General features: G+C 33.5%; 2 pseudogenes; both read right to left on the reverse strand.

Annotated features, from left to right (window-relative positions):
• Window positions 1-29,727: 29,727 nt before the first annotated feature.
• LOC147824489 (thrombospondin type-1 domain-containing protein 1 pseudogene) lies at window positions 29,728-30,634 on the reverse strand (annotated as a pseudogene).
• A 17-nt stretch (window positions 30,635-30,651) lies between these two features.
• On the reverse strand, window positions 30,652-31,758 carry LOC101725148 (thrombospondin type-1 domain-containing protein 1 pseudogene; annotated as a pseudogene).
• Between the last annotated feature and the right edge of the window lie 40,331 nt (window positions 31,759-72,089).

Raw genomic sequence — 72,089 nt, forward strand, 5'->3', positions numbered from 1 at the left:
TTTTTTCCTGCATCGTGGATTGTCTCTTCACACTGCTGGTGGTTTCTCTTGCTGTGCAGAAGCTCATCACAGCACAGTTTGTAATAGCTAAAACTTGGAAACAGCCCAAATGCCCATCAACTGGAGTTTGGATCAAGAAAATGTGGGGTTTTTTAATAAAATGGAGCACTACTCAGCCATCAAAAATGAGAAATTAGAGACATTTATTGCTAAATGGATGCACATTGAGGCAGTACTCTTAAGTGAAATAAGTAGGACACACGTGTAAATACTGAACAGTTTCTCTAGTGTGAGAAACTGAAAGTTTAAATAAGGACTAAAAGTATAATAGATAATGTGAAATTGGAAGAAAAGGGGCAAAGGGGAAGGGGAAGTGGGAGGGGTAGGAGAAAGGAAAGAAGGGAAAGGAATTAATATGAGAAAATGAAAAAAAGGAAACAAAGTCTTTGTAAATAGGGAGGGATGGAGGGGTTGAAGGGAGGGCAGGGGAAGTAAGAAAAAATAAGAGCTAAGAGAGTATGTAAAGGTGCATATCTCCAATGATGAATGTCATTATATTGTACACATAAAATGTACCAATAAAAGGATATGCAAGAAAAAAGAAATATATTATCTTCCTTAAGGAAATACTTGGTGAATTCTATTTTGGGGGAAGAAGGGCACCAATTTTGTACAATTCTATAAAGGTATAGAACTTTCCTCTATACTTATTTATAACACATTTTTATCTTCAGGTATGTTTTATTGTCCTCCATACAAATATTGGCTGAAACTGACTCCTGAATTTAAAGGCTTGTGGTCTATTTTGTCTTGCAAATTTCTTGAGAGTCTTATACTCAATTATTTATCTTTCTTGGTAATTGCAAATTTCAATTATTTTAACTTTATATTTTAAAAATTATAATTCCTTATAAATTGAGAAGTTGCCATTTTATTTTTATTCTGTCAAAATATCAAGATATAGAAATTAATGTGTTGATCATTTTTAAGTACTCAGCTCTATGGTGCGAAGTACATTCACACTGTAGTGCAACCATGATCAGTATCCATTTCTAGAATTACTTCATCATTCCCAGATGAAATGCTACACACTAAACACTAAGTCTTAATTCTCTCCTTTTTGTGGGCCTAGTAACCACTTCTCTACTTCAGGTTGTATGAATCTTATTACTTTAGGTAAAATGTATAGGTAAAATCACACCACATTTGTCTTTTTGCAACTGGCTCATTTCCCTTAGCATAGTCCTTAAGTTTCATGTATGTCGTGGCATATATCAGAACTTCCTTTCTTTTTTATTTTATTTCACTGGGTCGGTACCGGGAATTGAACTCAGGACCTTTCACTTACCAGGCAGGCACGGTGCCACTGATCTACAGTCTCAGCTCTCTTTTTTAATGAGTAAATGTTTGCAGTACATCATGACTACATTTATCTTAGGAAACTGGTACATATACAGTATACACACTACAACTTAATTCGTTTTTTACACCACCTACTTTTTCCCTCCCTCCCTGCTTCTTCCAACTTTTGGTCCTCTTCTCATTTGCACAACCTCTGTTTTCATTGTTTATTTCCAATTCTTTTTTTCCATCCCCTTCCTCCTCCCTCTGTTCCCCCAACCATTTGAAAAAGATCTCCCTACTCCTTATTTATCTTCTATTTTGCTCCTTATCTCTGTTTCTAGCAATAGTTTGAGATTCTCATATAAGACAAAATATGAAATATTTAAGCTTTTATATCCAACATATTTCACCTTATATTATAGTCTCAAGATGCATCCATTTATCTATGAGTGCCTTAAATTTATCTTTCTTTATGGCAGTGTAATACTCCATTGTGTATAAATATCATGTTTTCTTTATCTAGCCATCTGTTGTTGGACATCTAGGGCACGTCCAAGATTTAACAATTAAAACTGTTCTGCTACAAATGTGGGCATATATATATATATATGTCCCTATAATATGATGACTTTTAACAAATACCTACAAGAGAATTAGGTCAAATGGAATTTCTATTCTTTTAAAGAATCACCATACTGATTTTTAAACTGTATAATATTTCACTTAATGTGTATACCTTACTACAATATGTTTTATCATTCATCTATCAATGGAAATTTGAATTGATTCTACTTCTTTGCTATCATGAATAATACTGCTATGATCATAAGTATACAAACATCTATTTGAGTTCTTGATTTGAAATCTTTGGATATACATCAAGATGTAGAATTGCCAGATGTTGTGGTAAGTAATACATCAGTTCATGAATGTTTCTGTTCATGAACAATTTGGTTTACAAACAGAAGCATTTTGCAAAATTTTGCCTCCATTCATGAACTCCTCCTTGGGTGACAAACAGAACTGTGGCCATGTTCCCCAGAATCGTGGAACAAATTAAGTTCTTGAACTAAGGTACTACTGTACTTCTATCTTTTATTTCTTTTTGAGGAATCTTTGTTCCCATTCTCATATTGATAGTAGCATGCTACATTTCCACAAAAAAGGAGCAAGTCTTCCAATTTCTCCACATCTCTGCTATCACTTCTGATGCTATTTTTTTCTTTTCTTTTCTGAAAGAGTCATCCTAATGGGTGTACAGTAGTATCTTGTGGTTTTGATTTGCATTTTCCTAATGACTTAATTAGAAAATTAAATAATTATAAATGATTTAATAACGTGGAACATCTTTTCATGTGCTTATTGGCCATTTGTATATCTTTAGAGAAATATTTGTTCTGATTAGTTCCTATTTTTGAGCAAGTTATTTATTTTGCTGTCAACTTATAGGAGTTATTTGCATGATCTAATTATTAATCTTTACCATATACTTGATTGTAAAAATTTTCAGTCATTAGTTGTGTTGTCATTTTGCTGTTTTAGTTTTTTGATGCACAGAGTTTGATGAAGTTTAACTTATTTTTCTTTTTTTAAAATTTGATTTGATATTCAAGAAGTCATTTTCAAAAACCATTTATTTTTGTATATGATTTCATAACTCAAGTTACTGAATTATTTGATAAAATTCTCTTGAATCTTATATGTAGATAACCTCATTGTATTTACTCAGTTCCTTTCAATATTTATCACCGTTTTCATTTTCTTACATCTTTGGCTTGGGATAAAACTGAGAACTTTTTAGACTAAAATGTTGGAAGCTTATATTAATGAATTTTGAAATTTAACATTCATTTTGGCAGGTTTTACACTAGGCTGACTTCTATTAACCAGTTTGCAAATGTTTAATGCTGATACCAACACATTTTCAGAAAGAAAAGAAGAAATGAAATAGAAAGAACAGAAAGAAGAAAGAACTAACAGAAAGAAACAGAGAAAGATCAGTTAAATAGTTCAGCAGATAATCAAAAGTGTAATTGTATGGAAGAAGAATTCAAAAGACATTATGCAATTTTGTAAACAGGGATGGAGAACACTTTATTCTTCCTGGTATATCAGTGTTTATAAGAATAAGAAGTGAAAAATTTCTCAAGCATTGTGTAATCTATCATATCATTTACTATAATACCTGGACTACCTGAAGTTTCCAGACAATATGAAGCCTGATTGGTAAGACTGAGAATCATTTTTGTAGACTTATGCATTAGTAGTGTTAAAGCCCATGAAGGGGGTGTTTAGCTTTTTATATCTTAAGTAACGTTAGAAAACCTGACTGGGCAAAGAACTTATTTCTCTAACTCTATTGATTAATAATTTTAGTAGACAAATAATAGCAAAAACATGAAATAAATTAAATTTAGTTAATTCAATTTATGAAAAAAACAAGTAAAACCTGAGTTAACTATCATTATTGAAATGTTACCTTGTTTGGCCCACAATAATTCTACTTCTCACCTCAGGCGCTAACAATACAAAGAAAGGTGTGAATCCATTTGGAAATGTGAAGATGCAGTTTGTAGTCTATGTACCTGTAAATACACATGCTGATCCACCTCACTTCATGTCTCTCTTGGGTGGCCTCAGTAAATTATTTAATCATGTGCAGCTTTGTCCTTTATTCTTGTCAAAATGAATTGTTAATTCAAATGTAGAATTCCATATCAGAATTCACTGTGAAAATAATTTCAATTTCTATTGAATTATACTTACAAATGAGAGGTCAAGATCACAAAATTGACTTGATTTACATAATATAAATATTTTTAATTTGGAAAAAGATGAAGTTTCAATGAGTTTCATGATAAAATATTATTTTTCTTAAAAGAAAATTTTAATAAAGCAGACAGAATTCTTAAATTAAAGAGTGATTTATTTGCCTTATGATATATATCCAGATATTTTTACAGATGAATTTTAATTTTGGCTATTACTCTTCTTTTATATTGTATTACTGAGATAGAGAAACTGAATATACAGAAATTTATTGAAAGCATAGTTCATTTTTTGAAGATCTACTCTATTATGCCTTAAATTCCACTGAATAAGATTAGCTTATGTAAAAGTGAAAAAGAATGCATTATAAAAAGAAGAGAAAAAAATTGTTACTATTTTGAAAAATTTGAGAAAGTTCTACTGAAAAAATGTAAATTTCATATTTTTCTGGCTTATACACAATACCTATTCACACTATAAATATTAAAATCATAGCACAAAAGAATAAAAACATGAAAAGGTAGAGATAACTAATCTGTGAAGTATAAAACTTGTGACTATAAAAGGTTCCCAGGAACTTCAGTCACATTAAATTTGTCATTTTTTTAAAAATGTAATTACAATGGAGATATTTTTCAGGTTGCTTTTTCCAGTGTCTAATGATACAATAATAAGTCACATCCTTGTGAAGTACATTTACAGTCTTTGTACTAAGTGAGCATTTATGAGCAGTTTATATAACATTTTGCTCACAATATTCAGTGAACAGATATGGGTCCCCTGAATAAATACAGAAAATATCATTTAGAAAGTTCTCGCCAAGGTTGACAAAGAATATTTCTCTTCAAATATGTTGCATTAGATTGTCATTTTTTTTTTCCTAGAGCCAAATCTAGGACAAGGTTTCCTATAAAAGTGATTCATTCAGAAAAAAATTGTTTCTAGAAGAATCTGATAGAAGACTTGAGAACACCTGAGGACAGAAACAAGTCAAATGAAGTGAGGTCCTCCTTGATCCGGGAAACTCACTGCTGTGCTTGACATTCATTGAGGTGAAAGAACTGGACGCTCAGTAGTACATCAAAGACTTGTTGCAAGTGGAGGCTGTAATGCCACGCATGTTTACCTCTCTGGCACCTGAACATCTGGGAATTTGATACACAGAAATATCAAGGATGCCTGGATGATCTGGGTAAAAGCACTGACTGTAGTTGCTACAAAGAAATTTTGGATACCTTCAATTTACAAGACTGTGAAAGAAATTTCATATTAATCAGATCACATTGATTTTACATTTGATATCACAGTTGATAAGTATGAATTATTAGGAAAAAAGCATAAGTTCATTGATAAAATCAGTAATCAATGAATAGTAATAGCAAACCCAATGTTAAGTGTGAAGAATCCATGGGAGAATACTGAAGTCAGCAACTTTGCATAAAAATAAAAATTCCTCTTCAGGCCACTTGAAAAAAAATTATTTCTTATAGAGAAGTCATATTATAACATAAAATGAGATATTAAAATTACCCAAGAAATCAACAGGTATGAAGCAATCACTGTACACTATGTATTTTAAAATCTATATCTCACTTCATTTATAACATAATCTATTTTGTATGTTTTATTTTTCTGCCTTAGACATGGAGAAACAGAGTATACAAAACTAAATAATGTAGGTTTACAGCTGTTGACTGAACTTTGAACTCAGGTCTCCCATGCTAAGATTTATACTCTTTTTTCTCCTTAAATTATTTTATTGGTACATTTTAGGTGTACAATACGTTTACACTTATCATTGGGTGCTTGTACCTGTACATGATGTATCTTGGTTCGTATTTTTTTCCCCATTACCTGTGCACCTTTCATCCCCTCCACCCTTCCCTATTTACATAGACTTTGTTTCCATTGTTTTTAAGATTTATACTCTTGAAAAACACTTTCAGTATTTCCTAAGGTTCTATTTTTAAATAGGTCTTTTGTTTTAAAGTTAAGTAAATATTGATTTAAGATTCTAAATAGAAACCCTCTTGGAATGTTGATCTTGGTCTTAAGTAAGGAAGACGTAACTACTGCTGATTTAGAATTTAAATAGTAAATCGAGTTAAGAATCAAAGGATAAAAGTTTACTAGCCTATAAAACTGAATCATGGGCATAATGTAAACCTATATTCCTTAGTAAAATAAAGCCCAATATTGTAATAGGCAATCCCTAGGCCTTAAGAAAAAAATCAGGAAGTAAAAATTATGTAGTATTTTTCATCCTTTTCTGTTTCAATCATCTTTCATTTTGTAAAATTCAATTTTATAAACAATTAATTTGGTTGAACAATGTATATATATGGACAGGTAAAGGAAAAATAACTATCAGGCTAGTGTGTTGCATTTAATGCATAGATTTTCTTTATTTGTCAAGCACCATGTGTGTAAATTCTGTATCATAATTCAGTTTTTGAGAAAACATTCATTTACTTTTAGTCTCTCCATATTTCAATCTAAAGCATTTCTAAGTCTAACCTTAAAGAGTAGATTCAAGAAGTTTTCAAAAAGGTAGACATATATAAGGACTGGTCAAAAATATGAAGTGTGTGTTTAAAAATAATTTATTACAGTAAAAGAAACATTGCCATTAATCCTCCTCAAAATGCTCTCCCTTTCTTTAATCCTCCTTTTACCATCATTCTTTCCAGTTCAGACATGATCTGGAAGTCCTCATTTGAGTATCGTTATGAGTCGTCATCAAAACTGCAGTGAATGCTGCAGCTGAGTGTCCTTCACTAGAAAGAGAAGTTTGTGAAAAATATTATGCTATTCCCTGGTTCACTTTATTCATGAAATTTCACACCACAAGGCTTTTGGCTCTCTCCAAAGTAAAAATGACTATGAAACGTAAATGCATTGAATTAATTTAGGATAAGGAGGCAACCTCAAAAGTGAAACTAAAGACATTCATAAAAGAGCACTTTCAGAGTTGCTTCAGCAAGTGCTAGGAACAGTGGGAGAAGTGAGTTCAAAGTCAGGGTGGGCCAAGTATTTTGACTGAGATTAATGGCAATGTGCCTTGTGATATAATGTTTTAATGTAAATAGTCACTACATTTTAATTACACCTCAGATATTTCCACATTTTTAAAAAAATCACCATTATCATTACCTTCTTTGTCTTGTCAAAAATTTGGTTGCCTTTCAACTGAGCATTTTGAGGATATACAGCCAGGATGCAGGCAATGGAAGGGAAATGCAGAGTAGCAGGCAAAGACCAACATTTTTCAGGATGCAAAATGGAACTAACTTGAAAGAACCCTGGGAAATGCACTGTTTGACTTATCAGTCATACAAGGTCAATATAAAGAAGCAAAAAGCTTTTTTTATATATATATAAATAAAGCATTCTAGGGCAAAGTACCACAAGCTATGTGGCTTAAAACAACAGAGTTTGTTGAAATGTTTAAAGACTAAAAGTCCAAAATCAAGGTATCAGCAGGGCTATGCTGTCTCTGAAATGCATAGAGGAGAATATTTTTATACCTCTTCCTAGATTCTGATGTTGGCCATCAATCTTTGCCATTCCTCAGTTTGTAGATCGATCATTTCAATTTCTTCTTCCACCTTCACTTGAAGTTCTGCATCTCTATCTGACTTTACATGACTAACTTTGCCAGAACAGCAATCATATTAGATTTAGCCCTACTCTAGCATGATATTTGCATCTGCATGGACTCGATTTCCAAAGAATGTTACATTCTGAAGTAGAGGAAATTATGTATTCAGCATATCTTCTTTAGAAGAGACATTTTTTAGTCAGTTACACAAAGGGAATATGAGAGCAAGGCACAGTGTTAAGATCTGTGCTGGTCTTAATGAGACTGAAGGAGACATGCAATTATTGACCATGCTCCTTTTTAATTGGAAGTAGGTTTCAAATGTGGAAAAGGTAGGGAAAGAAGATACAACAATAATAACCAAAGCAAAACAATAGATCGTTCTTTAAATACAAGGTGATTTTGGTCCATAATCTAGAAATAAAATGATAAATTATTATACTTCTTGCAATTTGGGTTATGGATACAGTATTTCTCATACTTTATTGTAATCTGTTAAATTTTGAAATCCCATATGTACTTGTTAATTTGTAATTTATACTTTCTTTCAGGGTACTAGATTTTCAAATTAGGAATGGATTTATTTTAATTCATTGAGATGATAATTAGGACAATCTTAGACGTAAAAATAAATTGATTTATCCTAAATTCTTTTCTTGTACAGCTAATAATTTAATTCAGTTTCATTTGCCTAGTTTCCTAGACAATTATCTTTTACCTTTCTTCTACTAAGAGAGGTTTTACTGAAAAGAAGGGTATTTTAATGTTTGAACTGAAAAAGATCTTTAGAAAACAGTTGTGTCTCGTCAAATATTAAGAAGAAAAGATGAGAGTGATTCATTTAATGCAGTAACAAAAGTGACAGTGAAGTATGAAGGATTTTATTTTTATAATAGAACTAATTCAAGAAGTAACTATGGAAAAGTTGAAGCCCCATGAGCTTGTAAAGCACACTATTGTAATTAGCTCTCCATTCTCCTTTCACAGAAATGAAATCGCTTTAAATACAGCTGTTTAACAATGAGACAAAGACAACCTCCACATCTAATATCCTCTATCACAAGAAGTCAGTCATTTTAATGACTGCAAAACAAATTCTAATGAAATGAATGACACTGAGTAGTGTGACAATGAATTCCACTTTGCCTTCCTTTTAGGAAAATGCCTTTATGCTTTATTCTAAAAAAATCATATCCTAAAAATAAAGCAAGATTGTACAATAGTAATTGATATTGTTAGTAAATTGCAGATTTTTTTCTTACCAGAAAGTTATGTCTGCTGGTTCAAAAGGTACATTGTTTGTTTGATTGATGTAATAAAATATAACATTCATTTCTAACATTTTGCTTATAGTCATTCAAAAGTTAACTTTTGTGAGTAATTGAAATAGCCTACAAATGATATTTTATTCAAATAAAATTACCAGTAAAATTTTTGAAAATTTATTAATTTACTTAGCAACATGCTTGGTGCAATAGAAAACATTCCTACAAGTAAAATAAAATAATATAAATTAAAAGAGAATAATTTCAGATTAAATTATTTATTTTGCCCTACAACTTTATTGAACAGTAATGTATATATGGTAAAATTTATGTTTTTGATGGCTACTTTTATATTTGACATTATATCCAATCATATAATTAATATCTATATCAAGATTTGCTCACCTGAAAACAAAGGTTTTACTCAAGTACACAAAGTTTTTATGACCTAAAAACTTTATCTCATGCTATGATTTTGCAGACCATCCTTCCAATCATCTCCAGTCCCAAAGCACAAGGGATTTTCTCTATCTACATTTCTATGACATATAAATTCAATTAGAGTAAAACCTTGGTTTGTGAGCATAATTCACTCCAGAAATATGCTTGTAATCCAAAACACTTGTATATGAAAGCAAATTTCCCCATAAGAAATAATGAAATCTCAGATAATTTGTTCAAAAACATTCACATGAAAATGATGATAATACTGTAATATAATTGCAAAAGAATAAAGATAATACAAAATATAAAGAAAAATAAACAAATTAACCAGCACTTAACTTTGAAAATCTTTGAACCTGCCATGAAGGAGACAAGAAAGAGGAACGTTACTGTGCAAGATGACCTTCACTATCACTAACAGAATCACTGTTATCTATTAGCTCAATGGAATATTTTCTTTTCAAGCAAATTTAACAAGGAATCGATCCAATGATACTTACTTTTGCCTCCTTTTGAGGATTTCACGGAAATGTGGCATTGCATTGTCCTTAGACAGATTCATTGCTGCATTGTTACCTCTTTATTTGGGTGGTGTTTTTCTATAAAATTTTGCACTGTTTCCTACATTTTTCACAGCTCTATAATCTCATTTGAAGTGAGGGAACCCTCCATGTTTTTCCCCTTCTCTGTAGGCCAGATCTCTTCCATAATCTCTTCCTGTTGAGAGAGGATCACCCATAATTATGCAGAGAGAGAGAGAGAGAGAGAGAGAGAGAGAGAGAGAGGATATGAATCCTTGGCTCAGTTGTGATCATGTGACTAATAAAGAGATTCAATTCATTGCACCCATTTTTCTACTTGAGCCTTATTGCTATAATGTAATTTTCACTAAAACATATTGAACATTTTAAAAATAGTAATAATAAAGCCTGATCAGCTTTTGGGAATAGTTCTGCTTAATGGTTCCTCTTGTTAATTTTCACATCTTTGATAAAAATTTTTCATAAATTACAAAAATCTGTTTTAAAATTTTAAATATTGATGTCAACCATTTAATAACACACTTATTGAAATATATTTTCTATTGAAAAGCTTTTTATTTTAAATTATCATTTTTATCCTCTGTTTATGTAAAGAATGCAAATAGTGGATGCATTTTTCTGTTTTTCTTACATTTTATACTGCATAATCATAAATAATCAAGTATATAAACATTACATTAAAACTGTCAGAAACACAAAGTTGCTGACTAAGTTATTCATGCAAAAATATTCAGTAGGAATATGTACATTGTTTCTGTATTTTTATCTTCTTAATATCTTTCTCTTAATGGAAAAGATTGTGACTGCCATTTCAGTGCTCCGGAGAGAATTGAATTTGCCAGAGATTTTGTAGCATTTGTAAATGTTTTGAGACTAAATTTAATCTGCCAGAATATAACAAGAGCCAAAAGACAAGAGATTCTGATACGTGTCATACTTGGCCAAGTTAATTAGGATAAACTGACATGCTAGGAGCTAATTGTGTCATATCAAATTCACACTTTAATTATGTGTTTAAGAGATCTGATACTAACTTTAGTCCAATTAATTTATTTTTATAAAAGTTTTAGTGACTTCCATATATAAAATTTGTTTATTCTTTTGATGGTTTAGAAGAATTGTAAAATTCAGAAATCTTATTTTGGTATAGAAGATGACAGGTTTCCTCTCATGTTCCTAAAGTAGTTAGGCAAACAAAAAAGGGAAGTTGTTAACTCTCAGAAATAAACATTTACCCCAAATTCACTTGAAAGAGGAGATAAATAAAAAATTGCCTGCAATTTAAAGGATGAAGTAGAAAAAATTAATATGATAGTTTTAACTTCAATAGATATTTGATAAAATTTTGTTGAATAATTTTTGTATTAGTTCCCCATTAACTGTGAAACGGAACACAGTTACATTTTGGTTTTTGTAGAATTAAGATTGAATTTACAGTTTACTATAAAGCAAATATCCACAAGAGAGCTTCATCTAAAAAGTAACTAGCGGTAATATATTCCCATAGGAAAAAGCTTTCAGTAATCATCCCTAGTGGGGCTAGTTTGATTTATGTTTTGCTGATATGGCTAATAAAATATGTGGAATAATGATGACCTAAAAGATAAATTGATGTGGAAATTAATACATTTTAGCCTCTTTATCTTGTAGTTTACAGAATTTGTGGCTAGAGAATTTTAATTAGTGACTTTAGGGTGCATATTTATTATCTTGTAGGACCATGCATATAATTTAAAGGTAGACTTAAGCTGAAACCTTCTTTGTCACGTATGAGGTGTACGATATTGGACAAGCTACTTGGAACGTGTATCTTATCCTATGACTATAAGTTATTTTGAATATAAAACTAGATCTGCTAATTACATCAGGATGAATGGCAGAAACCAGGACAACCCCAGACAAATTGGGAGTGGATGAACATTCCACATATAACCTCCCAGTTTCACTTTCTTCATTTAATATAGTCCCCAATTATTGGTTTCAAAACACAATTAAAACAAACAAAAGCTATTTCTAGAGTTTGAAACTACTTCTGAATTTGTCCCTTGCACAATGGATATTATAGGGGTTGAAATGTAAACATATAGACATATTATTTACTTAGTGGGGCCTATTATAACATCACAAAGGAGATAAAAATCTTTGGTATAAGCTGGATAGTCGCAAAGCTCAAAAGTGTTTAGGTCAGGTACGGAGCTCAGTGCTTTTTCCACCAGGTGCTGCAGACCCACTGATGATCAGATTATGGTGCATGTTGGCAAACCTGACTCTGACATTTCTGATCCACTGTAGAGACTGTGCTTTAGGAAGTTGAAGGGACGACCGAGAAGAGAGAGTAATGAAGAGAGCCCTCTATCCTTTACTATCCACACATACCACCTGCTAAAAGGTGTCTCAATTGAATTGTTTTAGGGGGCAGGTTGTGGTCTTGGTCGAAGATACTTGTGAAATGGAAAAGTGTTTGTTTTTCTCTGTTTTTGTATTCTTTCCTTTTTCTTTTTTTTTTTTCTTTCTTTCTTTCTTTTTTTTGGTACTGGGGATCAAACTCGGGTCTGGGCAGGCGGCAGAACCACTGAGCTAAATCCCCAGCGCTCTTTCTTTTTTCATGTAAATATATATCTGAGTAGATACTTACAATTTCTTAGGTTGGCTGACTCACTGTATGATAATGCTTAGGTAGTTGGGTAAACACTAACCAGAGAACACTTGAATGGTTGAAATGTTGGAAAGAATAAAAAGTCCAAGGTTACTCAGTTAATACCATCAATGAGCTTAGAAAACAACGTTTGAAGACAAAATCTCCTGATGTGTCTGAAGCAGTACTTCACATAACTGACTGGAAACTTAAACACTTTTTTTTGTTTTACAATGAGTATACATCCCTGGAAGAATGATGCTCCTCGCAAGTGACCTGTTAAGACAGCTTCCACTTTGAAAATATGCATGATTTGGGGAGAGGAGGGTGTCTCCAAATGCCAGGTATCTTACTGTCATGGACTGTATCAAGTCTGCACTCACAATCTATGTTCTCTGCTTTAAAAGCTGTGTCTCTTTCTCTCAAGACAAGAAGAGAGGTATTTTCTTTATTCCAGTTTTCTTTGTAGTCTCTGTTGCCTTCCTCTATGCCATTTTCCTGAAGGCTTGTTTGCAGATGAATTCAGTCTTCAGTATCCTCAAACATTTATCATCAAAATATCTACAGCTTTCCCCTCGTGTTTTCCTTGTGCCCAAACTTTATTTTTCAGTAACAGAATTACTAAAAATAATTTAATGACACGATTGATCCCGTGCAACTGCCCGACTCAGATATTTTAGACTTTCAATAGAACACAAGATATATAGTAACTGGAGCCTGGCTTCTCCATCAGAATTCCCAGATACAGATGAGTACACAGATACAAACACACACAAACACATGCACACACACACGCACACACACACACACACACACACAGTGCCTAATATATTCTGAGTTAAAAATGTTATGGCAGCTGTTCTCTCTACTTAAGACTTTAATAAAATCTTAGTGACATTTTCTTTCTTTAACCATTCAAATCTTAATAGATAATGTTTCTTCTCAAAGAAAGTTCCTCAGTACTCAAGAGAACTACACACCAGATGTTTTTTTCTCTATCATATTACCCTTTTAATTTTATTCTGGCCATTTCCCACTGTCTAAAATTATCATGTGTATTTGTCCATTTTGTTATTTCCCTTTTTCTGTGAATAAGGTCCACAGGAATAAAAGAAAGCTAGTGGTGTTTAAAACAGAGACTGATATTTTACAGATGCCATTCAATATTTTTTGGGATAAAAAAGGCATTGTAATGTGTGAATGTCAGGGTAAATGTCTCACAATTATTAAGGTCATACCTGAAGATATGTAGCTAAGTTAATGTCTTGGGGTTTCTGTGACCAGAATAAAATACTGGAAAAAAACAGTATCTAATCAAATTTTAGTGGCTATTGCTTAATGTAGAGATTTATCTCTAAAACTAGAAGAATTTTTTTTCATACTTGTTAACCATAAAAATCTCCCAGGAAACCAAAGCCAGACAAATATTCAGAAACAAATCTACAATTCTTTGCCAAGTGATACATCATTTGCCTGGGTTATGACATCATGTAAAAGTGTTGCTCATACAGTGCCAATTCTATTGCCTATTCTCAAATAAATCCTTATCCATTGTAAGCTTAAATACAATTTTAGGAAAGACAAGACTTGCTCCAGAGTGAGGTGGAGATTCAATTACTTGGCTGAAGAACTTCACTGTAGATTAATATTTAGTGAATTTTCAAAAGTGATAGAATAAAATGATAAATTAAAGGTCATTAAACCTTACAGAATGAGTATGAATCTTTGAAGATTCACTAAGTGCTCCATTCGGGGCATGTCATGTATCCACAAATGTCTCTTTGATAAAAGGAAGAAAAAACATTTAACTCCCAAGTTCATATGTGAATCAATGTCAACCCTAACATTTGGGGGGATTTAATTGAGATTGAATAATTCAGAAGGCTGAGTGCAGCAGAGAAGTTACAATGCCTAAAGTTAGCCACTTGGAATTCAATTGAAAACAAACAAAAACAAACCTAATGGCTCTTAAATAGCTTAGTCTCACAGGGAGATGGAAATACATCATCAAACAAAAATAACTTTTAGCAGAGGATGATTTATAATAAAAATACATTAGCTTATTACTTAAAAAGAACTGAGGTGTATGAACTACTTGCTAATAAGCATATATCCATTTTTAAGAACCTAAACAAAATAATCTGAACCTTTCTATAAGGAAGTTTTAAGCTTAAAAGTACTAAGTGTAATACAGAGTAAATGATGTAACATTCAGCTTCCTTCTGCTGTCACAGGTTGCAATAAAAAGTGGAAATATAATAATTTATAGGATTGATTGAAATAATTTATCAAAAACTAGAAACAGGGTTAATTTAATATTTAGCTATCCCTCACATATGTTACCAAACCTGTACTGCAGATATGAATTACTTGACAAGGAAAAAATTGAGAATTTATCAACAATTTATTTCACAACAGGAATATTATTCCTTTGGTCTTTATTTTCCGGAATTAATTGTACCGAATTAATAACTCTGGCATCTGAATTTACTGAGCAGTAATGACATCTATGGCTATTCACCATATGGATCAGAGCATTCTGCATAATCTGCCAACATGCAAAAGAAAAGGGTGGATATCCTAGAATAGAGGCTTGTTTCAGCAAGGTTTAGTGGTCAGGGCTTCATGACAGATTATTAAAATTGTGTGCATAAAAGTTTACCAAAAGATAATTTTATTAAAATATCAAATATGAAAGTATTTTGTAGCTTGTTTTGGGGAGGGGAAGGGAATTTTCTTCACAACCATTTGCATCACACTTTATACCCATTCTATGGTTGACATAGAGTTCAAAATCTGTGTTGTTATTCAGCTAGTTAATAACCCAGATATTTCAACCTCACCTCTTTTTCCTTACCTCAAATCATCCTGATGAGCTAGCTCTATTACACAATCCTTCACAAAACAAATTACATATGGAATCCTACATTTTCAATGACATGTGTATGTGTAAGTTTTCATGATACCTGATGCAGAGCAAAGAGCATAATCTCCTAGAAGAGATACAAATTGTTTACATCTTTTAAAAATACTTATTTCTTTTAAAATGTTCATAGATATGTCACACAGTGACTTCATCAGAAGCCTGCTTTCTCACCTATATAATGAGAAGGATGCTATTCTCAAAGTGCGTGTGAAGGCCGAAGAATTGAAACCATCACTGTGGCTGGCATGTAGTATTCATATAACAAATGCTGTGCCTTTTCTGTTTTATCCAATTAAAACTGTACAAGAGCATGTCAAATACAGAGCTGCTGGCCTTTTAATGTCCTCCAAATATTTTTGATACCACAGTTATATTCACCCTAAGTATGAAGCTACTTGTACTTCCTCTGAGAAGAGGTGAGTGTGGACTATATAAAGGGGTACCAATTTGAGCTTTTTCACACACACAGGCAAAAGAAAACTTTTTTTTTAACTGAATGGTGAATTAGCATCAGAAGCCTTACAGTAAACTAGATGGCAGAAGAGCAAATAAATCACAGGTCGATTACTTAGGGCTTTTAAATACAGGCATTTATACCTTTCATTAACAAACCATGATGAAAACTTATGTAGAGGGAAAGAAAAGAAACTGCATCTATATAGAACGTATTAGTTTAATACTCTATTGATTTTTGCTGTTACACATATGGGTACTTGATGCGTGATTTACTCCATGATTATCAAACCTGAGTCGACTTACTTCAGATGCTACTGTTAGGTAAATCATTTGCTAAGATACTGCAGAGAACACTTTAATATGTTCTTGTTTCTCTTCGGAGTATTTTCTAGTTACTGAGTGTGAAACTTGAACGTTCCTTTTAAACAGATATGCTTAATAGGAAACTATGGCTGGCTTGGTTACACTGTGGCCAAAATAAGAAAAATCTATTTCTGCCTAAGACTGTAATTAAAGTCCAACTTTTGTACCTATTGTTTGGAGATGTGGTTGACTTTAAGTGCTAATATACTGCCAAGTGGAAGAAAAATTATGGATCTCAAATGTGAACTCTCTGGTAGATAATTTCAATAGCTCAATTATTTTCAATATCTAAATATTTAAGGGTTTTGTTATTTTATAAGTTTGTAAAAATAAGATATATTAAAAGAAACCTTTCCTATGATGTGAATTTTTAATCCTGAATGCTCATTACAAATATATGCACAAAGATCTCTTTATTGTCCTCATTTGTATGGTGAATTCTAATTCCATCTTTCTCCCATATGAATATCTACCATTCTGACACATATTAAACCCCTCCTCCCACTCTTATTTAGTGCATTCCATTGTCTTGATGCCCTTCTGGATACCCAGTTTCCTTTTAGCTATTTGCACATTGATTGCAGTATCGATCATTTAGTTTCTTCAAGTTAGCTTTGCATTTTGTGGCTTTTCTTTTTTGTTACACTTGCAATGCGACCTCTTCTACATGCCATAACCTTCTTCCAGCATTTAAATAATGGAAGCCTAAAATGTGCCTTTATAGGCCCACAATTTATCTGTCCATTAGCCCATAATCTTCTTAAAAACGCTAATTAAAATGTTATCTAGTAAATAATATTTAGGACCTACCATGTGGAACCAAAAAATCTCACTAGTGTCCAATGGCAGTGAAGTTATGTATTATACCATATGAGGTATGCATGTCATAATATGTTTATTTGAATCTATAAAATGTACAACACCAAGATTGAACCCTAATATAAACCACTAATCTTACATAAATGGTAGAAGCATGATGATCCGGGTTCATCAGTTATACCAAACTTACCACCCTTGTGGGCCAGGCCTGCAATGCGGGACGCTGTGCTCATGTGAGAACTCCTAAGGTAGTGAGTCCATACTTAAAATATTAAAATATTTTTTCAGAAGTTTTATATATACAACAACAGAAACTCACTCAGGACTCTCTCCTCAATCAATGGTTAAGATAGGAAAACACACACACACACACACACACACACTGACTAGAACAAAGCTCATTTAGATGTAAAGCAATTTCTTTACCACCTACTTATTCATGTAACATCACAATAGAATAATATAGTATTCTAATAGTGTGCAGTCTTAATTGCAGTCTGTATACAAGGAAATCAATTAGCTTTAAAAGTTAGATAAATAAAGGTAGCCCAGTAGGTTAACCCGTCTTGTCAGTAATGAACTGAGTTTGAAATTAAGTGGGGCGGGGGTAGGAAGTGGGTCGAAGGTTTTGTTTTTCCTAGTGGACTTAATTGAGGAAAAACCTGACTCAAGCCTTTCATCATTTATTTCATATGCTTTGTCTTTCAGTGGTGGGTGAACAGGACATTTTGAAACTCTGCCTGCTTATTGATTCCACTTCTTCACCTGAAGGCTTCCACCTGGTATGTGAAATAGCAACCTGGCTTTTACACCCATCACCAATGCAAAGGAATCATTTTAAATATGGAGGGTTATCTTTTGTTGTTTTCTCTTTTTTTCCCACCCTCTGGTGGTATTGTTATTAGAAACTTATGAGGTATTCAATTATTTGGTAATTAAGCAGCTGCATGGACTTAGGCAAAAAATCTACTTTAACGAATGTTAATTAAACTGCAAAAATGGTAATGACAGTGTTTAGTTAAAGATACGCTTTTAAGATACATTATGGTAAAAGTTTTTGAATACTGTTTAAATCAATAGTATGATGTTGCTCCAAAGGCATAAGATTCATAATATGAATAGAACATGATTTAATCACAATGATATTAGTTTTTAATCAATTTTATGTTAACATAACTTACATACAATAAAATATGCCCATTCATAAAGTTCAAGTATCTTCCCACAAGGTATATACTACATAAATTAAAAATATGATCCAGAACATTTCTTATCCTCCAAGGTATTACTCTTGCTTCTAATGATTCTTTGTCATCTATCTTCTCAATGCCCTGACTTGAGGCGATCTCAGATTTGATTTTTGACAGTTTGGTTTTTTTTGTATGATTTCATATAAATTAAATGAAATTATTTTGTTCTTGCTGTTTTCTGTCTCTGGCTTTTTCTTCCTCCAGTGTTATGAGATAAGTTCACACTTTGTAGCATCAGTAGTTTGTTGCTTTTTGTTGTTGAGAAGTATACCATTGCATTTATTTGTCAGTTTTATTCATTAACTCATATTGATGGACTGTGAATTGCTTTTTAATTAAAGACTAACTTGAGAAATAAGCTCTTATAAACATTTTAAATGAATGTTTTTAATTCCCTTACATAAATAAGGAGGGAATGACTGTGTCATATAATTATATATGAAATTTTAGCAAAAATACCAAACTATTTTTTAAAGTGGGGCAGACAAATTGGCATTTCCACAAGCAATGAGTAACTCATACTTTGCAACACTCATGTTGGTTTTATTAGTTTATTTTATTTCATCTATAACAGTAGATTGGCAGTGGTATCTCATTGTTTTAATGAAGATTTCCCCAGTAACTACTGAGGTTGACTGTGTTTTATGTGCTTATTAACCATTTATCTAACTTTTAAAAATGTGTATAAAGACATTTCTCATAGTCTTTGAATTCACTTTTCATTTTTTCAAATTTTGTATGGTTTATTAATTTTCTTATATTGCAGTTTGTACTTCTTGACTATATTTAAGAAGGACCAGGATCTACCTAAGATCCTAACCAAGATCTTTGCCAATTCCAAAGTCACATTTTTCACTTCTGCTTCGGTTTCTGGAAATTTTAAATATTTAAATTTTAAATTTAAATTTATAGCCCATTCCAAATTGAATTTTTGTATACTGGGAAATAAATATGGGCATTTTTTTCATAATTACATGAAATTATCCAGAATCATCTACTCAAATAATGTAAGAACACTCATTTCTCTCACATAATTACCATCTCCGAAAATAAACCTATACACCTTATACATGATGGATGTATTTCAATACTTGGTATTTTGTTCCAGTGACTTACATGCCTTTACATATGTCAATATCATACTCTTGATTACTGTCACTTTATAGTATTTTCTGAAATAAGCTGGTGTAGGTCTTTCTACTTTGTTCTTGTTTCCAAAATTGTTTTAAGTATTTTAGATCTCTTTGCCTATGAGTTTTACAAGCAGCTTGTGATTAGTCGACATGCACTGTTAGGATTGTAATTGAAATTACATCAAATTTATATATTATTTTTGCTATAATGTACACGATAATCAATGTCAAGTCTTCCAAAATACATAAACTTAGGTATTGTTTAATCCTTACAATCAGTATTTTGTAGTTTTACTCATCAGTCTTGCCAATTTTGTTAAATTAATTCTTAAGTAATGTTTTCTGTTGATATTGAAAATAACTAACTTTCATTTTCTACTTATTCATTGAAAATCTATAGGCATAAAATTGATTTTTGAACATTTGTCTTGCTAAATTAATTAGTTTTCAGGCCTTTGTACATATTTCTTCAGATATTTTATGTACATACTCTTGCCATCTGTAAATAAAGATAATTTTTCTTTTTCCTTTTCTACGTGTGTGTATAATTTTTCTTTTTATTTTACTTATTTGCTGCCAGTTTGCACCAGCTAAGAATTCTAGCTTAATATTAGATAATGTATTGGTAGTACGGAAAGATTAGCAGTGAGACATTCTTGCTTTTTACTTGATCTTGGAGAGAAATAACTAAATGATCTATATATTAAATTAATGTTAGGTACAGATTTTTGCTAAATAGCCTTTACCAACCTGAAAAAAACCCTCCTATTACTCTTTTGAAATGTTCAATTATTAATTTCTCCTGGTACTTTTTAGTCAAATTTGTAAATTTAATAAATTGACTATTTTATCTCCCTTTGTTCTAGTCATATGATGAATTTTATAAGTTTATTTTTTACTAAGTTAATCTTCTGTCACTGGAAAAAGCTACACTTTTCATGATGCTTTCCCTCTCTTGTATATTGCTGGATTCAACTTACAAATATTTTGTTAAGGATTTATATGTCTATGGTTGAGAGTGTTCTAATTCATATTTTTTTGTGTGTTATAATGAACTTAACCAGTTTTTCTCTCAAGGCAATGTTAATCTCATAACTAGACCTGTAAAATTTTACTCCTTGTATTATATATTTGTGGAAAAGATTTACATATGATTGCTATTTATTCCTCCTTCAGAATTTCATAGATTATGCAGTTAAGTCATATAGACCTGTGTGTCTGTATATATAAATTTTTAAATAATAAATGCAATTTCCTCAATATCAAGAGAAGCAATGTAATTTTTGTCCTAATTAATAAAGTTTGGTAATCTGCCTCTTTGAAGAAATTTTCTCATTTCATCAAATATTCAAATTCTTTAACCTAATTTTATTCATAAAAGTATGATTGAAAACTGTGATATTTAAATTAAAAAGAAAATTCTGAGAGAAAAGATTATTATTAATCCCCCTCAACATACCTGCTGCTTATTAGAGCACATTCATCCCCTTGTCCATATTCTGAAACAGTTCCAGAAGTCCTCTCTCATGAGTGGCTTTGTCTGCCTCAACGTCCTGAATCAATGCAAAATGTTTACCTCTCACAGTCATTTGGAATTTGTGGACCCAGAAAGTACCTGATGCCAGATCCAGTGAGTAAGGCGGGTGAAAGCACATCACATTGTTTTTATGGGCCTGCCCTTCTATTGGATGGCATTTGACAGCAGCCTTCCTTGAATTTTCTATAGACACTTACAGAAGATGACATCCAGAACTGCTTTGCAAATTTAAAAACAAAGAGTGATGGGATAAGTGCATTGCAAGCGCGAGGACTATTTTGAGTGACATTAATGGCAACATATCTTTTACCGAAACAAATGTTTGTATTTCAACTTTCATCACATTTTTGGATCACTGATTGCTTTATTCTCTCATTTGTTTTAATATCTGCATGGTTTTTACTTATAGTTTCTTTTTCCCATCTAATATTGGTAAATGTATCAATATTTTATTCCTCTCAGTCTATTTTGTCAGAACTTTATTCTACTGGATTTTTCAAAAAATTAAGTTTTTCAGATTTTTCTATTATTGTTTCAAATTTTATATACTTCATTGATTTTTATACAAATTTTTATTATTTTTTGTTTATATTAAGTACTATTATCTTTAACTATGTAATTTGCTTAATTTAAAAGTAGCCAATTAAAGCTACCAATTTCCTTCTGAGCTCTTCTTGAACTTTTTTCTGCTAGTTTACATATGTTGCAGTCTGCATATGTGTGTATGTGTGTGTTTCAATTAGTTCAAAATATTTTCTGTTTATCCCTTTGGCTTTTGTTAATACACAGATTAATAAAATGTCTTAATTGTTTCCTTCAAATAAAAATCTGTAAATTTTGAATCTATGCATCTCCATGCATTTGGAGTTAAGTATGTCTATGCAACTGTATTTCCCTTCAAGACTGCAAATCTATTCATTGTTTAAGTGTAAAATATTTTGAGATATTTAGAACTTATTACTTGTTGATTTCTAATTTAATATTTTTATTGTCAAAAAGTACTTTGTATTATTGTGATCCTATTAAATGAGATAAGTTTATGAACTAACATGAGTTGATATCAAGAATCTTTGATTTGTGCTTTAAAAGAATGGATATTCTTCATTTGCTTAATATCATGTTCTATAAAACACAATTCAAATTTGATCTTGCTGTTTGTGCCTTCTATTGATTTTCTATCAAAATTTATTACTAAAAGAAGAAAACTGAAATCTGCATTTGAAATTGTGTATTTTGTCTGTTTCTTTTCTGTTTTATAAAATTGTGCTTAAGTAATCGCATTTTTAAGTTCTGTGCCCTCATAATAAGTCCTTCATTTTTATGTCATGTTTTTCTTAAAGTTTGATGATTGTCTATGCCTTGAAGTTAACTTTTTCTTTTAATAATATAATCATTCCAATTTTCTCATAATTTGTGTTTGCACATATATTTCTATTGTTTTGAACTATATGTGTATGTACTTAAAAATAATTTTTCTAAATAACAGTTATATATATTGCTATTTATTCCTACATTCCTAATGATTAAATACTGATAATTACTATCAAGCATGGATGTTTAGATCATTTGTATGTGACTTAAATACTAATATCACCTTTAAGTCTATACTTTTATTATTAGCTGTCTTTTAAACTATCTGTTGTTATTTCACTTTTTCTCTCACCTGTAGTCCTTTTTATTATTTATTAGCATTCAGTTTCTTTATTCACTTTTAGTATATTACTTATAGTTTGTTGTTCTTGGTATTTTTTAGTGATTTCTATAGATTTTATATGAGTTTACCACAGCCTACCTTCACACATAATTTATAAGCACATGTTAATATAAGAACTTCATAATGTTATAATTCTATGCTCCTGCACTTTAATCCTTATTTTTGATGTCACATATTTGCTTCTATATATTAGGTAAAATCTCTAATGCCTTATTCCTTTTGAATTAATTGCTTATAGAAATATGCCACATTCCTTGCTATTATTCTAAGAAATTAGAATTTAAACCACAAAAAATAGAAAATCATCATATTTAATCATGTTTTTACTGTGTATTGTGCTTTTAAGTCATCAGTGTAAATTCAATTTCAAAGTCTTACTATTTTGTGTCAGATGGAAGAATTTTTAAGCATTTTCATACTGCAAGTCTGCCCAACTAGACATTTATTTATTTTACATTTATTTTCCAGAGATATTTTTGTTACATATATAATTCTACATCGATTCATTGCCCTGAAATACTTTAAAAGATTTTATGTTATTATTACCTGGTTTGAAATTTTTCTGAAGAAATCTTCAAAACCTCCAATTTCTAATGTATAATTTATTTCTAGTTTTTTTCTTTATCAATAATTTTATTAAATTTATTATAATTTGTCTCAGTGCCTTATCTGCCCTGAGTATGTAGAGAGCTCAAGTATGAACTCAAGTATGAATTCGAGGCCAGTACATACTACATACCAAGACCCTGTCTAAAAGAAAAAGTATTTTTAGCTTAGCATATCAAGGTAGACTAAACATATGTTTTGACAAATTTAAGAATCAGAATTATACAGAGGAAAACACTCCTTATGCAATTTGTTAGAATCAAATGCCAAATTATTTCTCTCATCTTCATTTTCTCCATTAGTTTGGGGATTTGTCTTGATTAAATATAAGGAAACACACATGCACACAAACTGAGTGTGGTTAAAGCAAGATATTACCTTATTCTCAAAAACTAAATTTGGAGATATGTATCTTGGACATTATAAAACTTTGCTGACATCCTTAGGGATTTTAGCTCTGTTCTTCTTGACCTAGTCTCCTCAAGAATACCATGTGCTTCAAATAGCTGTTCTAACTAAAGCCATCACGACAGAATTATAGGGAGAAAATGGAAGATTAATTTTCTGTTAATTAGTTTTTCTGATATTTCTTTGTCAAGGTATTTACACAAAATCACACTAAGTTATAAAAGATATTGGAGAATATATTCTTTTAAACATCTGGGAAAGAGCATGATTAGGTTGAACTTGGACTTTTGTGACTAAGGGAAGGAGAACATCGAATATTAAGAATTAACCAAGAGTGATAGCTGTATTTATTCATCAATTTAATCCTTTTCACTTTATATTTTTCTCTTCTAGAGAGTACATAGTCTAATAAAAAATGTAAATAAACTATGATAATTTATGGTAAATGGAAAAAAGGTTAATAAATTCATAACTGCAACATTGTTATAATTTAAAGAAATTCAAAGAACTTCAGTTAGATTTAGAGTGATGGCTAAGAACAGAGAAATTTCCTCAGTAAGTGTTGTTAAATAGGTTTTAGAAAGAACAGAATGAAATCTAATCTAGATGAGATCATTAGCCAGTTTTATAAACAAATAATTTGTATCATAGGAATAAATTATACAGTATACATATATTTTATTTTTTATTATTATAACAGCTACACTAAATTTCATTCTGCAAGAAAACCTGAATATGATTTTTTAACTAAAATTTAATTTGAAACTTGTATCTGTGATCACACTTTTTATGTGATACCACTATTTAGGACATTACATATAAAGAAAAATTATTTCTATGACAATATATTCAAAATTTTGTTAGTGGCCAGTAGGAGGTATCTGGTATGAAATACGGTTAAAAGAAACAGACCTGTAATCTTCCAGCCACATTTCAAATTATACTGCTCTTTAGGTCTATTTGAGTCTACAAATAGATGGCTGCCTCTAATTCCATATTTGATATCAAGATTACGGCACTTGTTTCAGTGTGCTACAATATGGAAATACTACGGTATTTTAAATTCAAAGTGAAAAGTGAAATCGTTTTCATGCTACCCGCTTCTTTAAATCTTTTATTCTGTACCTCTTAGAATGTTTTGCCTTTCATCTCAGGAGGCAAAAGACAATGTCAGTGGCAGTTAGAACAAGTGACACACTTGACATCCAATTTACTTAATGCTAGGTCAGTCTGGAAGACATAGACAAACCACTCTGTATGTGGCAGAAAGACTGTATGGCTACAGAGGTGTACTGATTCCCAAGACACGTGTTAAACAATTCCAATGTCACCCTACAAGACAGAGAACTCACAATAAAATACATAGGTAGCACATTACCAATCAGTGTCACAGTAAAATGCATATGTAGTAAGAGTGTTTTGAAGTTTAATGTGTTAAAATGTATTGTCTTTTAAAAAAACCTTTAAAATATATTCCTTCCATAACTTGTGTTTAAAGTTTGGAGACAAGACACCTGACTTTACATAGTATTGTTGGAATAATCATTATAGTCATTATTTTTAACAGAGTGAAGTATGTTTTTAAGCTTTGTAGTGCAGTTTGACTTATTTGATGTCTGTCAGCTTTCAGAAGGACTAAGTGCAGTTGGATATTACATTAACAAATCTATAAATGTACAATGATACATGTCACCAATGCAAATTAGCATGGAGAGAAGTATATAGTGCAGCCCAAATATTAATTCTTACATATACAGATAGATACTGGTTTATTTGCTTGTTTTTTTCACAAAACACTATATATAATATACGTATGTACACATGTATTTTTAAATTTTGAGATAATCATGCCAATAGGCCTAGTTTTCCTGTGATTACTTTGGAGCTAATATGCATTATTTTATCTGACAACCTTTTTCTTATAGTCTAGACATTGAATATTCGTATGTTGAAGTCATGGTTCATAACCTGGAACACTATTGGGAGTTGATGAAATCTTTACTAGGGGAACTAGTGGAAAGAAATTAAATCACAGGGAATTTGCCCTTGAAGAGACAACTGAGATTCCAATGCATTCCTTTCTCTTTGCTTTTGGCTTTTATCAGGTGAACAGGCCTTCTCCACTCTGCACACCTAACACAATGGATTATACTACCAAAAGGCCAAAGCAACTGGGCCAAGTGACCATGGGCTGAAAGCTCTCGCAACCGAGATAAAATAAAGCTTTTCTCCTTTCAATCTCAAGTATTTGTCACTACTGAAAGTTAACACAGTCTTCATATCAAATACCAAGAATGATAGACAGATAGATAAATAGATGGATAGAGAGATAGATAGATAGATAGACACATAGACAGACAAAATAATGTGTTTCAAGCTGCGAATTTCTCCTTAACATAAATGATTGATTGAAAATTTTAGTTCCAGATATACCAAGCACTTTTGTAGGTGAGGAAAATAGAACAAAAAGATTACCTCAGCTACTAGATGTTACTGAACATTCCTGAAATCATGAGCTACATTCTATCTTTGAAAATTATTTAATATTTAAGCTGGAATGGGAAGAGTATTTCATTTAAAGCTACTTGATAATGGCATTAAAAACTCAAAAACAAAAATTTTATGATATTTATTGTACAACAATTTCAGAAAATTGCAAAGACAATAGAGAAGATTCCCATATGACGAACTGTAGCTTCTAGGGTAATAATATCTTTCATTAGTGTTTTTTAAAGTGTGCATTTTTAAAATAATAAACTCATAGTGATACATTATTATTATTAACTAAAGCCTATACTTTATGCATATTTGTTCAGTTATTTAATGCTTTTTTTCTAAGACCTCATCCAGAATAGCACATTACAGTTAGTCATCAAGTTTCCTTAGCTGTGATAGTTTCTGAGACTTTGTTTTTGGTGACATTGGCAGTTTTGAGTAGTGGGCATCAGATAATATGTAACATGTTGGAATTTCTCTGATTTTTCTCACGTGATTAGGCTGAATAGCTTATATTTTTCCCTCTGGTTTCCAGTTGCACTGGGTCAAAAGAAAGCCTTAGCAGGAAATCAGATGGGAATAAAGTTACATTTTATGTTTTTTATGGTTCTTAGGCCATGTGAGAAATTTGGCTGGCTATATCCCTTGATTCCAAGACAGTTTTCTATTGAGGGTGTTTCTTTCAATAATTCTCAAACTCTTATAACCACTCCAATTCTTTATTACTTTCACAATAAAATTGTTTTTGCTCCAGTTTTATGAATCCCACCCGTTTCCCACACACACATCTTTGTAAACAGTTTTTTAATTAAAGCTTCTTTGGATTATGCTAAGTGAAGTGTAACATTTTTTCCTAGTGAGAACCTAAGGAGTACATCATGGGATCATATTTAGTTTCTCCTAACAGGCAGGTAGATTTAGGTACTTAAAAAAATATAGTACTTGATATGAGAAGTTATTTGTTGATAATTATTGGTGTTCTTGTATTAGCATTCTCATTTCTTTTAAATCCTTCCACCTCTGCTACTGTAATGGTGATTTACCTATTTACTTATTTTGTATTTTTTTTTTTTTTTTTGTACTGGGGATTGAATTTAGGACCTTGTGCTTACAAAGCAGGCGGCGGAACCATTGAGCTAAATCTCCGGCAAAATCTTTCATCTACAAAATTTACTAAAATTCCAAATTACTCCATTTTATTTCTTTCCTATCCCATGCCTATTATAGTTATCTAAATACTTGCTTAGTCATAAATAATTTACTACTCCATGGCTGCAGCCATAAGGAATAGCTTCAGGATATTAATTTATAGCCTTCCTCTGGGTCCTTGAGCTCCTTGGTTAAAAAAAAAAAAAAAAAAAAAATCCAACTACTGGTTGGGAGTGGCGCTGCAATCCTGTAACCCCAGCATTTTTGGAAGACTTGAGACCAGAGGGTCAAAGTTCAAGCCCAACCTAGTCAACTTGAGGATTTGGTGAGACCCTATCTCAAAATAAAGCACTTAAAAATGGCTGGAGATATAACTCAGTGCAAAGTCTGTGAGTTCAATCCCCAGTACCAAAACATAAACAATATGAAAAAGTAAAATAAAATAAAATAATTAAAATAAAATTAAATTCTACTTCTGCCATGCTTATGCAGATGTTTCTATCAGTTCCTGATGAGCATGATTTCCCACCCATCCTCACCAAATCATGAACTATATGAGCAGACAGCATACCCCTTCCACTCAAGCCCCCCTACCCACGAACACCCCAGATACTTCTGTGCTATCACATGGTTAGAAGAATTAACCAGTCAAGCTCTACTCCAATGCATAATCCATAATGTAATAAGATATAATTTTTGAAGTTGCTATTTAAAGCCATTTACATTCAGGTAGTTACTGCACAAAAACAGAAAATCAAAGCATAATCTAATATGTAAAAATGATATATTTCACTACCATCTTAAGTGTATGCTATTGTAAATAGTGTGAAGCAGAGGGTAGGTACTGTAAGGGCCTCAAGGAGGCTGGTAATGAAAAGTAGAAAAGCCTCTGGAGGACTTGGTGAGGGGTAGGACATTGAGGTAAATTTATGGGAGCCTGGAAAAAAGAGCAGGTTTGTTACATGGTCGAATTTTGGCAGTACTGTCACTTGCAAATGTATAAAATTGGAAGAGGGCTCAGTGGTTCTGCTGCCTGCCTTCAAGCACAAGGACCCAAGTTCGATCCCCGGTACCAAAAAATAAAAATTAGAAAATTAAAAAATAAAATTGGAACAAAGACTAAAGTTTAAGCCAGGTGTGGTGGCACATGCCTGTAGTCCCAACACTCCAGAGGCTGAAGCAGGAGGATTGCCTTGAGTTTGAGGCCAGCTGTACTGTGAGGTAACCGCCAGCCTGAACCACATACCAAGACCCTGTCTTAAAAATTAAAAAAAGGGAAATAAACGGAGATTTATTGTACCATATGTTCCAACTTTGGTTAGATCGATTGGACCAGTATAGGTTTTGGCACAACATGAGACACTGGGAGAATTAGCATTGTTTTTTGGGGGGAGATTTTACTATAAAAAATATTTGATAATGTTATCAGATGGGTGATCTAAGTGAAAGTGTTTCCAGGTTCTTGGTATCCCTAATTGAAGAGGACATTCAAAAGAAGTAAGAGGAGTAAGATTTATTGAAAGTGAAAGAAGATAAGATACACTTCACAGGGTGGGAGTGGGCCAGTGAGGAGAGGTCTCAGCCCAACAAGGACAGGTACTAGGTCTCTTAATATGCTGGGATTATGGGTGAATCTATAACTGGGTTTGACAGAAGTCATGGCCCAGTGGGGTGCCTGACTTGGCCCACCCATCAGCGGGGGAGATTCTGACAATACAAACATTTCAGAGAAAGTTTTACAGCACCCAAAGCCCATAGTAGAGTGGGGTTTCAAACCCACAATGTAAATGAGGTTGAACACAAGCCAGTGTGTGGTACTTATTGTTTTGTGCATGCCTGGGGCTCTTGGAGAACCAGGAAGACCTTTCCGTTGGTTTTCTTGTATTTTAATGCAGTTGTCCTTGCTGTATCTGGTTTCCCAGTTTTTGCCCCACTCCTTCTTTTTGTTAAATTGACCTTGCTCTACTTTCTTCCCCCAAATTAGAGCTAGATACACTCTGGGAATGTTTATCATTATTCTATTTTATTAGCCAAGCAAGAAAGTTTCTATTTGATTTGGATAATGCTGATCTGGCTTTTTTTTGCCTATATTTAAATTTTATTATTCTTATTAGTACAGGCCAGTAAAGAAAGGATAACAAAAGGAAAGTTCAGGATAAATAACCTCTTCTTTAGGAGTTAAAACACAGTGTATCCACACACACATATCCTCCTTCCCATGAGCTACTTCATCCCTGTGTTCTTCCCTACCACAATGTGAACAGCCGGTGTCACAACCTGGGAAAGGGACCCCAGCTGTGTAAAGTCTTAGGCAAATTCTTGGTCTGAATTACCAGCTTCTCCACATCACTTGTACTTGTGGTTTTGTCCTCTTCATTTAATCCAAAATATCCTGGGAGGTCCAGAATCCCCCACTCAGCCTCAGTGAGGCCAAATGATGTGTTGTCATAGAAGGCAAACTCAGAATAGGGCAGAAAGCTCTGACATTTGTCTTTTCTACTCTGAGAAGGGCTCAGTGGACTGACTTTCTGGTAGACAACTTTGGAACAGGTGGGGAAACACTGCTTCCTTGAGACACCTCTGTGGCTAGGGGATAGTGCCGCTGAGTTCCATGAGGCTCTGTTTTCTCAACTCCTGCCACTAACCCTGCCTGATGATCTCCTAGGTCTACTTTCCTGGTGGGCTGCCCTGTGGTGTGGGATTTTGGGATGAGGCTCAATGGATCACTGGTTTCACCTGCTCCTTGGTAATGGGCAATGTTCCTGCTTTTTAAGACGCAGGCAGACACTGGGACTTGGAGGCCTAAAGCTGTCCTCTGCCTGGTTGCAGGTCCATGTCTCAGATCTCTAGGTGAGGACATGCCATGGAGGCAGAGTAGTCATGGTCCTTTTTTGGAATGGCTGGGCCTGTTTGGTTTCAGAAAACTGGCCATCTTCCTGTAGTGGGAATTCTTAGGATGGCTTTCCTCAGAAGAACCCCTCCGCCCGGTGTGTGCCTTGGCTAGACTTGTGGATCAGGGTGTGTCTGGGGTACAGCTGGTTTGAGCCATTTTGAAATCTGTCCTGGAGGGAGGCCTCATCCCGGCACTTACCACAGGTAGGTCTAAAGTGAGGATTTGACCCAGAACTTGTTTGCTGCTGCTGCTGCCTCTGGGCTTTCCAAGTCTAAGGGTGGTCTGCAAGTTACATTCTAGGTCAGCCAGGTCTTGCTAGGAAGGAAGTGAGACACACTCGGTGAAGTCCTCTGGCACAGTCTTCACATGTAGTGTTATACGGGTTCCATGCTGCCACAGTCCCCAAGTTTCTGAGTTTCTCTGAATTAGTCTGTACTCTACCTTTGTAGAAAAATGGCTTCTTATTGAAATGCCAAAGTTAAAGCAGTATTTATTCTTCCTTATAGTAAATACTTTTTTCTCTGTACCAGAGGTAGGCTGTTTTTAGGCAACTTAATTTTTGCCTCCCCAAGGTATCTAGAAGCCTCCTTGAAGACAGTAACAACTCCTTAGACAAAGATATATGATAGGGGCAGCACTATCACCTCCAACATGGAATCACATGTGGGTTATGCACCATTTCTAGTTTGTATCCACATTTCTGGGTCAAATCTCTTGGTCTTGTAGAAATAGTAACTGGATCTTGGCCAATCAGCTTCAGTACCATGCTGCCAAAGGCTTCTGGCCCCACTAGTGTACTGCCAAACTCAACCCACTGACCTTGAGTGAGCTCTGTCCTTTTTCTGGATCTTATCCCCAGTCCTGGACTTGTTCTCTTCTCAGGAAGACTGTTGGTGAAGATACCATCTACCAACAGGTCAGGCTTATCCATAGGAAATAGGCACAGTGCTTGGTAAAGGCCTACCTGGAAGTATCTTTTGCTGCCTGGGAAGTCCTATTCAAGTCAACGTGAAAGACAGGTCATTCCACTTTAAGAAAGGCACTCTCATCTAAGCAGGAGACTAGAGTATTGCTGTTTAATATATTTGATATTTGTGAAGTCATGGTGAACCAGTAGGTACCAGCTTCCTTTAAACAGAAGCACTAAAACTTGAGTATTCCCTGGAAATGGTTGGTTAGGAGGTACTTGTTTGTAGCAGTTGGCTTCCTATTGGCCTCCAGGAGCAACACAGACACATTCTTCTGTGTCTTATTAGTTCCACCAAAATACTAGAAGTCCATCAACACTGTGCTGTTGCTTAGTGCTTCATGGTCAAGGTCTCCTATAAGCAAGTACTCAGCTTCTCCAAGGACTTGGTCATGGAGCATTGCCAACAACAGATTTGAAGTCTTTCAACATTGATTTCATTCTGATCAGCAAACTCCTCCTGTTCATTTTCACACCCAAATTGCCATTTTTTCCCTTTTTTCATTATCACCTCTTGGGACTGGCGGGTGGCCTGGCAGCCACAGGAAGGCAGTGAGGTGCCAGGATGGGAGGAGGGCTCAGGGTCACAGAGGCAGCGACATCATCCCGCAACTAGGCACCAGCTAAGGCTACTCTTGAAGCACCTCTTTCTTCCTGTTTATCCTTCTAAATTATCTTCTACCTGGAACACATATGTCACTTGCAGATACAAGTAAATAATCACTATATTTGAGCATTATAATTATACATTATATCTGAACAGCAGATTCCTCTGTTTGTACACATTTCTATGTTAGTAATCATGGATACTAAGTGAAGTACAATTGTAGCTACAGGGTTATAAAATTCATTAAAGAATTTTATATTCTGAATTTACAGTTCATTTTTAGGCCAATATCCCGGATGTGAGAAAAATAAAAGTGCTTAACATTGTATTAGTTCTTCAAATAGTGAGACAGTGGCTGAATAGATCTTAAAAATGTTCAATTTAGCTGAAATCTTCTTTGTCAAGTAATCGATGTGTTTACTGAATGATAAAAGTATTGTCAGGAAAATAGAGGGACTCGAAGTTATTTGTAAGATGTACTGCAGACCCGGGAAGATTGACCAAGTTGAACTTTACCATGGTTAGTCAGATCTGATGATCTGAAGGAGATTAGTGGACATCTTTTGCATTTTTTGAATGGCTAAGAGTGAGATAGGTACTTGACCTCAGGAGTGAACACTGAGAAAAGATTCAATTAAAGTGAGTCCACACAGACATTGATGGCTTTGGTTCTCATTTCAGAGAGTTTGTAAATATTTTAGAATTTGAATTAAAATGCAGAAATCACCAAGAAATAACTGATAGATAATGTCTGATTATCCATAGATTTTCTTTGTTCTTTGGTTCTTTCCTTTTATCTATAGGCTTTTACACAAAAGAAAGCATATATGTCATATATTATTATGTCCTACCTATCAGCTATTGTGCAGCATTAAGTAGATACCTTACGCTTTTCCTTCAATTTTGTTATAATGATCATATCAATCATTATTTAAATTGTGAAAAATAGATACCAAGTTATGAAAAAAAGGAACCCTTGAAGAAATGTCCTTGATTCTGAACAAGGCTTATACAAATGGCATACTTCTGAGCACAGAATAAATGAGGTAATTACCATTCAGTTTCTCAGATAGAAAAGCTGAGTCACTAGGAGGTTAAGTGACTTGCCCAAGGTCACAGAAGAAGCTATTAGCTTTAGTAGTTTCCTTTATTAAGAAACATTACAAGATAAATATGTTTAATATCTACTTTACAGCGTGTTCATTCTTATAATGTGATGTTGATGGAAAAATAATGAGAGCAAGTTTGAATTTATGTTTTGTTTTGCTTTTTTATTCCATGTAAATACAGCTTACACTTTTTATTTTGTCCTTCACATGGAAGAAAATGGATTGATCTCTTCTGTCCCCAAGAAAAGAGATCAACTAGAATACAGTGGAATTTACTACATTAGTGTGTTGGAAAGTGCATGTGTGTGTCCATAGAAACTCCTCTGAAAACCCTCTTTCTCTTCCAGTTACTGATTTGTACAAAAACCATGTTGCATTGTATGAGTTACTAAAAAGCCAGTGAAACAAAATAAATTTTTCGATGTTATATAAAGCTACTACGGCATACATGTTTTAAGTGCTTAGTGTGGCTTAAATAAGTTATGTAATAGTAAGATGCCAGGTCATTTACATAAAATGTGAGACTGGCTGAGTATGAATATTTTTCATTTCATTTTTTAATTAATAAACTGTGTTTGAGCAATTTGAAGCTTATAGAAGAAATTAAGATAAATGTAGAAATAGAAATTTCTATCAATTTACAACTCACATGTTTCTTAAAGGCAAATAGCTTCTGCTTTGTATGGCATGTCATCTCATCCAGAGGCTCTAGTAATGTATGGCAAAGGCATACAATATTTTTATAACAATGAATATTCTATTGTAAGAAAAATGTTTATAACCAAGGAGAACATCATTTAACAGACAGGCATAATATGAAACTGTGGACAATAACCATAACTCTTTAAAGTTCATTTTAAGACAATAATTTTTAGCTTTTTACTTCTTTAACTTCTTAACAATTTCAAGTTTTTCTGCTTATTTATTGAAGCAAATTTTCTTTTTCCTTGGTTTCAAGTTGGCTACATTTTATTCTGATTTTTTTCTACCTTTGTGTCTATCAATACTCACTTTACTATGTTGGATTATTTCATTTGTTCATTCTCTCCATCTGTTCCTCTTTTGATGGGGGCTTTTTAAATATAAGAATCTGTCTTCTTCTTTGTTCTCCTCTTTCTCTAAACAATTGTATGAACAAATTGCCAAAGATACTTTATTATTCCTAAAAGTAAGGATCTAGTAAATTTTGGCTTATTAATGTAACTTAGCGATTTTATGACTTCTGAAGCTCACAATAGCAGTGACTAAATTTTATGTCTATCAAAAATATTATGGATTATATGTGATTTATTTGGATGAATGAGATGAGTCTATTGTCACTAAATTATGCTATGTAAAAAAGAACCTCAAAAGTCTTCATCTATTTAATGAATTGGCTTATGAAAATACATGTCCAAAATTGGTATAGTAGGCTGGAAACATGATGAGGTAGGAAAGAGTCGCATTTCAAGTCCAAGCAATGTTTGCTTGAAGAGTTTCTTCTTCTTCCAGGGTGATAAGTCTTTTTCTGTTAAGATCTGTAACTGATTTGATGAAATCAAACTGATTTGAGGCTCTCAGTTTCCTGAAGAGTCTTCTGCTATACTCAAAGCCTACTAATTTAAAGTTAATTTAATCAAAAAATGACTTCTCAGACATATCTACAATAATGTTAGCCCAAGTATCTCAGTATCCCAGCCAACTTGAGAAGTTGACACCTAAAATTAATCATCATTATTCCACACCTAAAATTAATCATCATTATTCCACCCATCATTAACTTCAAGCATACATATATATATATATATATATATATATATATATATATATACACACACACACATATGTTATGCTTTAGACTTAGATAGCTCATCTGTTTAGAGGTGTGGCTTTTGGAAAGTAAATGGATCATGGGGGTACTATACTCACCAGTGTATTATTCACTGATGAGTTTAGAACTGAAGCTGCTGTTAGGAGGTGAGGCCTGGGCAGAAGAGCAGATCAAGAAAGACCTAGAAAGATCTATGTTTGACCCTGTCTCCTCTAGTCTCTGCTTCCTGGGTGTCATGGGTTGAAAGGCTTGAGTCTGCCATGCCCCTCCACCTTGGCATTTCTCCCCGGGAACCAGCTGACCATGGATTGAAACTGTGAACAAAGATAAATTTTGCTTTGGTTGCTGGTATTGGCATTGTAACTCTGAAAGGAAAATAAAGAAAGTGACCTAGTCAGATATTTATACCAGAGAAGTGTGGTCATTTCTGTGACTGTGTCTGACTTTGTGGATTAGTAACCTTTAAAACTAGTTTGCAGCAGGGATTTGGTCAAGTCTTGAGAAGCAGGTTAGGGAAGCCTTAGAATGTTGTGAGAAATGAGTAATGCACAATATTGCCTAGAGCTTAGAAGACTAGAATGCATATAAGGGTCCAGACAATAAAGGTGGGAAGTTTCTGTTGGAGACAAGGACTCCATTGGTAATTGGACTACATTCCATGTGTGTTACACCCTGGCAGAAAATTTGTCTTTATTTTGACCATATCCTGAGATTGAGTTTAAGGACAGTGGACTAAGGAATCTGGCAGAAATTTCAAAGCATCCCAATGTTCAAGCTGTGACATGAGTACTCCTGGATGCTGATAGGCAGATTTATAGTGATAATCAGAAGGGAAAAGCAAAGCCAATGATGTTAAGCTTTGTCAGAAAGGAAGCACCTGAAATTTAGGTAAAGGATTATGTTTTTGGAAAAAAAAATAGCATTAAAAAGAAATAAAGTATGTTGCATAAAGATCAAAGGAAAGACAGCTTAAAGATATTTCACAAATTGACCAAACCTCATACATCTTAAGCTCAAAGATGCAAAAGTGCAAACCTTTCATTTGAAAATAAAGCTCAAGCGAGCAGTTCTCTTTGAGGGGCACAGAGGTAAATCTTTCCCCACATTTAGCCAGCCGAGCATGCACAAGCCTCTGCAGTCATGATCCAAGTGAGTCTGGCTACCGCTTGAGTTGACAGCAGAGTTTGGTATCATCCATATCATGCTGATTTCACAAGCATACAGAATGCAAGAGATATAATGTCATAGAGGCTTCCAACCAAATCTCAGAAGAATGCCTGAGGTGCCAGGGAGTATGCTCCAGAGAGAGTAGTGCATGAAGCCATGAGAGTGAATTTGAAAGTGCAGTATAGACCACAGGAATATGGAATGTTTGATGAACAAAACTGCCTGCAATGAGTGGAGCCACATCAAGAGAAGAGCCCTTGAGGCTGCAACTGGTAATATTGTACCGACAGGACTACCAAGCTCCTTGGAACTCATATCTCACTATACCTTTTCCCAGGTTCTAGACATCAAGCTTATTATTCTTTCTATAAATCTTTTTGATTATAGTTTTCTACTGGGTGATTAAGAACAAGTAAGTGAGATCTGAGTTAATCAAAATTAGCCCCCCCTCCTTTCTATATATATATATATTTGGGTAACACAAATATACCATGAAGTTAGCAATAATTAGTACCACAATTAGATAGAAACATTTACATATATTTACTCTTAAGGCAAATTTTAGACTCCTTTAACAGGTTTACAGGGTGTAACTACAATGACAAGAATTAAAGGATATCTTTAGATATTTTGCAAGTTTAAGAAACAGAGTTACTAGGCTGGGTATTTAATTCAGTTATGCCATGCCTGCCTCGCAAGCACAAGGGCCTGAGTTCTATCCCCAGTACCAAAAAAAAAGAAAGTTACTGATCAAAAATACACTTATTACCCAATATACAAGTGCATCTCATTTATACAATAACCTAATGTTTAATTAAAGGAGAATAGATGTAGATTAAGTTTTAAATGGCAGGACCAAATTTAAAAAGCTGTCAAAAAATTGATTATTTCTTATGTCTGTGATCTGAATATAGCGATATTGTGTGAGAGAGAGATCACCTACATGGAATGTATGAAGCTTATACATTTTGCAGACTGGTGCAACCACTGAGGAAGTCAGTATGGAGATACCTCAAAGAACTAGGACTAGAGGTCCCATATGACCCAGCTATTACCCTTCTGGGTATCTTCCCCAAAGAATTAAAAGAATCATACCAAAGTGATATATGTGCACCCATGTTTATAGTGGCATATTTTGTAACAGCTAAAGCTTGAAAACAGCCCAAGTGCCCATCAACTGAAAACTGGATAAAGAAGATGTGTTTTTTCATATAATGGAGTACTACTCAGCCATAAAGAACAAGAAACTAGAAACATTTATAGCTAAATGGATGCATATTGAGGCCATACTCTTACATGAAATAAATAGGACACACATGTGTAAATACCGAGTAGTTTCTCTAGTGTGAGAAATTGAAAGTGTAAATAAGGATTAAATTATTAAAATGAATAATTAATAATTTGAAATAAGAATAAAAGGTTGAAAGAGGTAGGGAAAGTGGGAAGGGAAGGGGAAAGGAAAGAAGGGAAAGGAAAAATCATGAGAAAAGAAAAAAATGGAAACGAAGTCTATGTAAATAGGGAAGGGTGGAGGGGGTGAAGGGTGCACAGGTAATGGGGAAAAAATAAGAACCAAGATACATCATGTACAGGTACAAGCACCCAATGATAAATGTAAAAGTATTGTATGCCTAAAATGTACCAATAAAAGAATTTAAGCAAAAATAAAAAAGCTTATAGAGTCAACTATATAAATTTTATACAATGCTTAGATGACCAGCATATTTTCTTTGTAGATGTACATACATACAGACATAGAGTGTGTCATAAACTAAGGTAATAATTGCTTATTTAACTACTTATTTATTATTACAAGCATTTTGTAGGTCAACATTTAAATAACATTTAACTCTTAAAAGTTTCTTAAATAAGCAAAACCTCACAGAGTCTTACAGCGGCACACCCCAGCAAACATTATTAAAACTTATTGTGATATATAATCAATTTAGCTATGATTAAAAAGGTTATATTTTCTATGTCTAAAGCAACAAAATTTTATTAAAGCATTAAAATGTTCTTATTTACACTTACAAAACTAATCTAAAAAACAAAGGATTTGTATTTTACTAAGATAATTTCTTGTGTTTTTCATTGTTAGGCTTATCATTTTTTTTAGGTAAAAGAAGGACTAATGACCTACTAGGCATCTCCTGTGGTAATGGCATATACTCCGTGGGCTGGGACAACAATCTATACCATTAAGTATATCAATTTCAATTATGCATTCCAGAACTGGCAATAAGTCCACAGGATGGGTTGAGGGACACAGTTGACCCACTGTGGGACTAACCTGACCGAAAATTCATTATTGCTTAACCTCTATAAGCCTCTACTCTGAAGCTGGACCACAGTTATGTTTCAGATCTCCTGAAATCAATATTAGTTCAGAGCCAATGTTCAGGATCCCCAGCAAGGTCTGATTAATTCCTTTTCATCAATTCATATTTACTCAGGTAAAAGACAGTAGGTCTCATTGGAGAAGAGAGAGGTGAAATTTAAAAGCATTAAGAGAATTCATTTTTGGCAGCATATGTGGAGTCCTTCCACAAGGGAATCTGGACTTCTCTTTAAGTTTTGGAGGTTTATAAACTGACTCAAATATGAACTTTTACTTAGGGGTTGTAACTCCACTCTTATGGTTCAAGTTAGACTTTTGTTCACTTGATCCAGAACCTTTGTTATTTATAGGTCAAATGAGAATTTAATGTTTCTTGTTTACTTCATTTCTAGGACCACCATGACCCAGTAGGCAGTTTTTTGCAGGTGAAACTATTCTATTGCTGCTTTGAGTCTGAGATCAATTGTGATACTCACATGCATTTTACCTTTGAAGATCTAGTTCTGGGGCCAGGGTTTTAGCTCAGTGGTTCTTGTGCCTGCTTTGCAAACGCAAGGTCCTGAGTTTCATCCCTGGTACCAAAAGAAAAAGAAAGAAAACCTAGTTCTGATATTCAATTATACCCATAACATTCAAGTTTCCCAATTCAGTGGCAGAGGTATCCCCTTCCTTCTGGCCTATAGAAAAGAACAATCACAAGATTCTTCAAGGATGGTTGGGAATCCCCTCCAAAATTTAATTTTTGCAGTCATGGTGGATTGGTTTCCTGATCCATTTCGTTTCCTGATCCATTATGCATGGGTGAGCAGATCTTAAACAAGAATCTATTTCAGCATTCTGATCTTCTAAATAACCTTTTGAATCCACTACCATAAGTATACTAAGTCAGTTCTACCATTTTCAATTTAATTTACCATGAACCACATTTTGCTTTATATTTCAGCCAATCAACCAAACAATTAGAGCTTTTTTAAACACTTAAACTCCACAGATACGTATGGGAAGAATGTTTTCTCTGGAAAAAAAAAACACACAGAAAAACCATAAAACAAAACACTCCTGAGAATTTAGCCCTTCGATATCCAACCTTCATTATGATGTTCCCATATATTCTAATTCTAATTTTCATGATTATTACCAATCAATCTCCATGGACTTCTCAACGTTGAAAATTCAATTTACATTTTACTCCAGTCACTTGGTGAAGAGATTCTGTGTTTGGTTTTCAGTTTTTTGAGCTCAGCAGTTATAGGATATAAGGAGCTCTTTAAGGGGAGATTCCAAAACTTTTAATTCATTTATGTAGTATTTTAACTGGGAATAAGACTCCTTGAGTTCACCCTGCTCTTATTCTATTTATCTAAAAACAGTAGTAAAGGACACATTGCCATTAGTTCCCCTCAAAATTCTCTTCCTCTCTTTGAAAATAATTATTGTTCTCGCCACTTTATTGTTTTAATTTTTAAAAAGTATATTAATATATGTTTGCAGTACATAATGATTACATTAATTGTGGGTCATTGGTACAAGTACATGTGGGTACATGCACATAACACATCTCAATTCTTTTTTACTTCCCTCTCTTCCCTTCTTCCCCCTTGCTCCATATCTTGCTTTTCGAGAACTACTACTTTATGACAATCTGTATTAGTCAGGAGTCTCTAGAGAAATAGAACCAATCGAATATAGTTCACATTACTGAGGATTCTAACAAGTGCAATAACTGCAGAGTAGTTTGCCAGGTTGGAGGCCCAGGGAAAAGTTAAAGTTTGAGTCTAAAGAATATCTGCTCATAGAATTTCTCTTCTGGGGAGGTAAGAGGTTGTGTTTGTTTGTTTGGTTTGGTTTTGCTTCCTATTAAGATCTTCAATTAATTGAATGAGATTAACTCACATAATTCAGTATAATCTAGTTTTTTCAGAACCTATTAATTAAAATGCTAATTTTCAGCTACAAATTCTTGTGTTAACATTCCTTTTGTGTGTGTGATAAAATACCTGTGAATAACAACTTCATAGAGGAAAATATACCTTAGCTTATAGTCTCAGGTGTTTCAGCCCATGGTCAACTAGCTCTTTCTTTGCAGGTCTATAACAAGGCATGAAAGGCATGAAAGACAAAAGCTGCTCACCTAAGGCAGCCAGGAAGCAGAGAGTCAATAGCAAAGGGTATGAGGAATGATCTCTGATACTCATGATGCTTTCAATAAAATCTCTTTGTCTAGTTTGGCTAGAATCCATATGCTGGCTCAAGCTGCAGAAAACACAAAGGCTATGGTAGTATTATTTTTCCTCATTTAAAAGCCATATGTAGTGTCTATTTCTACTTGAAAGCTGCATCATAGCTTCTGTGCATTTAACTTCCTTGGTCCTGGACAATTTCTTTCCTCACCAAGTAGGTCATGCAGATCTATTGAAGGAGTTCACAAGTAATCCTCCCTAAAACTCCCACATGAAGTTTCTACTCTACGATCTATTTGGGCCATTTTTGTACTTCTGCAATTTTTACATTGCTCACATGTTTCAAACACGTAATATTTGATTATGTTAATGATCATCAAACCTTTTGAGCTTTTCATTGAAATTTAAATCTTTGAAAAGAGGAACTATAAGATCAGTTTTCTGTTAATTTCCAGTTTTGAGGCAGTGTATAATATTTGAGAGATAGTCACTACATTTTCTTAGAATGTTTGAATGAATAAAAGTTTCACAAAAATAAGAAATAAATGTCAAAGCAAATAAAAAGTGAAAGGCACTGAATGATAAAAATAAAAAAAAGTTGGCTGTTTTATTATGCATAAAAGTGAGCTGTTTTGGTGGATGAAGAGATGGTAAGAAAGGGCCTTGGTCGTATTTTCTAGAAATTTCGTTCAAATGCTTATGCGGAACTTATAGAATCATAATATTTTTGACACTAGCTATTATTAAACGTCATAATTCTTATAAAGTATAAAGCTCTTCAGTATAGATAAAGCAGTGAAATTAATATAGTTATAATATTCAATTTATTTTGATAAGTAACACTTTATAACTTGCTTTTTCACTAAATCTGAAAGTAATCAGTAATACTGACACAAAGATCGAGGAGAAAGGTGAAAAAGAGATAGGAATGGATGAATGGTTAGGAAAATATGCTCTGTAAAGTGCACCTGAAATCAATCACTATTAGTCTTCTGTTAGGTGAGCAATTGTTGAACTAGAGTGCTTTTCTGAACTCACCACTTGCTTCAGTCATTTTTTGTTTGCCTTTATTAATTGCCAGTGGAATTGTCATTGTCAATGGGATTGTCATTTTGACTAATACATTTATTTAAGGGCATCAAGTAATTATGATCTTGTTCCTTTGTTCCTCCAGATTTCAGAGAGGAAATGTACTCAAATAGAATTTTATATATATATATATATATATATATATATATATATATATATATTCAAAAATAGGCTAAATGAGTAATAGGCAAGAAAGTGGAAGAGAAAAATAGAAATGAAAGAGGAGAAACCATGATATAGCAGAAAATATGGAGTATTTTGTTTCCATTGGAGACCCATTGTTTTCAATTGTTTGTAATGAAGTTAAAATTATTCCATGCTTGTATGATCATTTCCTTGGATTACATTTTTGTAGAAAATTTATTTAAGGTTCGAATTGGATAAACACAAAGGGAGAAGAGTAGCTAAAATCAAATTAATGGGTCATTCTTGACCCCTTTTCTGGTGATTTTCTGACTCCCACTGTATTCTTCATTGCAACATCAGAATGATCATGTCACAAGACAAGGTAGATACTATCTTCATGACATTCTCCTGGATACATTTATCAATACCATTCTCCATAGTTCATAAAAAGAGAAGGAAGACTTCTTGAAACCTTGACTAGTTGTATGTCTTCACCCAATTTTCTACATTTCACCATTTATACATTGTGGGCTTTCAAAATTTGTTTCTTTCCTGTTTTTAATTCTGCACTCTAAATTTCTGAAGATTAGAAAGCAATTTTACTTCCTGCTTATTACATGCCTTCTCTCGCTCAGCATAGTTGTTCTTTAGGAGTATACAGTCTGTCAGCTGCCTGAAAGTGAAATTAACTTCAGTGTTACTTTGATCATTATACATCAGGTATTTTAATAGCCTCTCCTTATGATTCTATTTTCTTAAGATTGAATTATTGGCCTCAAAGTTGCACTACTCCTTGCTGTACAATTAGCATTGTTCCATGAAAAAGTTGGTCTCATTTTCTAAGCCTTCTCTTCTAAGTGTGTGAGAGAGTTGTTAGCCATATGACAAATTTTAGCTAATGATACGTAGGTAGAAATGATAGTGTTTCTTTATAAACCCTCAGTTTTCTTATCTTTGCCTTGGTCCCCTACTGTGACTATCATCATAAATATAACATGCCTAGGCCCAAGGAGGATGAGACACATAAGGAAAAGACCCTCAGCCACAGCTATAATTGCTTAGCCACACACAGATAGATGAGAATAAATGAATTTTGTTATAACTACAGAGTTAAAGAAGGATTTGTCACATAGCATCAATTAACTGGTATGGTTTGAAAATTGTGTCGAAATTTAATTGCCATTGAACAGTACTAATAGGAGTCTTTTAAGAGGTGATTGGTTCATGGTGGCCTCACTTTCATGAGTGGAACAATATTGTTATTTTAGAAGTGAGTTTGCTCCTCCGGCTCCTAAATTCCTTCTTTGTTCAGTCTTCTGTCATGTTATCCCTTGCAGTAAGAAGGAACTCACTAGATGGAGCACCCCTATTTTGATTTGCCACTCAACCTCCAGAAACATGAGCCAAATAAATTTGTATTGCTCATAATTTGCCTGGTCTATCATATTCTCTTATAGCAGCATAAAGTTAACTAACATACTGACGAATGCACCCACACTATGTTCTATTCTCTCTTCAAGTTGCATTTTATATTATATTTGAATTGCATGCTTAATTAATTATTCATCACCACTGGACAACAATTTCGGAAATATTAGAGGCTATATCTGTCTCAGTTACAGTTATATCCACTGTGCCTTTTATGGGACCAAGAATAAAAAATGTAATTGTGACATAGTTATTGCATCTAAATTTTTTGCCAGACTCTAAGATTATTATGGAAAAATTTTCATTTTGATATATTCTTATCTCTGTTAAACATCTATGCCAAATATAAAATGATATAGTATATATATATATATATACACATTGAAGTTTATATATTTCCATTTGTATATACCATACACATTTATATGTAATATATGAATAAGCAAACACATATAAATTTCTATAGATGAAAAGAGCAAAAGAAAGACACTTTGCATCCATAATGTGATGTAAATTTAAAGTGACATTAAAAAAAATTTGCAGGGGTAGGGGAAGGTACTGACTTGCCCAGGCTGTTTCTGTGAAAATAGAAATTCATCCCTCAATCTGCTGCAAGCTGTCTAGGAAACCAATGCATTGTGTGCAATATCCAACTAAGGAAGCCAATTGAGTCCTGTAGAATGTTAGCCTCCTATCTTAAGTAACAGTCTAAGAAGCCAAACAATAAACCCTCCAGCAGCTGGACTGAAATAGAAAGTTTGATCAATAAATAACAGCTTCCTTCACTTTGTTCTCATTTCCAAATAAGTATCAACAAGAGAAAGCCAAATATTCCTTCCTAGTTAATCATATAAGATATCTCACTTCTAGTTATCTCACCTACAGAATTTAAGGGCAACAAAATCCAAACACAACATGCTAAAATCCTCCCTTTTTTCTACTATAAAAGATCCATTCCTCTGACTGCTCTTCAGTGTTTGAAAAAAAAGTGACAGTAGCTGACATGCTTGTTACAGAAAACTCTGAATAAATAGCCTGCTCTTTTGGGGGTTGGAAATTATTAAAATTTATGTCCATAGCAGTGTCAGATTTTAAAGTCAGTATTTTATGTCTGGTCACTTCTGAGTGACCTCCTTTGTACAAAATAGGGCTCTAACAAAACTGGCTAAGAATAGAGAGAGGACCAATAGAATATGTAGGTATAGGGGAACAAAGGGAGACTTGTATCCATAGCTTTGACCGCTTTGCAGCTAAAGAAACTATAAGATACTTGGATATGAAATGAAAGAGATGTTTTTGTATGGACTGTGCAACAGCCTCCTAAATCTTTTTATAAAGTATTGCTGCTACTACTAATAATTTACATGAAAATATTTTACCTGAATAATACCTTTTGTCTTCACATGTAAATATTTGGCAAGTAGTACTTGGAATCATAGTGAAAATGATATGGTCTTTGAAAATGACATAAAGAAGCTAAGTCTGGCTCTGTGGAAGTGCAATTTAACATTTGCTAGATGCTTTGCTGAATGCAACACAAGGGATGAGAGAAACATATGGTGAATATTCATATATATATGTATATATATACATATATATATACATATTTTCAAGAATGATGGAATAAATGTTTGAAATACAAAGGTACCATTCACCTTGTTGGTTGGTCATACCTCATTGATAAAATGTTTATGGCAGTTTATGTCAAAAAAAAAAAACATTACAGAGTGTTCTCCTCTATTTTAGTCATGGGATTTGGCACTACGAGGCTTCTGGGTCTTCCCTCAAATCCAAATAACCATGAAATATAAACATCTTGAACTGATTCAGGTATTGTAGCTGTTACAACAGCTCAATTAAGGATGCTTAAGAATGAAGACTTCCAGCACTGTTTCAAAAAGTGGCAAGAATGATGGGATAAGTATGTTCAAAATGAAGGGGAATATTTTGCGGGGGATTAATGACAGTATCTTTTTACCGTAATTTAAAAATTTTTAAACATTCACCTTATCTGTTGAATGCAATTCACATGTTTAATTTTATAAATATAACTCTTAATAAAGAGGGTAATTCAGTGATGTAAAGGTTTTCCTTTTCAATAACTGCCCCAACCATGAAGTGTTGAGTTTTCCTCCTACTTTCTCCTCTTTCTTCTGGAAATGATATATCTCTATTAATTCCCAGAGCTCTGTCAGTCTTCATTTTCCACTCACTGTTGCTACTTAGGATTTTGTGAAAAGCTCAGTCTCATATTTGATTCAAAGCTCATCTCTCTTCCAAGTAAAAATAGATCAGTATTTCCTGACTCTTACAGTAGAGAAGCCACATTATCTGTGCCTTCCCTAGAATAAATTTTATCTCTCTCATTCTTTCCTGGGCTTGCTCCACAGCCAGGGTCTTGGTCTAGGGAAGATAGTCCTCCAAACACTAGCAAAAGTAACTCATCTATTTAGCTGTCCCCTGGTTGCTTACCAGGTGCTGAGGCTTTACACCAGTCAGCAACATAACGAGGTTGTCTATCTCTACACTCTACAGTGCTTGTGGAGAACAGTGGATTTCCCAGTGAGGATGAGATGGGAACAGCTAACATACAACTTTTCCCTAGGCCTCTTTGAGTCTGATCCTTCTTTCACTGCTTTGATTAGAGTTCTGCAAACCAGGAACTTAGCAGAGGACAGATGGTGACTTTGGTAGTGCCACAACCCTGAAGCTGTCCTCAGCTAGTTCTGAAAGTAACTCCTCGCAAACTTATTTGTTCACCAAGCCGGACTTGTCTGAGTCATTCTTCAGATTGTAGATGGTCTCTCAGTTTGGAGGCAGAAGATTTTTTAAAAATTTCTCTTTGGGAAACTTACAGAACAGTGGGACAGGCAGAGGATGGACTTCTCACTGAATATAAGTAAGCTCACACTCCCAGATCTTATCAGATGCCAGTACTGAACAAAAAATATGAAAATAGAAACAATTGATTCTAAAACTTTTACAAATGTAATTTTACATATTTTTTCATAGTATAAAGCATATGGTTTTAAACACTTAACATAGGAAAATAAATGTATTTAATTAGTTGTTAATTATGGAAAAATAAAAGGCTCTACAGTAAAGTTGAACGATTTAATTGTATTTTTTCCAATTCAGTGAAGAGCATGTTAATTTGAATTTATTAACTTACACAATTGAGAAATGAACCCAAGCTAGCAGAAACTAATAAAATAATCTTTCATTTGTTGAATACTAGAGTGTGAACATTTGTTGGAGAATCAAATAGCTTTATCAGTCAATGTCAGTATAACTTAGCATCCTTTCCTCCCCCATTCCACTAAAACTTAAAATTAAAGGAAAATAAAAGCACTGGGAATATATACACATTTGAACAACTTACAAAATAATTCTAGGTGAGTAAATAACTTTATTTCTTTAATTTCACTTCCATGAACACAAATCTGAGAGTACTCATTTACATAAATTAATTGCTTTTTATTCCCAGAGTTTAACCTAAAACTAAACTATTGGTTAAACTGTACAAAGTGTTTCTATATATGTTAAGATGAGTTAATCCGTAAGATTTTTCTTCTTTGAAATATTAGTTCAGTTAGTTAGATGAAGAGATTAAAAATGCTAAACTCTGTCATTGTCTAGTGTAGCAAAGGCTAATGTGATCAAACTTTTGTACCTGTTGCAAGGTTAGGGAAAGCAGCCACTGCTTATGGGGGGTCAAGAGACTAACACTGCTTTTCTTCCTTATTGTAAGGCTGAGCACACAAGGACTGAGATTCAACAGCAGGCCGTAAAGAAAATGCCTTCTTGTGAATTATGAAGATTGAATGAAAGGTAAAATTTGAATAATTGATGAAAATTTAAACTCCATATAGATAGAATCATAGAGTAAAGGGAAAACCATTTTTTAAAAATGTGGTTTTTAAAGGAAATAAGGAAAAGAAAGTATTGATTTTTTAATGACTAAAAGTGAAGAATGCAGAGAAAGTGCCTCAAAGGAGAAGGTTTTTTGTTTGAAAAGTAGTCTACATTGTGCTTTTAATCCATTAAAGATCACTTATATTAGTTGAATATATTTTATAAGCTTAGGACAGATAGTAGGTATTTTCGCCAGTAAACTCATAGCTTTGATTTTGTAATAAAATGTAACTGCTTTGCCTGGAATAACCTTTTGCTCTAGTTTTTGTTGATTAAAGTTCTATCATCTAAATCTGGCTTTGGAAAGACATCAGGAGCAAATATTGCACCATTAATGATGCTTCAGCTAAGTAATTATTGAGCATTGTCAAGGATTCGTGTCAGAGAACCACAAAGATGTCCTTGGAACAGAAGCAAACAGTAATCTGGAATAATTTAATCTATTTATATTTAATTTACAATGCATGGTATTTTTGTACTGCTAAAATTTGAACTAATGGCTAGAATCTGACTCTGTTCTCTTTTTAAAATAATAATCAAGTACATATGAAAGAATATTAAGAAAATAAAGAATAATTATAGGTTGAAACATTAGTAAATTTTCAGAAAAGAAAAAAGACATTTGGATTTCACATATTTTCTTTTTAACAATTCTTCTCCTTTTATCTCATTTTTTACTCCTCTTATCTCTCTCCCTCTTCCTTCACCCAACCTTCTCTTACTTCCTCTTTATTCTTTCCTAGTTTCACCAGCATTAAAAGTTATAGAATGGAGTGAAAAATTAAGATCTTTGATAATTTGATCCCTTTATCCAAAAATGTGTATATCCAAATCTATTGAGATGAAAGATTTCATGCTTAATATTACTTATTTTTATTGTAGTCAATCTTCTTTTGCTTCCTGTCATTTTTTTAGCCTGTGATCTGCCTAAAAATGTCCTCCCATCCCTTTCTTATTTTATATATGGTTGATTTCATTTTGCTTTTTAGTTAAGGCAAAACATCTATGAAGATTTGCCTTGTTTCTTAAACTCATCATCCAGCTAATTGTTTTGATGATCCAATTACTTTATGGATATAGTTTTATTAGGAAAAATCTCCCAAAAAGAAAAACTTTTGAATTTCATTTTTTCTTCCTTGACTTTTAAAAATTCAGTAATTTTATAAATCACAGAGCTGGGCAATGTTAATCTCCCATTAACTTTGTTGTAGCGGACACCTGACAAAAACCACCTAATTGGTTAAAACTTTTCTCTAGAGAATGTTATCTCACCCTGTCATCTAAGGAAAGCTGATTTTCTTTATTTTCTCAGGTTCTACAGGGACAAGTAACTTTTTGATCTTTTCCCTTTTTTTTCCTAGGGCAAAGATACATTTGTGTTCTAATAACTAAAAAAGTAACTACTCTTGGGCAGAGTAAGTAAAAGACATAAGTCATAAAACCTTCTAATTAATAACTTTCATGTGAATTTGCAAAATATAGCATATCCAGTGACCTACAGATAATAGCAGCCCATTTATCAGAGAAGCGGACCACTTGAAATTGGCAACTATCCTAGAACTTGAAATGACCTTAATGCCCCTATCTGATTATCTCTCCCCTAAAACTTCCCATTTACACCTTGCATCTGCAAGATGGTCTTTGTCGGTGATCATTTCCAATTTCTTTGGTCTCCCAGCCTTCCATAAAAATCACTTGTCATTCGGTCTTTGTCTTACCTAATGGGAAGCATCAAATCAGGGTTCATAGTTACAGCTGCAGCATTATTTTTATCCTCCTCTTTTACAGCTACTTGTGTATATACCTTTTCCTAGAAGCAAAGAAAATTTTTGGATAAGTATTTTTAAATTAGTATCATTTTATTGAAATTACAGAATGGTACCTGATACATGTTGAGGTTAAAAATACATACAAATAATGAAAAAAATCTGAACTAATAAATAAGTAAAATTAGCATGAATTTAATCATTTTTAAGGAAGTAAATTAAATATTATCTTTCTACAAAGGCATGAAACAATTTTCTACTCCAAGATTTAATAGGTAAAACTGCAAAGTTTTTTGATTGATACTATATTTCACAAATATAGCATTAATTGGCAATTGAACAAAACATATTGATTTAAAAATTGGTTTATTTCAATTCTCAGCTCCAATAATAATAACCATTTTACAATACTATTTAGCAAAAGTTTCTAACTTGGAGCCTGATATGTAATATTTTCACAGTATTGCTTATTGTATGAATCATGGAGTGGATAATGCATTATTCAGTGTATAAACTTTCTCATAAACTTAGTTTTTTCATTCTAGGTGAGGAGCATATTGCTTCATTATCTCTTTTATCTCTGGTTTTCATAAGACATTTTTCATTGTCTTCCATCAATTTATAATGACCCATTTTGAGACTATCACATTGATGAAAAAATAAAAGATATTAGCTTCTTTGAAGATTCAGAAGTTATAAAATAGCATAGTTTCTACTTTCTCTTGAAATAAAAGTTCTAGAGTTCATTTTGTGTTTGTGTGGAAGGAATGTATATCCATTTGAATATACTTCTATTAATTTTCATGCTCTCACTAGCAGTACAACAGACTTTTTATAAAAACAATGGCAATATTTATATGTCCTATTTTCCATCATGATTGTATGAAATATTATTTGGATTCTCCTGATGAAGGTAGAAATCTGTCCAGTTTTGGGTTTTCTAATATCTGAAAATTATAGATATAGTTTCTGTATTACAAATCAAATATTTTTTCTCAGTGTATGGTATCTATTTTGTGCTTCTTTGCAATATTGCTTGAGAAGAATTATTTTTTAATTATTGAAGTTAAATTAACTAGTTTCCCTTCATGACTTTTCTAATATTGTGCTTAACTAGATATTATAAAGATATTCTTTAATATTTTTCAGTAATATTTCTTGGCTTTTTTCTTCACATTTAAAACTACACTCCACCAGCAACTAATGCTTGTAGTGTTAAGCAAAAATTCTGAAAAACCATTGTGTTGGACTGAGCTCCTATATTAGGTCCCAACAGACCACCCCAAACTAAATGGAGTTAGTCATGATAAATACCACATTGTCAAATTGAAACTTTGGGGGAATAATTAAATCCATAAGCCAACAACTTTGTTTTTTTCATAAAGACAGAAGATTCCATTCTAACTAGGTCAGAATAATCAAGGTCTAGGAATGTAGCTCACTTGTAGAGAACTTGTCTAGAATGTGCAGTACCCTGGGTTGGCTCCTCAGCACTGAAAATAAACATAAGGAAGCCCCCTTTGCTTTAACTCTGATGAGAAATATAATGAAGTACAATGACCTTTGCCAAGAAGCTTTCTTTCTCTATTGTTTGATTTCTTTATTGATACCTGATAAAACCCACTGGCTCTTGTGATATTTTGTGGAATACAGGTTGTAGAATTTTGAAGGATGCCTCTATTCATGAATCACAAAAAAATTCCAATTGATCATTGGTTAAATTTGTTGAGATTGTGTATACTGTGAATAGAAAGATGTGTATATGCATATTTATATATATGTCTGTATTTGAATAAGAGGAAAGATAGAAAAACACATACTTTTTTCAAATTAATTAAATCATGCTGGGTTGTAAGAAGGTATCAAACAATGTTTTTGCACTAGATGGTAATACTGAATTAATATAATGAAAATCAAAATAAACATGTAAACATGGTAGTATCATAATTAAAAATAATTTAGACTTTATAGGTGATCACTTTTAGATTTTGCAGGATTAGACAATGGAAGTATGTTAGAATATAACATGAAATGAAGAGAATTAGGGATATGTGGGTAAAAAACATATCTCTGACTGTGTTAGCCTAGATTATTTTAAACAGACCATATCCTGGGTAAGTACATTTATTGGTGCTTTGATTGATGATATGCATAATGTTGGAAACAAGAAAATGCTTTCTGAATGAATGTGAATTGTTCAATTAAAAGTCACAGGATCAGATTAATACTGAGGTGTTAGATAGTCAGATACTGTTACAATGAAAAATGCAAAGTTTAAAATTATCTCCATATAGCACTTTTCTGTTATGTCCAGAAAGCTAGCTATGACACATTTGAGTTTTAAATCTGGGATCTCAATCCTGTGGGATACGAAAGTATACAATTTGAATCAGTGCTGGCAAAGCCTGGCTATTCTGTGAGTTTACAGATGATGCTCCTTTCTCTGTAAACTGCTTTATTCTTACTAAGTATGAGCATTTCTGCTCTTAGCCATTATCTGTTGTTGGGAAAAGGCCAAGCAGCTATAGGTGAGTTTTGATTTTGGTGCAAAGAGGGAAAGAGAAATGTGAATATTATGAGATAGTTGAGCATTCAAGTGGAAAGATTGAGGAGAATTTCAACAATGTTAGATTGGACATAGGCAGCCATCTGAGTGACATATATTTTAAGATTTGTTAACATTTCATAGTAGAATGGATAAGACACACATCAATCTATCAAAAAATAATTAAAGTTAAATTGAATACTGGAACTCTTCAGGCAAAACGAAACTAATACCGTCATAATAGTTACTATTTATTAACTATATACTTCAGTCGATAACCAGTTCAATTTGCACAGCAGCCTTATGAATTAGTTTTGATTACTTCAGTCACTTATCTGAAATGGAAAATGAGAGGTTAAATGACCTTCCCCAGATCACTGAAGAGGTAAGTTGCAGAAGTGGAGATCCAAATTCATGTCTGTCTGCCCCTATACCTATCAATTTTATTTCTAAGCTATTTGGCCTTCGCACCTGGAGAAAGAACTACGGAGAATACAATTTCTGAGAGGCAGAAAAAGGATTTGTTCATAGAGAACATCCCCCGGCCTGCCAAGTGATGCTTAAAATCCCCTTAACAGGGTGTTAAATTCTTTGCTTCCACAGCCTGAGATAAGGTTTAAAATGCAAATAAACTTTACAGAGATAACACTTGGGTATAAATTCATGAAAAAAATAAAACCTTTTGTAAGTAGATTTGTTGAGGGACTAAAGATTATGTGCTTAGGGCAAACTGGGTCAGGAAAGAGAAGAGGCTATGGAGGATGAGGAAGATAAACTTGTCCCTGCCTCACGATTATTCTTAGGTGAGAACCTGTCCTGGATTTTGTTCTGGCATGTCATTAGGGTCTTTACAAAAACAATAACAACATGGAAACAAACTCACATTGTTTTAGATAAACTTCATATTTTAAAACTATGACAGGGAAATACAAGCAGTAATACTTGGAAAAACGTGAGTATCTTTAGCTCCCCACTTTTGATTTCCTGAAAATTACTACTAAGCCATAATGCTACCCTCTGCTTCCTCCTTCCTATTTTGTTTTTTCAAAGCTATGAGTTCACCTGAGCTCCGAGAGCCATTTCTACCTGCCAATGTTGTCTCTGGGAAAATACTCAAGTTAAAAGAAGGATATTTTGCTGCTCCTGTAATATCAGAAAATGTGTACAGCTGCTATAAATATGCTCCAAGGGTAACATCTGCAGAGAAAGTCTCCCAGCTGGTTACAGCATTGTCATTTAGCAGCAAATACACATATTTTCTTCTACTTTTTCCTCTTTCTTCTGCAATCCCTGGTTCATAATTCAAAAAAAAAGTTAAGTATACCTACAATTCTGTCCCAAATTTAAAGTACTCCCGAAGTTTATAATACTTGATTAGAATTTTGCCTGTTTTAATGAATGTTCAATATTAAAATTTAAATAGTTTTGAAAAATTCATACAGCATTTTCCATTATAATTAAATTATTAATCTTTTTTAAAGAGTGAGGCATATTTAATAAGTGAAAAATTGCTTAGTACAGTGGTACCTCAATTCACAAACTTGATTATTTTCATGATTCTGGTTGCAATTGGAATTGAATGAGAATGGAATCAAATTTTCCCAAAAGGTCATCACTAAACCTTACCGTTGAATTTGATTTGGTTCTCATTTAATCCGGTTTGCAACCAGAACTATGGAAAGAATTAAGTTCGTAAACCAAGATGCCACTATTGAACAGTGTAAAAGCTTCTGTATTGGGTATATACACGAGAAATCAGTTACAAAGTAGGCAATTATAAATGGATGGTAACTCACACTAACAAAATTTATACCTTAAGATAAAGTTAGTAAAGCAATCTCTAGAAAGTATTTATTTATTTATTTAACAATCAAAACATCTTCTCAACCAAAATGACATTTTAAAATTACCATTTCCACTATGAAGAAAAATAAAAGTCAAATTTCTCCCAATGGTGGAACTCAAAAACTGCAGTTAATCAATAGGAAATGTGTTCATACATAAATTTTAACTTTGTCAATTTATAATATTCCCTATCACTATGTTTCATATCACAGAAAAATTGTCCATTATGGTGTAAAAATAAACTAGAAAGAAAATAATAAAACAGTTTGTATCAAATGGAAAGTAAAATAAAACACTAATAATTATCACTCATAACACACACAAAACTTTCTATTAAACAACTAACATAACAATAGGCTTAAATAAATTAATGAATAACATGAATTTCCTTAAAGCATTTTATTAACCATAATGCACCATGAATCCTCAAAAGGTAAAGTTAGGACTATTGCTCATACTCACTGAATGATGGACTCACAAATATCACCAGTTATTAAGTAACATCAACATGCCAGGTACTATGTTAAGCATGTTACAGATCTCATTTAATCTTCTAATATTTGTGTCATCTTGAGCAGTGTCTTTTTATTATTTTAACTGACAGAAGTGGAATAATTCATAAATGATTAGACAATTTTCCCAAGATAGAGCAATCAAAATTGAACCCCAATCTCCCTGGTGCCTATTTTCCTCTTGCTTTCTTACTGTGCTTTATTACCACCAACCATGTAACCTGAATCCTAGATTGATCTACTGTATCATTTCCCAAAACAAAACTTCACTGATATTTGTGATCATCGCACAGAGAAATTTAGTGAAAAACTTATTTATCTCAGACTTCGCTTAGTACATACAGCCTACTGCAATTGTCTTATGTACAGTGCTTTTGTTTTCAGGTGGATAAAATTGTTGATCTACACAAGGAATACTAATGGAAATGAAAAATTACATTAAATGCTTACAAAGGTATAGATTTTTATGCAGTATAAGACCACCCCTAATGATTATTTTTAAAAGTTTTCATCCAATGTCTATTTTAATAAGAATGAAGCAACTGGGGAAATACATGAGCTTATAAATATAATACAGATGTTCCTATTGCAGACCTTTGTTTTTTTTTAAATTTTAGCAAAAGATAAAGAATGAAAGAAAAGGAACAAGGTTTTTAAATAAAAAGAAACTTTTTTTTTTTGCATTACAAATAAAAGGTGTGTAAATAAATGAGCAAAATATTAAATATAGTTTGAGCTTCATATATTGATCATACTTATACTAATGACTTTATAAAAATTGTGCTTAAGTTAATCGCTAGCCTGAATTGTAATTATTAGGTTTCTGGAGGCTTGTATATCCATTATGTTTCATACAGCATACATTATGCTTCACAAAGTACACAGAGGACCACTGCTAGATGCAAATCAATTCCATCAGCAAAATTCTAATAATGCAAGAATTCCATTATCTTTTCTGTATCTTTGAGTTGCATAGGATTTTAAATGAACTTAGCTTTAAAATATTTTTTCTCTTCATGAAGACTTTTGTATCATTATGTATTTTATGTAATACCATATCACATATAAACTGATGACTACATATATATTTTATGTAATATGTAACCCTTAGAGCAGTTCATTTTGCTGTGTTTAATTATTTGTAAAAATTATAACTAATGAGTTTGTTACTTGTATTTTAGGATAAGTTCAACAGAAATATTTTTTAAAAGTTAATTTCATCAGGATTTTCATGTTCCAATTTAATGCCAGTATAATTGATTTAACAGAACTCCAAAGTAGATAAAATTTCTGTTGCAGCATTTATATGTTTGAGAAAAAATGGAAAGGGCACATCTTATGACTTTCTACACAATTTTCAGAGTTAGCTGACATTGTATTTTAGAAAAACAATTCCATTTTTATCCAATTTTCTGCTGTTCATATTAAAGTAAATACACTTTTTATTCTGCTCTCTTTCCCAAATTCATTCAGGTTCAAATCTAAAATTTATCAGCTTTCACAAAGTTGCATAAAACAGCATCCCCAACTAAATATTGTTGCAAATAAGCTTATTTTACATATTTTATAACTACTATTAGATTATACTATCTAAATTGAAATGAAATTATAATGATTAGTAGAAATAAAAGTAAAAGCTGATCAGCCAGCATTTTGTTTTGGAAAAACCTGGATTTTAGTAGTCTGCATATTAAATTGTGACATGATGATACAGAAGTTGATATTTATTCTTTGTGGATCATCTGTATAAATAATGGAACATATATTATAATTAATATTATAATTATAGTCATCTAATATGGCTCCTGGTATTGCCTGTGCTATGTAATCTCTAAACTTTAACTGTGAATGGGGTTTGAGAATATGAAGGAATAGCATTGCAATGACTACACGATGGAGAGAAATTTGCTCATACAATTAAGGTCTCTAATCAGTTAACTTTGAGTTAATCGAAAGGGATTAACCTGGGTGCTTGATATGCCTTTTAAGGCTTAGAGAGATTCACAGAAGATTCTTATGTTGGGCCCAGAAAAACAAGACACCATGTTTTAGAGGACCTCATGTCAGAGAAGATCAGGCTGCTATTGGAACCAAGAATAAGCCCTGTTGACAACCAAGCAGAGAGTTAGTACTTCAGTGCTACAGTGACAAGAAAATAAATTCTACCAAAACTCACATGATTAGAAGAAACATCTGAGTCTCAAATGAGATGACAGCCTTGGCTGAAACTTTCATTTCATCCTGAGAACTCTTAACAAAGGATATAGTCACTAAGGACTTAGAATTCCAACATGCACAACTGGGAGATAATGAAAGCTGCTAGATGTGTGGTAATCTGTCCTTTCAAAAGTAAATGCAACACTCTTTTAATTTATGGAGAATCCACAGTATGTCTGGATAAGAGTGCCATGGGGGAAATTATGTAAAAATTGAGCAGACATGGAAGCTGTTATAGTGTAAATCTGGAAGGTCTCCTCAAGTTTCATGCACTAAAAACTTGGCCCCATCTTGGTGCTATGAGGACATGGGGAAACTTTAAGAGGTGCAGCTTTGTTGAAAGAAGTCATTGGTAACATGCTTTTTAAGGGAACATTGGACATCAGCGCTTTCTCTCTCTCTCTCTTTCTCTCTCTCTCTCTGTTTCTCTCTCTATCTCTCCAGCCCTCCATGAGGCAAACAGCTGTCCTCCACCACATAGTCCTGTGAAGGTGTTCTATACCTCCCACAGACCCATAGCTGCAGGTACACTGAACAGTCTGAAACCATGAACCAAATACATTTTTCTCCTTAGCTGATGACCTTGGATATTTTGGCACACCGATGGAAAACTGACACAGCAGCAAATGCCCCCTGATAGTATAGTCTTGTGAGTCAACCTCAAAACTTTATTACCTGAATAGCTTATAGGACATGGCAGAAACTGAAAATGGTCCTCATTAGAACCTGTGCTGGTATGTATTCCTGTGAAGATGGTGACCTTAGCATTACTTTCAGCTCCCTCCTCAAAAAGCAATTCCTAGAGGAACTACTGAAAGAAAACAGGAAACATAAAATGATAGGCCATCCCTAAGCTGACAGCTTTGTACTGAACTGTAGTGTGTGTGTGTGTGTGTGTGTGTGTGTGTGTGTGTGTGTGTTCATGACTTCAGATTGGAGCAAGGGACCACCTAGTACCATGGAACAGGAAAATATAAGAAAGTGAATGATGAGCTCCTGCTCCTCTCTGACCATCTCCACCTTGGCCAGAAAACATTTACCCACCTGTCCAGTCTCTGTCAACTTGGTATCATTTACTTTGGACAAGTGATGTCAGTCACAGTCGAGCTGTGTAAAGAATGGTCTGATCCAAATGACTTCATGACTAAAAGCTGGAGAACCTTGTACCTCTGTGCTTTAAAAGGCTGAGGAAAATGAGCTGGGTAAGCTGCTACATTACTATCCCTCACACCATTATGCTTCACGAATTGAATTTTAAGGCATTCCTCTTCCTAAAGCTGCTTCTTTACTGGAGGCTAGGGTAACCCAAAATTGAGGAATTAGAGGGATATGTAACTGAATGTGCATTTATGGCTTGGAATTTTTTATAGACAACCCAGTTAACTCCAGATCTAAACTCAGGGGTGATTGAGATGGGGATCTGGCCTCCGGTTTCCATATGTGTTCATTAACAATAGATAACACCAGGGGATTATGTAGCAACATACCTAAGTAACTAAGTATGTGAGGAGCACGGTTACTTAAAAAGAAATATAATACTAGATAATAGGCACAATCAGAAACAGACATATTCGAATAATGGAATGATGTCTGTTATTCATCTTGATATACTTCAAGTTTATAAAAGGCCACTATTAATCATAACATTGGAACAACAGTATAATGCTGGATAGCTCAGTGTAAATTGATCTGTAGTGAATCTACTATTAAAAATGCTGAAGTAGATAAGGGAAGACATAAGCAATGTGAAGATAAAATGTTGGTTTAAAAAAAGAAGCGAGTATTTTGGTACTCATTTATATTTTCAGTTTCTCACATCAGAGAAACTATTCGATATTTACATGTGAGCCCTATTTAAGAGTATGGCCTCAATGTGCATCCATTTAGCTATAAATGTTTCTAGTTTATCATTCTTTATGGCTGAGTAGTTCTCCATTTTACAAAAATCCCACATCTTCTTCATCCAGTCACCAGTTTTTGGGCATTAAAATGTACCAATAAACAACAAATAAAAAAAAAGAACCAAGAGAGAATATCAAGAAAAATTTGTTGAAATAGGAAAATAAGATAGATTGTCTTTAGTATGTGAAGTTTTGTAATCACCTTTTACATTTGTATCTCATGAAAATTTGTTATAATGTATAACTTTGTTCCTAATTTTGGAATTCAATAATTAGGTCTACTGCTGCTTTTCAAGGCCATACTAACCATGAGATCTAAATAGAATGCAGTAATATTATTTGGTCCTCCTGTTAGTAATTACCTTGTATTATTGCACATGGACTTTTTTTTTTTGGTACCAGGGATCGAACTCGGGTCCTTGCTCTTGTGCAGCAGGTGGCAAAACCACTGAGCTAAATCCCTGGCCCTGGATTATTTTTATATGTACAGCATTGGTATAGAGCTTTATTTTAAAAGACTGTATATGTTATAAAAGATACAACAATTTAAAGAAAATATTACATAAGTATGATGTGGATAAAAATGATGAAGCTCCAAAGATTTACCAAAGATTGATTGTTAATAAATTTTGCAAGCACATTTTGGAGAAAAAGAAAATGTAGAAAAAAAAGAAAAGAAAAAGATAACTGACAACAATAATGAAAAAGAAGACAAAGAAAACAATTATAATATTGAATCTCTGGTGTGCTCAAATCCTAGAAAACTATTTAGCATAAAGAAAGTATGAATTGTCAGGGATTTAGCTCAGTGGTGCCACCACCTGCCTTGAAAGCACAAGGTCCTGAGTTCAATCTCTGGTACAAAAAAAAGTATGAATTGCCATGGGCACATGGCAAGAAATGGCACAAAAAAAGAAAGAAGAGGCAAATCATAATGGGCCTATGTGGTTATGTCACCCATATTAAGGATCTTTTGTTCCAACTTGAATATAATGAAAATTTGTAAAACAGGGAAGTCATGTAAACAAATGCATTTCTTTTATAAAGTTTATTTGTCAGAACATGCAGCAGAAAGTATGGAAGTGTGACACACTAGAGATACTAATTTCAAGTTGGAAACTACAGGAACAGCCCAAGCAAGTTGAAGTCACTGTCATGTGAGGCTGCAGAGCACTTGGAGAGGTGACAGTAAATAATGACAGCATTGTGGAGGTAAACTGGGTAAGTCTTAGGGAGTGACAGAGCATGAGCCTCACATAGAAGAAGTGAAGACAGGTTTGTGTTCTACATTTCTGACTTGATCACTGCTTGAATTTTTTCTGTTTCATTTAGTGTTTATTCTAATTATTATCAAAAGCAAATACTTTGTCACAGCAACTAATTGTCAAGCTATATACTGTGCATGTCTTCTGCATTATTATCTCAAATCTTCATAGCTAGCAAGAAAAATCAATTAAATTATTATATGCATTTACTCACAGAAATGAAGAGTGGTTAAGTAGAGTCATCTCTTGCACGAGAGGAATTGAAACCTAGGCTCTTTTAATTCTTCCATCTGTGGCTTTAAATTGTCAACCTACTGTGTTTCTTATGATGCTATTCATAATCCCAAGCTCACAGGAAAAGTTTGTGGGAGATACAACTTCTGATAAACTGAGGTTTAAATGTCTGTGTGGTATTCACAACACAGAATTCTAATTGGCTATGTTAGAGGAATAGATACTATTTCTCAGTATCAGAGAAATTATACTGGTTCTTAATATTTGAAAATTGACAGCAAACAGGAGATAGAGGAATGCAAGAGTACAACAGGTAATTTCAGGCAGAGTTTAAGCATATAAGAAACTGAAAGAGAGAACAGAGAAAAATGAAATTTGAGCAACAGGTCAAAGAACAGCAAGGAGAAAGTGAAGGGAGAAAGTGAAGGGGAATGGCAGAAAGACTGGATAATGTGTGAGAGTAGAGAAAGCTTAGCACTGAAAAGGCCAACAGGGAGCAATGGAAATGAGTATTTAAACATGGCCTTCAGAGTTGGCACTTACATGGACACCGGCAAGCTCACAAAGATCCGATTTGAAGGTGTTGATGACCACTGAGAGGGGAAAATGTGGCAGTTTCTCTATTGAAACAAATAAGCATATTGGTGACTGGAAAGAAGGAGGGATGACATAATTATAGAGGGAAAAAAGGAGCTTTGTTTTAAAGATAAGGAAGAGTTATAGGCATCTTCAGAGTGAGAGAAAACTCTACTGGAAAACTTGATGTGACAAATACGAGGAAGACAGCAGATACCTTGAGATAAATTCCTGAACAGAAAGAAAGGTAAAGATCTATCACATGCACAGGATCAGCCACCAACATGTAGCAGAGACACAACAGAGGCCTGTAAGAAACCATAGGGTAGATATTAATGGGTTTTGGGCTGAGGATATGAAATTTAAAGGGCTAGTGCCCAATTACCTCTATTGCTCTGTGAAACTTAAAGCAATATTTTTTCTCAGAGTGGAAGATGTACAGGAATTAGGCAGATATTCTGTGGAAAATTGTGAAAGTCTAGGATAACTTCTTAGAGAAATCTGAAGGAAAGTTGTGAGACAAAGTCATACAAGGGTTTGAAAATATTTCTTTCCTTATTGATAGAGTTTAGCTGCAGGGACCAAAGAGGGAAGTAGTAACAGACTGAAACTTTAGAAATGGACAAAAGTGGTGTCTGCAGGTGGGACTTCTTGGTGAAGAGGAAACTCCCTGAAAAATTGTTCTAAATGATGGGAAATTTACTGGATAAGAAATGCAAGTATACTTATTAATAAATGTAAGAATCACATCAATAAAGATCAGTTTTAGGTTAAGACAGTTTTCAATGTGTGTCTTAGAAGCTGTGCAATCATAGTAATATTAATAATGGTTTGAAATAAAAAATAGATATACGTATAACTGGCATAGAGCCTGAGTAGCCAAATGATCACTTAAATGGATGCTCCAATCCTGTATGACTGTAACATGACTGTTAAAAAACCAGTTGACAGTCAGACATGGGATGGGTGGCTGCACCCCACTCCATCTGGCTTGCCCCGGATCACCATGCTTGGTAAGTTAGAGAGATCCTCACCTCCCATTTGAACCTGGACTATTTTCAGGGAAAGGGCAGCTGGAACCTGTAATAGAATCTTGCAGAATTCAACCCTGCAAGAGGACAGGGAGCTTAACTTGGGACTTGCAGCCAGAAATCTGCCTTAATCTCATGGGTCTGGGACTGGCTTACTGAGACTCATTGAATTATAACTGACAGTATCAAAAACAAAAATGAAAAGATATTTAAGCAAGTCACAAATTCAGATTTCCATCCACAAAAGGCAATTTCTGGGGAAAACGAGGCAGAAAAGTCTGAAAATCAACCACCTGGACACCCTGAACTGATAGCACAGGAAGTAACAAAACAGATGAATGAGGCTCTAGAAAAGTTCAAACCAGAAATAATCTCCCAGATAAGTACAGAGATGGTGAGCAAAGTGAAAGACATGATTAGAGGCTCTAGAACAGAAACAGATAAATAAAAAATTAGATGAGCTCAGAAACATGCTGGAAGCCATGAATGCCCGGCATAAGAAAGAAATGGAAACTAGGATCACCCAACATAAGAAAAAAATGAAATCCATGGAACAAATTCAAACAGATATTCAGGAGATTAAAAACTCCATTGAAAGCATGCATACCAGATTAAGGGAATCTGAAGATAGGATATCAGATATAGAAGACAGGATTGCAGTTAAGGACCATGAAAACAGATTTCTTAAAAATAGTAAGGGACCATGAGAAATCAATCCAGCAGCTGCTAGATAATGCAAGGAAGAATAACATAAGACTGATAGGAGTCGATGAAAAAACAGGAGAAAATACAATTGACATAAAAAACTGTTCCCAGAAGTAATAGTAGAAAACTTCCCAGACAGAGGAGGAGAATTGGACATACAGATAAGTGAGGCATATAGAACTCCAACTAGCCATGATCAAAAAAAAATCTATGCCTAGACACATAATAATCAAGATGCCAGAAAACTAAGAGAAGAACAAAATCCTAAAGGCAATAAGAGAAAAGAAAAAAATCATCTATAAAGGAAAGCCCATCAGAATTACAGTAGATTTTTCAACACAAACCCTCCAATCAAGGAGAGCCTGCAGTCAAATATTTCAAGCCCTAAAAAAAATAACTTCCAACCTAAACTGTTGTGTCCTGCAAAATTATCTTTCAAAATTGATGGGGAAATTAGATACTTCCACGAGAAAGAAGACTTGAGCAACTTCATGAACACCAAACCAGTACTCCAAACAATCCTAACCAATATCCTAGAAAAAGACACTGAAGATCACAACTCCATGAGGCCCAACAGAGGGAAGCCACCAGGTAATGTAAGAAACTAAAGGGAAAGGGGGGGGGTAGGGAGAAGAAATAAAAGAGCCAACAATAGTAAAACATCATGAGAAGGATGAGTCAATATCTATCAGTTATAACTATCAGTGTTAATCGTTTCAATTCACCAATCAAAAGAAATAGACTGGCAGAATGGATTAAGATACAAAATACAACAATATGCTGTATACAAGAAACACACCTAACTCAAAAAGAAATTCATAGACTGAAAGTAAAAGGATGGAAAACAGTTCTCCATACCACAAGAACCTAGAAAAAAGCAGGGGTAGTAATTTTATTTGCAGACAAAGTAGAGTTCAAACCAAAACTAATTAAGAGACAAAGATGGTCACTACATCCTTATGAAGGGAACAGTCCAAAAGGAAGAGATGAAAATCATAAATATATATGCACCAAACACAAATACCCACAACTATACAAAACAAATATTAATGGACATGAAAAACCAAATAAGCTCTAATACAGTTTTAGTGTGGGACCTCAATACCTCACTATCACAAAAAGACATCATCTAGACAAAAAATTAACCAAGCTATTGAACCAATGGACTTAATAAATGTTTACAGAGAGTTACACCCCACAAAATCAGAATGCGCATTCTTTTCGGCTGCACATGAGTCATACTCCAAAATAGACCACATGCTAGCTCATAGGACATGTCTAAGTAAATGTAAAAGACCTGAAGTTACCCCCTGTATATTATCAGACCATAGTGAAATAAAATTGGAGATCAATGACATAAGAAACTGCAAAACTCCTACAAACACATGCAAATTGAACAACACCCTCCTGAACAACCAATGGGTCACAGAGGAAATTAAAAAAGAAATTAGACAGTTTCTACAAGTAAATGATAATTCCAGTACAACATACAGGAATCTATGGAACACAATGAAAGCAATTCTACGTGGGAAATTCATAGCAGTGAATGCCCATATTAGGAAAACAGAGAGAACTCAAATAAATAACCTAATGAAGAATCTCAAGCTCCCAGAAAAAGAGGAGCATAACAAACTCAAAGCTTGGACAAGAGAGGAAATTATAAAGACCAGAGCAGAAATCAACGCAATGGAGATTAAGAGAACCATACAAAACAATCAATGAATCAAAGAGTTTGTTTTTCAAAAGAGTAAATAAAATCAATAAACCTTTATCGAACCTTATCAAAAAAAGAAAGAAAAGGCTCAAATCCATGCTATCAAGAATGAAAAAGGTAAAGTCACAACAGACCCAACATAAATCCAAAGCATCATCAATACCTACTTTGAAAACCTGTACTCTAATAAAATGGAAAACACAGAAGAAATGGACAGATTCCTAGATACATATGAATTGCCAAAGTTAAATGAAGAAGATATAGAAATTCTAAACACCCCAATTACAGTGAGTGAAATGGAAATTGAAAATGCAATAAAAAATTGACCAACAAAGAAAAATGCAGGTCCTGATGGCTTCACTGCTGAATTCTATAAGACATTTAAAGAACTATTGCCTTTACTCTTTGAACTCATCAAGGAAATTGAAAGGGAAGAAAAGCTTCCAAATTCATTCCTGGAAGCAAGTATTACTTTGATTCCAAAACCAGGGAAAGACCCAACCCAAAAAGAGAACTACAGGCCAATCTCCCTAATAAACATACATGCAAAAATCCTCAACAAAATACTCACAAACAGAATGCAGAAAGTCACTGAGAAGATTATACACCCTGACCAAGTTGAATTTTTCCCAGAGATGCAATGATGGTTCAACATTCATAAATCAATAAATGTAATACACTATATTAACAGAGTCAAGGGCAAAAACCATATGATCATCTCAGTAGATGTAGAAAAGGCATTTAACAAAATCAAACACCCATTCATGATAAAAACCCTACAGAAAATTGGAATAGAAGGTCTTTATCTCAATTTCATTAAGGCTATCTGTGAAAAACCAACAGCCAACATCATACTAAATGGTCAAAAACTGAAAACTTTCATGCTAAAATCAGAAACAAGACAAGGATGCCCACTGTCACCACTCCTGTTTAATATTATTCTTGAAATACTAGCCACAGCAATTACAAAAGACAAAGAAATAAAAGGAATAAAAATAGGAAAGGGAGAAGTTAAATTTGCCATTATTTGCTGATGATATGATACTTTACATAGAAAGCCCAAAATACTCTGCTAAAAAACTTCTAGACTTAATTGACAGATTCAGTAGAGTAGCTGGATATAAGGTCAACATTCAAAAAACAATAGCCTTTTTATATACAAATAATAGATTCACTGAGAGAGAAATTAGGGAAACAATTCCTTTCACAATAGCATCCAAAAAATGAAATATCTAGGAGCCCATTTAACAAAGGAAGCAAAAGACCTCTACATTGAAAATTATAGCACTCTGAAACAGGAGATTGAGCAGGATATAAGAAAATGGAAAGACATCCCTTGTTCCTGGGTAGGAAGAACTAATATAGTGACAATGGCCATACTTCCAAAACTATTATATAGGTTTAATGCAATGCCGATTGAAATTCCAACAATATACTTCACAGAACTAGAGAAAACAATCCAAAAATTCCTTTGGAACCAGAAAAGACCTAGAAGACCAAAAGAAATTTTAGGCAACAAAGATATGGCTGGGGGTATTACAACCCCCAACTTGAATCTATGCTACAACACTACTGTGATAAAAACAGCATGGTACTGGCAAAGAAACAGACTGGAAGATCAGTGGAATAGATGAGGAGATGCAGAAACAACTACAGATATGCTCAGCCACCTCATCTTTGACAAAGAAGCCAGCCACCCTCATTGGAGGAAAGATAGCCTACTTAATAAATAGTGTTGGAAAAAACTGGATTTCAACCTGCCAATGGTTAAAACTAGACCAATACCTATCACCATGCACTAAACTAAGATCTAAGTGGATTAAAGATTTAAATATCAAGACAGAAACACTAAATTTGCTTGGCAATAAGTTAGGTAGTACTCTTGAAGACATTGGTATAGAAAAAGACTTTATGAACAAAACCTCAGTGGCAAGGGTTGCATAAAGGATCAACAACTGGGATCTCATCTTATTAAAAGGCTTCTGCACTGCAAGAGAAACCACCAACACAGCTAGGAGACAACCCACAATGTGGGAAAAAATGTTCAACAACTGTACCTTAGACAAAAGACTACTATCTAGAATATATAAAGAACTGAAAAAAAATCAGACCCCCCCCCAAACTCAAAGACCCAATTCAAAACTGGGCATCTGAAATGAACAGACATTTCTCAGACAAAGAAGTAAAAGCACAAAATAAACGTATGAAAAACTGTTCAACATCACTGGTTATTCCAGAGATGCAGCTGAAAGTAACACTGAGATTCCACCTCACCTCAGAAAGATTGGCTGTTATAAAGAAATCAACCAATAACAAATGCTGGCGGGGGTGTGGGGAGAAAGGAACCCTTCTCCATTGTTGGTGGGAGTGAAGACTGGTGCAAACACTGCGGAAATCAGTGTGGAGATACCTCAAAGCACTAGGCTTAGAGTTCTAATTCTACCCAGCTATCCCCCTGCTGACTATCTTCCCAAAAGAATTAAAAGAATCATACCACAGCGATATATGTGCACCCATGTTTATAGTGGCACAGTTGGTAATAGCTAACGCTTGGAAACAATCCAAGTGCCCATCAACTGGAGACTGGATAAAGAAGATGTGGTTTGTTATAAAATGGAGTACTACTCATCCATAAAGAACCAGAAATGACATTTATAGCTAAAAAAAAAAAAAAAAAAAAAAAAGTGAAAATGTAAATAAGGATATACACGGATGAAATGGCCTAATAACATATTTCTCAGATTGTGTTTCCATCACGTGTCATATGACTATATCGACATTTGAATTAGAGAGAAGTTTGGCTTATGTGGAGTTTGCTAGCTAACTGAAGTTTTTTTTTTCCAGACCACTATTTGTTCATTGTTGGTTTGGGGGAAATTTCTGAAACAAATCACATCCTCTGGTGTCTTGTTGGTACTTGAGATTTTTTTTAAGTTATATGGAAAAATGTTTAAGTGCTTTTCAGTTTTGTTTTGGTTGAGTTCTACTGTATTTGAATATTATTGTAGTTTTTTTTCCCCTTGCATTGTTCTTCTTTGAATGGTTTTAATTTCTATATGTGTATGTTTGATAATAAAGTTATTTTTAAATTAAAAAAAAACAGTTGGCAAAGACCCCTATGAAATCTAGTATTTTGAAAAAGTAGGGGGTAATGCAGTAGAAGTTTATAATACTAGAGGATAAGTACTTTTGCATAAACAAAGAAGAACAGTGTTTTTTAAATGGCAAAGTTTTAACTCCTACTGCCTTACCTCAACCTCTTGACATTTTAGAAAGACACATTTGTTGTTGTCTGTGTGATCACTGCATTATTGGGCTTGTCTTAAAATAAAGACTAGGTGAAAAATTCCAAAGTCTACAACACAAGTCAAAAAAGTTCAGGCTTTGTATTGGCACAGAAGTAATGGCAACCATGGGTAATGGTAAGAGCAGGCTGACTTGTGCTGATTCAAAGGGAAACTTCCTCCACCTCAAGGATATTTTAGGTAATGATTCAATGTAGGTACCAAATATAAAAGTTTAACAACTCTATTTAAAATATTTTTAGAATTTTATCATGGTTTATTTTTTACCTTCTAAAGTTATTTTTCTTCATTATTAATTTTATTGGTACATTTTAGTATACAATATAATGACATTCATCATTGGAAATTTGCACCTTTACATACTCTCTCGGTTCTTATTTTTCCCCCTTCCCCTGCCCTCCCTTCAACCCCTCCATCCCTCCCAATTCACAAAGACTTTGTTTCCATTTTTATATTTTCTCATATTAATTCCATTCCCTTCTTTCCTTTCCCCTACCCCTCTCACATCGCCTTCCCCTTTGCTCCTTTTCTTCCTATTTCACATTATCTATTATACCTTTTATCCTTATTTACACTTTCAGTTTCTCACACTAGGAAACTATTTGGTATTTACACATGTGTATCCTGTTTATTTCATTTAAGAGTATGCTTCAATGTGAATCCTTTTAGCTATAAATGTCACTAATTTCTCATTTTTGATGGCTGAGGAGTACTCCATTTTATTTAAGAAAAGCACATTTTCTTTATCCCATCTCCATTTGATGGGCAATAGGGCTGCTTCCAAGTTTTAGCTGTTACAAATTGTACTGCTATAAACATCTGTGCACATATATCACTATGGTATGATTCTTTTAATTCTTTTGGGAAGATAATCAGCAGGGGAATAGCTGGGTCAAATGGGACTTCCAGTCTTATTTCTTTGGGGTATCTCCATACTGATTTCCACAGTGGTTGCACCAGTCTACACTCCCACCAGCAGTGGAGCAGGGTTCCTCTTTCCCCACAGCCCCGCCAGCATTTGTTATTGGTTGATTTCTTAATAGCAGCCATTCTTTCTGGGTAGAATCTCAGCATTGTTTTCATTTGCATCTCTCGAATGACCAGTGATGTAGAACATTTTTTCGTATGTTTATTTGCTATTTCTACTTCTTTGTCTGAGAAATGCCTGTTCATTTCAGATGCCCATTTTCAGATTGGGTCTTTAAATTTAAGAGGTCTGATTTTTTAAAGTTTTTTATAAATTCCTGATAGTAGACCTTTTTCTGAGAAACAGCAGGTGAAACTTTTTTCCCACATTGTGGGTTGTCCTTTCACACTGTTGGTTGTTTCTCTTGCTGTGCAGAATCATTTTAATGAGATCCCACTTGTTGATTGTTTGTGCTAGTTCACAGGCAACTGAGTTTTTTAAAAAGTTTTTAAAAGTTCATAAAATCTTTTCCTACACCAATGTCTTCACTAGTTCTACCTAATCTCTGTTCCAGTTGGTTCAGAGTTTCTGTCTTAATATTTAGATCTTTAATCCATTTCAATTTTAGTTTAGCACATGGTGAGAGATATAGGTCTAGTTTTAATCTTTGGCAAGTTGAAACCCAGTTTTTCCAGCATCGTTTATTAAAGAGGCTACCTTTCCTCCAGTGAGGGTGTTTGGCTCCTTTGTTGAAGATGAGGTGGCTGATTGTGTCTGGAGTTGTTTCTGCATCTTCTAATCTGTTCCACTGATCCTTGAGACTGTTTCTTTGCCAGTACCATGCTGTTTTTATTACAGTAGCTTTGTAGTATTGTTTCAAGTTGGGGATTGTGATACCCTCTCCCATGTCTCTGTTGTCAAGAATTGCTTTTGCTCTTCTGGGTCTCTTCTTGTTCCAAATGAATTTTTGGATTGTTTTCTCTAGGTCCATGAAGTGTGATGTTGGAATTTCAATTGGGATTACATTGAATCTATATAGCGCTTTTGGATGTACGGCCAATTTCACTATATTCTTCCTACTCAGGAGCAAGGGATGCCTTTCCAATTTCTAATATCATCTTCAATCTCTCTTTTCAGAGTGCTGAATTTAAATTGTGAGATAATGCTCACTTTAGCAACTTAATATCTACAGCCAACATACATAAATTAGAACATAAAACACAAAGCAGCTATTTACTGGGCAAGAAAATCTACTAGGTAGAAAGAAGAGCAGAATGGAGTGGTTGTAAATTATATATTTGTGTGCAGGAACTTTAGTTTTGCAAAATATGCTATTCCATCAGCAAAGCTCATAGCATTTATAGATCAGTAAAACATCTTTGAACATTCTTCAGATATGTGGCCTAATAAAAACTTGAAAAAGCTCTTTTGTGCTCTATAGTAAAACCTACAAATACTTCACAAGGTAAATTTAATCTTCATTTTTCTGTACCATCTACATCAGATCCCACCCATATTGAATTCATAGAAAAAATTACCATTTCTGAATCATATATTTATTTTGAAAGGAAAGATTATGGCTTCCCAAAGCTGAACAGGACTTTTAAGTTCAGAAGCTCATCCACACAAGTGGACTAACTTTTTATGTTTAGAGTTTTGGGTCATAATTGTCCACAGTGTCTAACAGAACACCATTCCTAATACTGTGTAAGAGAACTGGAGCACCAGTTGACTATTAGTCCTATTGCTCTATTACAGGCAGCCATGGCATTAAGTTGTGTTAGATTCATTTTATATTGATAAGAAAGTTGACCGGACTTGGGAATGTGATAGGATTAATTTTGTCTCCTCAAAATTTATGTATTGCTGTGCTAAAATTTTGTATATTGGGGTGTGATAAGCCTTTGTATATCAGAATATGGTAAGCCTATTTAGAGATAAGCCTTTTAGTGGAATAACTGACTTAAAATAAGATGATTAAGGTATGCCTCAATCCAATGCAACTATAGCTCTTATAAGAAAAGGAAGTTAGAACACAGAGACACACAGTGGAAAAATGTCATGAGGGTGTAAAGACTAACATCTACCAACCAAGGAGATGGACCTCAGATGAAATAGCCCCTACAGACAATTTAATCGTCCACTTCTAGTCTCCAGCATTGTGAAGACATAAATTTGTTATTTTAATGACATTCTGTGATATGCTTCTATGATAACCCTATCAAATTCACACCTGAGTTAAAGAGAAACAATTTAGTAGGCTCTCTGAAAATCTAGTTTCTAAGACTCTCTTTCTGTCTTTCCAGAGACAACCTGGTTTCTTATGTCAAAAAAAAAAAAATCAAATAGAGCAATCAAGCCTGCTAAATGATCCTTGTGTGTCCTGGAATTCAGATTTTTCATTTGTACTGTTTACCCCTTCTAACTCAGAAAAATGTTTGAAAAACAAGCTTAGCATTCCCGACAGTAAAAGGGGTGGGAAGAAGAAAGAATTTAAATTACCTGCTAATGAGAAAAACTCCTTGGTGTATAAAGCCACACTTTAAGTTACTAATTCCAAGATTTTTTTCTTTAATGTATGATTTCAGGATACTCTCCAATTTAGTGTTTAGGGCATTAGGAAAACTCAGAAGCATAGCTTGAATGCATTCTAATTATAAAACTAAAAGATTGGATATTGAAGTACTTAGTATACTACTTACATAGTTTCCAAAAATAATGTTTCAAAATAAGCAACAGCCATAAAATTCCAATGAATGTGGGTTGAGGAATGGTAAATGTAAGTAAAATGTAATTTCTTATCAGAAAGTGAATGTATAGAAAGAAAGCATACCAAATATTTCCTTGCAAATGTCAACACTATAGTAAGCCCCAAAAATCTTTGAGGAATTAAAGAGCAGATAGAAAATGACTCAGTAGTAACCCAAAAAAGATTGTATTTGGTAATAATTTTAATGGGTAAAACACTTTCTGTAGGAAAATAATCACTAATACTTCTTTGTTACTATACACTGTGATTACAGTGTACATGTGGTTATAATTTTAATGAGAAAAATATTTTCCTATAGTTAAACAACTTTTACCTCTTTGTTATGGTACAGTGTGGGGAAGGTATTCCAGCAGTGCCATAAAATCAGACTGTGAGAATCTTGATGATCTTCACAGGATATGGCAAGAAATGCTCATTTGTCAGAAAGTCATAAAGGCATCAAAACTTCTGTGAGTTGAAATTACAGAGGAGTTTTCATGTGACTAATCATTAAGTAGCCAATAAAATCTTAATTATTAAGTGAGAAAATTTATTTTTTCAATTGTAACATTGAAGTCAGTAGGATGTTTTTAAATGTTTTTTCCTCTTAGTCATGTGCCTAAATCCAAGTGGAGCAGCTTATTTAAGTAAAGAATTAAGAGAAATAGAGAAAGAAAATATATTAGAAATTAAATTCTCTTTTCATTTACTAAAAGGATTAATCAAAAACTACTTGTAAAAGTAATTTTGAAACCTTTTTCTTTTGATTTAAAACCTCTTAAGTTCATATTTTGACTGAGTTAATTTAGAATTGGTTGTGAAATATTCCAAAAGAGTACTTTAAATACATTGGTTGCTAGTTAATTTTGACACTATGATGTAGCATAAACATATGTTATTTCCTTCAAATAAAATATTGCAGTATTTGTGATTGATTTCATAGTAAATTTAATGTACCTAATTAAGAATATTATTTTATTAAAAACATACATCCCTTTTATCTCTTTCTTTTGCCTGATTGTTCTAGTTCTATATTGAACACAAATACTTATAATGGACATCCTTGTTTTCTTCCTGATTTTAGAGGAAAAGTTTTCATCATTTCCTCATTTAATATGTTGTTGGCTATTGGTTTGTCATAAATGGCTTTTATCAGATTGATGTAAGGTCCTTCTGTATCTATTTGGTTCAGGTTTTTTGTGGGTTTTTTTTTTTTTTTTTTACCATGAATGAGTACTGTTGCATTTTGTCAAAAGTTTTTGTCTGCATCTATTGATGTGATCATGTGGATTTTGTCCTTGCTTCTGTTTATATAGTGTATTATATTTTTTGATTTGTGTATGCTGAACAATCCTTGCATCCCTGAAATTAAACCTATCAGGTCGGGATGCATATCCTCTTGAGGAATGATTTGTTGCATTTTATTTGTCAACATTTTATTGAGGATGTTGGCATTTCTGTTTATTAAGGAGATTCTCTTGTACTGTTGTTTTAATTGAGTCTGTCTGATTTTGGGATCAGAATGATACTGGTTTTCAGCAATAAGTGAGGAAATTCTCCTTCCTTTTCCATTTCATTAGAGGCTTGGAGGCATATTGGTGTTACAACCTCCTGGTAAGTTTTGTATAATTAAGCTGTGAATCGATCTGGTCCTAGGCTTTTCTTATTTGGTAGGTTTTTATTATTGTTGTTGCCTCAATTGCTTTGCTTGCTTTTTATTGTTCAGAATTT

This window comes from Heterocephalus glaber, unplaced genomic scaffold (genome assembly GCF_053883595.1).
Source record: "Heterocephalus glaber isolate CG9 unplaced genomic scaffold, H.glaber_assembly_v1.0 deba00001538, whole genome shotgun sequence".
Taxonomy (NCBI): domain Eukaryota; kingdom Metazoa; phylum Chordata; class Mammalia; order Rodentia; family Bathyergidae; genus Heterocephalus; species Heterocephalus glaber.